Source organism: Solanum verrucosum, unplaced genomic scaffold (genome assembly GCF_900185275.1).
Source record: "Solanum verrucosum unplaced genomic scaffold, falcon-dt-bn FXZP01000103.1, whole genome shotgun sequence".
Taxonomy (NCBI): domain Eukaryota; kingdom Viridiplantae; phylum Streptophyta; class Magnoliopsida; order Solanales; family Solanaceae; genus Solanum; species Solanum verrucosum.
The window spans coordinates 450,539-522,463 of record NW_026020048.1 but is presented as its reverse complement, the minus strand read 5'-3'; the positions used below and the strand labels follow the sequence as shown (position 1 = coordinate 522,463).

The window sequence follows — 71,925 nt, the reverse complement described above, 5'->3', positions numbered from 1 at the left end:
GTAAAAAATAGGGATTTTATTCAGATTTTTGAAGCATTAAATGCTTGAGAGTGAAATACTCATGGGAATTGGTGGAGGGAAACAATGGTTGTTGACAAATGTTGGTGGAAATAGTCATTATGTTGATACAAGTCTCTGTCTTTTAAAACAAATAGAGAAATAAGTGAAATAAAAATAAATGAATTTTCTGATAATAAACGATAAAGGAAAAAAAAAAATATGGTTCTAAAAAGTGATGATCATCTTTATTTGGGTGATAAAAAGAAGAAATATTGTGAAATAAAAGCAATAAAATAAAGGGAACATAAAGCAAACAGATAATTGAAAATTGACACCACAAGAATTTAATATTTGTCTCTGTTTCTCTTCTTAATTTTTTGCCAAAACTTTTATTAAGGAAATTCAAAATATAAAAAAATAAAGAAAAGAAGAAATCAAAGATGATTCAACATTTATTATACGTATATAAAAATAATAATTTTAGTCATGTAAAAACAATAGATTATCAACAGAGAGAATTTGAATGAACCCCTCAATCCTACCTAGTTATACCCTTGTTCCCCCTAAGAAGAGGGACTCAACACATAACATTATAACTGAAATCTCTGAATTGTTACTCTCACACTTCAATAGTATCAAAAACATTTTAATATTAATAATAATAAAGTATCAAAAACATGTGAAATCGCAGTTCAAATTTCAACTGAAGCAAAAACTTTAGGTGATTATAAATAATATACAAGTGAGAATAAGCAAGCCACTAATAGACAAGCAAACAATACAAACAGTCATGTTGACAGTTGACCATTAGTATTTGCTTATCCACAGTTATATATTATTAGTGGAAATAAATAGTCATTCATTTATTAATAAAAAAGAGTTATAGTATTTATAAAATAGTCGAGATGTGCATAAACTAATTTAGGCACTGTTATTATGGAAAAAGAAGAAAACACTAAGCTGGTGCATTTTAGGTCCCCAAAGAAGAGTCTACAGTGCAACAGCAAAAAGCACATCTCAGTTTTCTTTAGGAATAAATATTTCAATTTTGGTAGGTATTCATAAGTCATATCTTTGATAAAGTGATATTATTAATCATAATTAAGCATACTACACAGTACTTGGCATGATAATTATTTATGTCAGAAATTACATCTAGAAAAAGATAATTAATCTCTCACTACTAGACTAACTATAGAATTACTCTGATCCAGTCAAATATTATATAGGCGACATAATTATAGGTACAACATTTACTGCACATAGACACTAATTTTATTGATTCATTTTAGCAAATTAAAATAGAACATAAACTCGTAGCCATATATCATTAGATATGTTCCATTATATTATAATTATACATAAAACAGCCAAAAATAAAATCTGTAGTTTAATTAACATTTTTTTCTAATAAAAATATAACTTAGACAAAAAAAAGAAGAAGGATAACAACATCAATCATAATTGGGACACATAACATTTGTTTTGGCTCACTATGGTTATAACTTTTTTGTTTTCAATTTTTGGAACAATTAAGGCATGTTCTCTTCATCTTGAAAATCTTCATTCTCAAAGTTGTTGTTGTTGTACTCATTGTTGCCATAGGTGTTCTTGTTGTTGTACTCATTGTTGCCATAGGTGTTCTTGTTGTTGTACTGTTGGTTCATTGAAGCAAATTCCTTTGCATTTTCATATGGATCCCTGGCATGTCTCCCAGCATTGATATCATAGTAAAATTTCCCATTTCCCAAGAACCTTGTGTCACTCATCCCCTGTTGTTGGTGCACTCTGTAATTACCATTCCCAGTGCTGTAACTCTGTTCTTCATTATTGTTGTAATTTGTGGAGTAGCTCTGTTCCTGATTGTTGTTGTTATTGTTGTAATTGTTTCGGTAATTTGTTGGGTTGGTGTTGTAGCTTTTGGCACTCAATTTTGTTTCAGTCAACTCCTGTTGGGGTTCATAATTGTTGTTATAATATGTATTACCAGCGTTGTAGTTCTCCTCCTCGTTGTTATCATTGTTGTTGTACTGTTGGTTGTTGCTGTAAAAACTGTCACCGCTGTAAAACTGTTGCTGCTGGTTGTTGTGGTTTTTAGTACTGAAATCGCTGACGCCGTGGTAGTACTGTTGCTGCTGGTTGTTGTGGTTTTTAGTACTGAAATCACTGACGCCGTGGTAGTACTGTTGCTGCTGGTTGTTATTATTGTTACTGCGGTAATTGGTGGGACCACTGTAGAATTGGTTGTTATTCAAGTTGGTGGTGGAAGTGGAGGTATCAATATTGTGCTTGGTTGAGATTTCATTGTTGTTGTCATTGAAACTATTTTCATTTGTATTGTCCTCAGCAACAGTTACATAAGAAACAGGGTTATAATTTTTGGGAAGGTATTTGCTGTTGGGAAGATTGTTGACATTGGGATTATTGGTGTTAGTGGTAGTAGTAGTTGTTGTAGAAGGGGTGGAAACAGATTCATGGCCATAAAGGCCATAAGCACCATTTTCATTTTCAGGCATGAAATTTGGCTCTTGCTCTTTGTTAGGAACAACTGTTTGTGTTTCCTTTTCACCATTGTTGCTTGGGACTTTGTTGAAAAATTGACCATCCCTTGCATGAACTTGGAGTGAGGTAAAAAGAGCAAGGAGGAAAATGAGAGAGAAACTTTTAGCAATTGAAGCCATTTTGAATACAAGAGATAATGAGAATTTGTGTTGTGTTAGTTTTCAATGCTTGTGAACTTTGCAATATACTCTCTTTATATAGACACCCTTTATCCCTCTTTTGTGTGTCTACTTTTTTTTTTTTTTTAGTTCAAATTTTCAAATATTTATTTATTTATTTTTGAGTGAGGAGTGACTTTCTATCCCTCCAATTTTCATGCTTATTAGGTGCAAATGGGGACAGGAAAAATGGAAGGATGAAACTGGTCCCCATGCGTAATTATAGCACTTTAACAAAATGGTTCCTAATTTGTATAATCGAAAGATAATTATAAATTATTATTATAGTAAGTAGATCAGTAATCGAAAATAAAATAAAATAAAATTATATATATGGTAACTTGCAGAAAACAATAATTATATGGATTTAACTTTGTTCTTAAGATTTACTCATGCGGCTTGAAAGCGTAATCCTTATGTTTTAGCTAAATAATCGCATTTAATTTATTTTTCTTTCCATATTTTAAAACTCAATTAACTTTTCAAGAACACAACAAAATCAGTAATGATTCTTTGGAATATAACTTTAAGCTTTTAGGGTTTACACAGCTTTTGATGCATATATGGCAAAGGATCCCGAGGTGGTAGGTTCCAATTAAGTAAAATCCAGGCCAAAATTCCCACTACAATAACTCAATTGATGATAATCAAAATAAATGTGTAGATACCAAATAATTTCAATATGGAAGGTACAATATTAAAATTCCTCTATTCTATTGTTAAGACGTAAAGGTTAAAATGATTAAGTGAGACTAACAACATTTTCAAAATTCAATCCAAATTACATTTGTTTATAGTCATTAGATATTCAAAATTCACTAGACCTGATTAATTTTTTTAGAATGAAAGACAAATGATGTGGCTCCTCTACTATTTAAGCAGTAAGTCAAAAGTTTAAGTTACATTTAAATATATCAAAAATTCAGTAATGAGCATTTGAGGTTAATTATGGAATTATTAAAAGAAAGAAAAAAAAGAAAAGGAAAACGAGTGAAGAGATTGAAGGGAAAATTGGATTGGAATTGGAATGAGAAGAGGCGGGGATTGTGGAGTGGCTGTGAAAGGAAAGGAAAGTGTGGTAGGGGAACATTCAAAGTTATGGGATTTCATTGGCACATACACACACCATGTGCATATTCTTTTAATACATTGATAATGTCAATAGGGATACCCCTTTTTTGGTCTTATGCTTAAGTTTTCCTACTACTCTATTTGCATACTAATTCACCTGGCGTTTGATATCCACGTTAGAGTTCGAATAGACAAAAGTGACTCTATACCTAGAGAGACTTGAGTTTGAGATCTCTTGTTAAGGATGAATGAGTACTTATCACTCCACCACAATTCTTGTTGGTGAATATCTACACTTTTTAAGTGAGTGCAAAACGAAATTAGGTTAGTCTAATTTTATACTACATCTGCTTACTTTTATTTGTCACATATAGACTCAGTACATCTATTAAGAAAACAATAATTAAGATAATAGTTTATTGCACTATTTCTATCAATTGACGTTTAGTATTAAGTTTTTGAAAATGAATAATTAATGTTGAGAGTGAAACATGGAAAAAATAATTATTTTTTCTTGATATGATAGAAATGACAAGGAAAAGTAAAAATTTATTTTTGAAATAGTTGACAAGTAAAAATGAACCTAAGGAGTATGTATAGTATTAGATCATTAAAAATAATTTTAAGTAACTATCTATAACAAGTGAAACTAGTCGATCAAAAAACAAGACAAATAAATCTATTATAATATATTAAATTACACTGATAATGTGAAAATTATTAATTCATGTCTTTAGGGTGCATAATAATGTGAAAATTATTAATTCATGTCTTGAGGGTGCATAAGTTAGATATGCAAGCAAAAACACATAAAAATATACTAATAATGCAAGGTATATATTTTGCTTCGTGCGGACCTAATTTTTTTCATGTGTTAAACACGTGATTTTTTTTATATTTTTAGATGGCGGTGAGATTTGATCTCAGGAGCTCTGCCTATTCTGAAGTGTGTGGCCATCTCATCTAAAAGTTTTAGTTATTATAGAGAGCACAATCTTATTATCTAACTACATTCTCAACAAAAAAAAAATATTTCCCTTCATATCAAACACACCCTTAAATCTTTTTTTCCATTCTCTTTTTTTTTTTTAATTTTTTTTTCTGTTGCACGGACAGTCTTGAAATAAATAAATTTAATTTGGCCTCTGTTAATTGGTAATCAAGTTTAAACTCCAACGGCCCCCTACCTAAAACAAAAACGTTCATACTTGATACACACTCAAAACAATAAAGAAAGAAATTGGAGGATTTAAATATCAATAATTTGAAGACGACGAGCTACTTAATTGCACTAAACAGTGCAATTAATCCCAAATTTAGGAGAGGACAGGTTTTAAATAATAAAAATAGAATTGATCAACTTTTAAATAATTATTCCCATCGTCCATATTAATTGTCAATATTACTAAAAAAATTCACCTCAAAATATTTATCAATTTACAAATTTAATATAGAATTAATTTTTTTATATTACCCTTAAAATTAATTAATAAAAATATTTTTTATTTATAATTTCGAAAATATGTAAAAGAGAAATGTAACTCTTTTGAGTCTTTCTATCCCACCTTATATGACTTACATTCTTTTTTTTAGTCGGTCCCAAATAAATGACATATTTTTATATTTGGTGGCAATTAACTTTAAAATGTCATACAAATATTCTAGCCATACAAGTATTTATCACTCATTTTAGATCATAAATTTCAATTTTTTTTGTATATGTTATATCAAATCAAATTAATTCATATAAATTAATTTGGGACGAAGGGAAAGGAGTACAAAGTTTTTTTTTTTTTTTCCTGACTATGATCAGAAAAAAACAGACAGAATTAAATTAAAATAAAATAAGGGGGATTTGATTGGATAGGTAATTGGCAGTTGATCAGTTGGTTGAAATTAATGGCACATTTTCCCTATTTTGGTTCATTTTCTGTTTTTTACTACAATGTATTTATTAATATTTATTTCAAAATGTAATGCTAGGTGCCTCCATTCTTTTTTTGGATTTATGATTAAGGCGACTACTCTTACAAATTGTTGGCTTGTGCACTTATAGTTGTATTAGAAATAAATATTTCTAATAATTTATGAACCTCCTCTTAAAAGTTAGATGAAATATTGTAAGAATCATATTCAATGCCTCCAAATTATATCGACACAAAAATTAAAATAACTTAAATTTTGGCCCAATTTTTCAAAGAAAGGACTATTAGAAAGTGTGCAGTTCAACTACCTAAATTAAGATAGATTTATGAATTGGTCTAACAAGTCCAATGGAGTTAGTTATGTGTTGTTAATGTGATGCATATATGAGAAATTAAGAGTCTAAAAGTCTAGCATGTTGTTATTGAGTGGGAACATTATGTTACAAGGGATAGACTAATCACCAAAAGAATCATTTTTTTTAAACGGTGATGACTAGGCTAGCTCGTGCATAGCTAGATTAATTTACTGAATATTTATTACTTCCAACCACTATAAGTATTAAGTAATTCTAACCATCACAACTTAAATTTATGAAACAATAAAATTACTTATAGTATTTAGTCTCTGTTGGATTTGAATCTTTAATATTTTGTTAGATTCTTATTTATTTTATTGATTGATATATCTTGCCCCTTGAGGGGAAATTACAACTCGAATGATAGTATCACGAGAATCGACAGTTAGTTTTATATTTTCATATTTTTTATTTATTTATGTTAAGAATGACAAAAATAGCCAAAGAAAATATGACTCACACAACTCGTTCAAGTATGTAGTTATTGACCTATGAAAAATTTTGTCGAAATATTTTTTGATATGTTATGAGCTATAGTAAATAAAGATTTTTTTTCCAGTGATTAACTAAATTATAAAAAAAAATCAAAATAATAATAAGTTTGAATTATGACCTATTTTTTTGCCATCTTGACTCAATTCATCTCAACATAACTAAGGTCGGGACACAATTGATCGATGCAATTTATTTGTTAAATTCACTTTAATCCATCCAAATTTTCATTTACCACCTCTAAATTATGAGGAAAAGAAAAGAAGGAACATTGGATTTTTTTTTTTTTGGTTTCCCCCAATGTTCGGTATCTACACTGGAGCCCGATTAAGTTCAAATTCGCATCCATATTGGGAGGGGGGAGGTAAAACACTTCTTAACAAAAGCAACTAGAGGAGACTCGAACTCGAGATCTCTGATTCAAAATAAATAAGTATTTACGACTCTATCAAAATCCTTATCGGTAAACATTGAATTTATAGTTTGTCCTAGTCATGGGTGTAAAGTGTAGGATGGTAGGGTTGAACCTCAGTTGCAGGGCCAGGCTCTAGACCTACCCATAAATTATGGCTTGATTGACTGTACAGTACTCCACTAGAAATGTAGTGGGTGGGGGTACCAGTCCACAAAATATAAGACCTAGAGACACATAGCCGCAACTACACATGAGTGGTTTAAACTAATTAACTACCCCTCTTACTCTTTTTTTTTCATCTTGTAAAAAAAAATCGAAATTATTAAAAGTGATGATATATATTTGATTTTCTTGGATGTTTTTATTTTAGAAATAAATAATTTGATGCATATTTATGCAGGGTTTGAGAAGGATTGCACCCCTAGAGAATTATTACTAAAAGTGATGATAGATGTTTGATTTTCTTGGATGTTTTACAAAAATAAACAATTTGATATACGTTTATAGAGAATTTGGAAAGAATCACACCCTTAAAGTACTCTCTAGCAGAAAATTTTGATTTTGTGTTCTCATAAAAAGTTTAACACGTCTTAAAATTATTTGCGAAGACATGCTTATTTCTGTAATTTTATTTGTTCTAATAATAATCTTTGATTGAGTACACTAACTGTAGAGACACGGAGAGTGAATTTGTAACAAAATGTATCCAATTCAATAGAATTTATAAAGAGGTTCTTAGGGAATTTTTAAATGTATATTTATTAGTTTAAATTCTGCTACTTTTTTTCTGATTTTCAGATAAGTAATTCTTAAATGATTAATTCATTGTGATTACTATAATTAATATTACCCCTCACCAAAAACTTTCTTCATGACTCAAACCACAATTTAAAATTAATAGTTTTCACTCATGTTAAAGAAAAAAAGGGATATGTAAGTCATTTGTGTAACAATAGGAGTATAAATAAATCACTTTTATAACGAGAGATATATCATTTTTCCAATTAAAAAAACCTTCTAAAATAAAATCATTACTACCTCCTTCTCATATTAGTTGATCACTTTTCTTTTTACGCACATATTAAAAAATAATAAATAGGAAGATAATTTTACTATTTCACCCTTTAAAAAACTTCTTGGGACTTCACAAACAAATTTGAACACTATAAAAAAAATTAATTGCAGGGTAATGCTAAATGACCAGAAAATTTTAAAAGTGTATAATATTTTTTTAATTTTAAAATAAATTGATCTTTTTCCCATATTTTAATTAAAATGTATTAAAGTTAAAAAGATAAAAATATTCAAAAAGGTAAAATAAGATAGATAAAAAACCTTTCTGGCCAAATTTTCTGGCCAAAAAGATTTTTCCTTAATTGCAAAGGTAATATAAGAAAATTTTAATGAATGCTTTCTTTATTTAGTAAGATGATCAATTAATATGAGATTAAAAATTCAGCTTCTATAATTCTATGGAAATTTCAATAAAGCCCTACAGCTTTAAAAAAAAAAAAAAGGGAGGAGAGGGGGCGGGGGGGATCCCATTTACTAATAAACATGATCAATTAAGAAGTTTGGATTTCAAAATCCATAATCTTTGACTGATGAAAAGGAGGAATAATTAATCTTTCCCTAATCAAGCTCCATTTTATTTCTATTAGACTAATAAGAAGAAGCACTTTCACATGATTTGATAGTAGAAGTTAATTAAGGAGTGATTAGGCCACATCTCTTGGGATACACAGCAGAAAGGACACAATTACTTCACTTAAACTAACTTAATTGTCAACCTTTTTACTAATACTATTTGAAACGAGAAAATCCATTCACAAGAAAGAAAGAAAAAGCCAAAACAAAAGTACCGAAGAGTTTGACCAATCAATTCTCTTTCTTTCCCCTTTTTTTCTTCTTGAGTTTAGTAACTAATTGCGTGATTAGCGGACATGGAAATTGGTAAGTCCACTAAGTTTTTTAATTAGTTAAAAATTAAATTGTCTTTGATGAAATTGAAAATGTTTGGTATAATTATTTGGACTAAAGAGTTTCTAAAGTCTTGTGGTGTTTTTATTAGACAAAAAAAAAAAATCTAGAAGGGAGAGAGTCAATCTAGGAGATAATATCGGAAAAATTAGACTATTTTTATTTTCAAGTATTCATATGGTAAAAGTAAGGGACAAATTACAGAAATCACATACTTTTAAGGTAAAATTACAATATATCCCTTAAAAGTTTATAGTTACAGAAATCCCTCAAATGAATATAATAATATAAGCGTTGATATATTAATCTGATGTGCGAGATACATTAATCGTTAAGTAAGATACATTATATTTTATACATGATACACTAATCTGATGCGCGAGATACACTAATCTGATGCGCGAAAATGAGGGATTTTGGAGATTTGTAAAACTTTTAGGGGATAATGATGATAAGTAAACTAAAAGGTGAGATTTCCGTAATTTTTTCTAAAAGTAATGTACCAAATTGATTTTCCATTTATACTTATATGAACTTATGAAACATTAATCAAGTGTCTTATTACGCGTGCATTAATACGCAAATTAAAACTTTGGTTTATTTTATAATTTTTTTACTTTTGGGTAGGGGACACTACAGGACTCTATGAGAATCAAGTCTTGCAGCTCTAGAATAATAATAGTCCGATCGAGCTATCAACTTAATTTTTTTATTTTACACATATAATAATGTTTAAAAAAATTGTTTCTAATTATAGTAAGGTGACATTTTTTTTCTAAGACGGACTAAAAAGGAAAGGATGTCATATAAAATGAGACGAAGAGAGTGAGATTTTAGTTAAGTTTTCTAATTCTATTTAATTCAACTAAAGTTAAAAATATTTTATTTTACACGTACAATAATGGAGGATTGGGTGAGGCAAGTTGCATAGCAAGAATGTCTTTTTCACTATTTAAGAGCATGTGCAGGTCGTCTTATTGAACAGAAACTCACATGCAAGGTCACCATTAGAGGTTCACATTTCCTTAACTCAAATGCAAACTATCATATCCATACAAACGAGACTGCCACGATAAATTTGGAGGCCTGAAGTCAAACTTCACAGAGAGATTTTGGTTTTTTAATTATCATATATAAATTGAATTATTATAACGTACAATATTTAATGTTATTGGTTGCCTTCAAGGCTTCAATTAATGTTCACTTGTATCTGTCTATTTCAACACTATTAAGCTAGAAACCGTGTCTTGTTTTCTTGATTAATTGGATTAATATTATATTCATATCATATCCTTCATGAATAATTAATCGTTAAATGTCTAATCTTATACCATTGCTAATTGGATGCTCAAACTATTTCACCTAGGAATCCAAATTTTTTTTATACAATTATGAGTTATTAATGTCTTGCATTGTTCTTAAATTATTGAATCTTACTGTGTACCATATCTATCGACAGGGCGAGGAGAAAACAACTTATTGGGAATAGCGCTCCAAACCAAAGTTGCCTTCCATCTCACATGTAGAAATTAGTTGACATCCATACCTATTCATGATGGGTGGAGCCAGCAGGGTCGAGTTCATGGGTTCGACAAACTTAGTAGATGTATTTGTATTAGAAAATTAAATAAATATATATGTATATTAACTTGTGAATTCCCTAACAAAATTGATTGACAGCTCAGTAAGAAAGGGGTTGTGGAAATGTTTTCCACAGTAGTGCTATGCCAGGGCATCATTAGCATAAGGAGTTCATCCAAACCTCTTCGTTGAAAAATTACTATATATAATAAGGTCAAATTATATGTAGTAGATGTTGAATCCCTTTTTTTTTTTTTCCTTTCATTACCTTTTTATATTTTGAAACAATCCTGACTCCTCAACGGATGATATCAAATAGGAATGATCATTACAAAGGAACATAAATTTGCATAATCAAATGGATTTGAATGTAAAAATGGAACTCTTTGCCAATTTGCCTGCTTTTCTTCAACTTTTCAGCTCCTCCCTTTTCTTTATTAGGTAATTTTCATTTGCTTATTCAGCCAAGTGAAAGTGTTGCTTCTCATTAATGTATGAAAATTTTGGAACATCAAGGATGTTATTTTAACCATTAATATGAAAAAGAAACATACAACTTTCAATTAGGTAAATAAACATCTGATTTATTCAATTAGGATAAACATATTTCCTCTAATTCTACCTTCACAAGGTAGTAATAAGGTTGCGTAAATGGAGTATATTGTTATTCAAGAATCTACTTCATGATATTGAGATAAGGGTTACGAAAGATAAATAAGAGTGCCAAGATATTAGGTAAAATAGCTAGAACAAAAATGTTCCCTTCCTTGCTAAAGATTCTGCTTTTAAACCTTTTCCTCACAAACTGTCTCCTTTCTTCATCTCCCCATTTAGCTTCCTCCACTCCCTTCGCCAGTATCAATGGAGGGGGTTGTTGATATGGGCATTTGGACCTCCAAGAAGTTTCAGGTGCACCAAATCTTGAAATCCATTTCAGGTAAAATGAGAAAGCCCATTTCAGATATACTGAAGGGGAGGTGATTTTGGTGCACAGAATTGGGGGATAGTCCCAATTGAGGTAACAGGGGATTTGGTTAGAAATGAAGATTTGGGATTCAAAAGATGGTTTAGTTGTGGGATTAAGTATGATGTGTGTTAATGCTTGGATTCTTTGTTTCCATGTTGTATCTTCCATTTTTTTTCCTGTTATCTTGTTTTAGCATAGTGTTATCCTTAGGTTGGATGAGAATAAAAAAATGTGGATGTGGGAGAAAGAGCAAGTGGTGTTTTTTGGAATAATTTCAGTTTGACCCTTATAGGTTATGAATATTGCAAAGTTGACCCTCCTGAGTATTGAATGTATAAATTTTGGATTGGCTTCTTGTAATATCAGGAAAATAAAGAAGAAAAACCATTGAATTATGGTAAAAATGTATCTGCATTGAGTATTTACACTATACCAATATACATGCACGTAGAAAAGGCAGAAACATACAATTAGCTCATGTGTTGGAATCAACATTTCATTAGCATTATCATGCAATCTTGTTAGGAAGAGCATATGAAAATCAGCAGTTACATTCACGGAACCTGGTATATAGACCTTAGTTGCTGACGATTAAAGTCATTGTACTTCTCCACATCCATAGATTAACTATTACCAAGACTAATCATAAGGTGAAATGGAATTTCTAGAGGTGGATTATATACAAAATTTTACAAGAGATCAACAATTTCACATGGTGATGATTTGTTTCTTTTCATGCATATTTTCGCTGCCGTGTGCTAATGATTTGGTAAATCAATAGTTGCTCCGCGGGCCTAGCTTAAGTGTGAGAAGAGAAACATGAATGCACTTAAAACTGGAAACACGATCAGAGCTGAGGCCTGCGACAAAACAGATTTCCATAAACGAGGACAGAAGTTAGAGAATTATATATTGACATGCAAAGAGAAATAGAATTCACAAACTCGGCAGCATCTAGATTCTTACTACTAAGAACACCACTTCTTCATTAGCTAAAGCCGTAGGGAATTCGTTCCTTTCTATTTCCTGCTTTACAAACCTCTGCAGCTGCATAGTACGGAAGTTATCAGATCAATGTTCTGAGGATGTACAACCAATAACAACTTAATAATCAGGGTGAAGTTTCCCATTTTCCAGTTGCTAACTTGAATATCATATCAATATGTGTGTGTGTGGTGGGTGGGAGGAGCACGCACACACACATATTGTAAAAAATCAGTATTACATTAATAATAAACCAAGTAGCGAAGGTGATAATTATACAAAAGTGGTACCTCCATGTACACTAAGCTCCGGAAAGTCTAGGTCATCTATACAAGTATGTATATCCATCTTACCCCAAAAGTACAGAAGAATTAAAAGATTGTAGCGGACCCTACTTCAAACATACTCCAGTTACCAACTTAAATGTCAAACACAAATACTTATCCTGATATTGCTCATTCAAGTGATTAACCAGCACAACACCACTAATTAATCCCACCCTCCTAATTAAGGAAATTTGAGTACCTTGTAATGGTATTGTTTTGCAGATGAAAATGCCCCCTGCAAGTGATGCAACGCTTGAGCCCAGTAGGAATTAGGATCAGCCGCACTGTATGATCCATATGGATGCAGAACTCCTTTCAACGTTTCAAGGTGGTGGCCGAAAACGTTTTTGATGAACTGGAGACATAGAGTGTTAGTGACTTAGTTCTCTTCATAGATAATGTCAAGAGTAATCATGGCCATCTGTATATACGATGTTCCAAAGGAGTTGGCAAGCTAGGAAAATTCTATGACTTCCAGTACCTTGACAAATGGACATTTACTGAACGTTACTTGCCTTTTGACCTTTTGTGTTCTCATCTGACAATATAACATTCTGATTTAGCTTTGGCTGCAACTTTATTATAGTTTTAATGGTAAATTCAAGCCAAGGTGTAAACTAGAGGATACCTCTGCCATTTGAACAGCTTGTTCAAGTCGTTGTATCTGAATCCATTTTTCAGATATAACTTCAGCCATCTGTCAACCAAGTTAAGAGTTCATCAATGAAAGATTGCGGAAATCATAATACTCAAACGGAAATTTTTTTCCTCATCTCTTGCCTAAAAATAAATGCATAGCAGGATACCTTTTCATTTGTTCAGAAAAGAAGTGAACAAAAACCTTTCAAGAGGACAAAGTATACTGTGCTCTTCTACCATTTCTTTTCTTTGAATGCTATAAATTTCCTTTATAATGATATAGTGTATATTGATAGTCACAACACTACCAATTTTAGACGTTTTTAATTGTTGATCAAAATGGAGAAAGACGTTATTGCTGTTGACATCTTGTTATCCATTAAGTCCTATTTCTGTTTCCTGTGTATGAAATAAGATCATTTGTTCACCCAAGAGCTTAGCTCAAGTGGAAAGAGCGGAATGCGTGATGTGTGAGTTAGGCGCGCATCATAGGTTTGAACTGTGCCCCTGACAGAAATCTAGTACTTATGTGGCGAAGAGTAGAGGGGAAGTCCCATCATCCACCGAGTTTCAAACTGTGCTTCATGGGTCTTCGTAGATTTCTAGGTTATATTAATAAAAAGAAGATGATTTTTTTCAACTGAAAAGAAATCTTAAGCGTCGTGCTACCTAGTATACAATAAAGATGTTTCAAAACACTTCTACAGAAATCTCATTCTCAGGATGATGAAAGAATACTCAACAGTTAAAATAATTTACTTTCTTCCACTTGACCAGCACTAGAAAATAATTAATTACTGAAGTTGTTTACTCATGGCATTAGCAAACCTACCTTTTCGACTTGAGAGGTAAGAACTTCTAATCTTTTCTCCGCATCTTGCGCTTTGAACTCCAATTTATGAATTTCAAAGTTGTTTTTTCTTGCCGCATCCCAAAGCAGTTGTACCTACTCAATTCCTTCATTTTTATAAGATGAGAAACTGTATGGAGAAAAAAATATGTGATAGTGACAATCATACCTCTTCTTCTAGAGCACTAATCCTTGATGAGTGATGCTGAAGAAAAGAGAAATAGAAACATTTATGAGGAATGGATGTGTATCATTTATTTCCATTTTCTCTTATTGAAACGAATTTCACTTATAGGTTGTTGTATCAATTACAGACGCTCTAGTAATATTTAGCACAATACCCATGAAAGCATGCCCATTACCTACTTAAGGCCAGATAATATTAGGTCATCAAATGAAAGATCAAAGCAAGAAATTAGAATCATTACAGCTGCAAAGCTGTTTTTGGAATCATATTCAATAAAATGACAGAAAATTGAAGACCACCTCTTTTATGTACAAACATGTGAATCACTAATGGACCACGGGTTCACAAACTGATAAGCAACAACAAAGCCACACGACCTTAATAGTCCCAGAACTTTCCATTTTTAGTAATCAAATTATCAGAATCACACAAGGAAATTAGGGCAATACTGTTTAGGTTATTAGCATAACATATCAAAATATGTCTGGCATTATTAAGTTGATAAAAGGGAGATTATCTAACGTTTTTTTTTTTTTTAGCTATTTCGAGGCATTGGTGCTCTTTTCAATGAACATCTTCCCTTAAAAATAGAAAACATTCTGCAAACCTAACCAAATGAAACAAAACATTTGGCAAAGTAGGTTGGAGGTATAACTTTTCTGGTGGTATGCCATAGCTGCTTCCCATACCAAGTTTATTTGAAATACTTAAGACCTTAGACCACAAGGTCCTGGTCAGTCCCTTCCATTACTGTCACTAAATATCAACATATTACACCTCAAGTCCTCAACTTAGATCCTACTCATAATAACACAAGATCTAAGTCAGATATTAGCAGACATGAGAGACTGGAAACTAGCCAAAAACCAACCTGCAATTTGGACAAAGCAGTTGTAAGATTGTCAATTTCTACACTAATGTCCTCAATTTTCTTCTCGGTTTCTCTGATGTATTGGATTTTAGCATTTAAATTCGGCATGCTTTCATCAAGGATGGATTCTGCAATTAGATGCACCAATGTTAAAATTTTCCAGGACCTTGTAGAATAATAAATAGCGGGCGAAGATATAGTATACTTCTCATGAAAAATGCCACTGAATGGATATCTTTATCTAATGCATGAGAAGACCTAGAACTGCACGGTATAAAACTCATTGTATTGATATCACAGAATTCTGAAAAACACACGTATTAAAAAGTGGATAGATACGATCATCTAAACACAAGCTTAATTCGAACACAGGCCCTTCATTCATGCTGGAAGCTCCATTAGGGACACAAAATAAAAAAATATATAGAAATCTGACTTCGCAATGCAATGCAAACTTAATAGGAAAGGAAAAGAAAAGAAATACTAACATTTTTCAATACGATGTCTCAATAAGGCTTCTTAGCATGCCAGAAATTTTTACGGTAACAGGACATTAAAAACTCCCTTGTTCAATTGAGTATGACTAATATCAAGTTATTCAAGCTTTATACATGTTACCTTCATGCTGGTCTCTTATGTATTATGTATAGTGACAAGCTTATAATCACATATTCCAATCATACAAGATAACCCAGTCAAATCTTTCCCCACTGATCAATAGTTAAAAATAAGGAGGGGATAAAAGAGCCTGTCTACGAAATGAAGCACTCATATCAACCAGTTTTTAATGAAAAATTTACTGAAATCCTCATAATCCATGAGCAGAAATATGATTTTGGGCTATCCCTTCTTCTAGCAATAAACCTATGCATAGTAGTCACTTCAATCAAAAAATTAGTAATAGCTATAGTCAGATTCCATTCTAAAGATACATTTTTTTGCCCTTCTACAGCTGCTCGCAGTTAAAACTGTCCTTTCCAAGTTATCTTTCTCAATATCATATACAATTCCAGTTCCTACAATACCCGCAATAACCACACGACTTGGTTCAAATCCAAATTCACTTCTCTCACTCTATCTGTGCCTACAATTTCATGAAAATGCAGTTCTTTTAAGAACGTGTGTTCGAGTAATTATGCATTTACTTGTATTTCTATGCACTTAAATAAACCGCAAGAAATGTAAGCATTGACCATTGAGCTATATCAAGTTCGAAAATCTCAATAGAGAAAACAATGATTGATGAGGAGAGGAATAAGGAAATAACCTAATCGAGCGATTTTGATCTTCGCTTCTTGCAATTCGTAGATCATCGAATTCTGATTCTGCTGACCAGACGACGGCGGAATTTGAGATTCGACCGGAGGTACGAGAGCCGCCGTCGAAGCTATGAGAGCAGTAAATGGGGCGGCGAACAAAATTATGAAGATTGTCATCTCCATTTTCGGTTTTCCTACTGAATGCTGAAGAGCTGCTGCTAAAATACGAATACTGTTTACTCTTTGCCCCTTGCTAGCGGTCTCAATGGTTTGATTCGGTGGTTATATTAAAAAGGGAAAATGTTCAAAATACCCTTAAACTAGTTGAAAAGAACAAATATGCCCTTTGTTTATAATTTGGCTAAAAAATGTCTTTATCGTCAATATTTTGGTTCAAAAATGCCCTAACAGTCAATACTTTGGTCTAAAAATGCCTCCATAGATTCAAAATGGTCAAAAAGGCTCTTTTCCGAATAAATATATATTTTTTTTTCTTTTTAAACATATCTTCTTCCTAATTTATATTCATATAATGATAAAAAAAAAAAAAAAAAAAATTTATTTTTTATTTTTTTCTGAATTGAAGTAAGATAAACATTTGTACTACTTAAAAAAAATTATTAGAAAAGAATGTGTTAGAAAGAAAATAATAATATATTTATTTGGAAAATGAGCATTTTTTACCCATTAAATAACAATAAGGGCATTTTTTGGACAAAACTACAAGCGGAGGACATTTTTGTCCTTTCGCATAATTTAAGGGCATTTTTGAACCAAAGAATTGACGGTAAGGGCATTTTTGAGCCAAACTATAAACGAAGGACATTTTTGTTCCTTTCACATAGTTTAAGGACATTTTTGACCCTTTTTCCTATTAAAAATTGTAACATATCAATTTTTCGTTATTTTATGATTTTGATTTTTGCTATTGTTATTGTTTTCTGGTAAACTTTATAACTTTATGCTGCTTTACTTATTAACTACTCCTTTTATTTTCTTCTTTTTGCACTTAGATATAATACGTTTAAGCAGCATCTTTCGAAAATAACCTCTCCACCTCATAATTAGTCAAATTTAAATACGAAAGACAGATGAGCAAAGGTTTGTAAAGGAAGCCATTTTGGAAATAACTTCATTGAATAACTTCCTTGAAGTGTCATTGCCCAACAATCGTTTGCATCTTCATATTAATGGTTTGCATGGCATAAAATAAAGTATCTAACAAGTAGGTACGTTCTTGTAATTTATTTCCATGTGTAATGGTGGACATTGCTATGAGCCATGTACATGAAAGTCTGTGATTCAAGATACTATAATTGTGGATTTTCCATACCACAAGTTGAAATTTAAATAAACTGTCAAAAAATAACCATGTTACATGATTCACATCAGCATTCCGAAAAGACGTACAGATGAACTGCAGATAAGAGCTTCCTTAGAATGTTTCTTGCAGTCATTGATTCTTCAATCGCCAGATTAGGATGCACGGTTGGTAATGCCATGTTAGTACTCCATGAAAGGCGATGTTTTGAAAATCAGAAGGGGCATTTGCAGGGTTCGATGCCCCAACTCTGCTGTGCGTATTCTTCTATGGTTCTATCGCTGCTGAATTTTCCAGAACCTGCAGTAGACAGTATGCTCATTTGGGTCCACTTTTCTTGATCAACAAATGTTCTATCAGCAGCAGCCTGTCATCATCATGTTCTGTCAGTTTCAAAATGAACATTTCTAACAGGAGTATTTGTATTTGCAATAACAGATTACCTGAGCCTCTAAATAGCTAGCAAAATCATATCCCAGGAGATAAAAGTCTCCACCATCCTCTACAGTGTCGCATAGTGACTTGAAGTAGTCTTTGAAGCCAAAGTAACCATCCCGCACCATCCTATACATACAGTACAGTGAAATCAGCTAAAAACTCTTTAAGTTCTTCTCAGGAATCTAGCACAGTGCAATCCACTAACAATGATCTTTCTGCAATTGCTACATCCTATGACTAATAATCTTGCAGATTGAGCTGATCAAGATAATCGCACTCTAGCTAGCAATAAGAAGCCACTTTTATTTCCTTTCTATTGTTTTTCATTTTTCACAAGTTTCTTTTCCAGTTTTGCAAAGAAAACTGTGAGTAAATTTCAATAAATTCTTTATGCATGTCAGCAGGAAAGCTTCAACCGTGGAGCTATATTACAATGATAACAGTATTTTCCTTCTGACTTCTTTATGTTGTTTGCTTGTATTAATTATCTATGATAATCAAGAATTCCAGTGAAATAGGAAGGCATATGGAAAGTTATGGCACTATATGTCCATTCAAAATCTGTTTACTATACCTGACATTACCCAAAACATAGAGGAACACTTTACTGCCCACTAATCATACATCAAGAGAAACAAGCACATTCCTTGTCTAAAATAAAGTGCCACATATAAACAAACAAAAAAAAAGAAGGAAAAGAGAACATAGAATATGGTCATTTAATATGCAACATCAATCAGATTATCAAATAGAAAGCTTTAACGAATTCTCTCTAGATGTGTTTCTAACTAAGGTTGCATGTCAACAATGAACACTCATGCTTACAGCAACGGGCAGCCACATAACTGCCAAACTGCATTGAAATTGCAAATAGGACAGGAAATACTTTAGATGGAATACGAACTCTATTGTCAGGACAATTCTCCAAGTACCAACTCATTTATGTTAATGAAAAGTAGAGAAATTATAAAGTGCGGATGAGTGATGCCACATCATAAAGACCATTGGTGTGACCAAATGATACGGCTATCAGCTTTGACAATTACACTAGTGAATGAGACATGGTATAGATGATCTTGGTGGTGAAAAAACAAAGAGTAATGTGACTGTCAGAGAGAGAGAGAGAGATAGAGAGATAGAAAAGACCATATCCAATGATTATCTAGACTACGGCCACATTCCTGTGGCACACAACAGAAACGAAAAAATGAAAAGGCTGCAAACGGCAGATTGTTCATTATGGACAATCTGACAGATACAGAGAATAGTCCGTACAGTGAGGGAAAGATTGCTCAAACTACACATACCTTACAACTCGTGCAAATTGAAGTGAACCTTTTAGAGTAGTTCCTTTTTCTCTCAATGCTGGAACCTCATCCACCTTTGCTCCAAAAAGAAACTGGAGAACAAAATGCAAAAGGGAAGAACAAAATAAAGATATCAAACAAGGAAATGGAATCAATTAAGGGGATCATATCCTATGACTCTTGTTCTCTCTTTTCTTCTGTTCTTTTTATCAGCATTTACATGTGTCTACTGTTACTACTCAGTCAATTGCTCGATCATTTGAAAGTATTCGAAAAGTAGAAACCTGAAAAACAAGCCTAAGCCTATTTCAGATGGACTAACAAATAAATAAATAAATTAACAAAACGAATATTTATCTAACACATTATCTCTATACATGAAGTCTCAGTGTGGTTGCTCGATGTAGATTTTATCCTTCTAACGACACTGTGAACAAGTGCAGTTATCATCAGGTGAAATGGAGTCGGTAGAAGAATCCTAACGCTACTTACCATGTTTTCTGCCCCTATTTCTTCAGCAATTTCAACTGCTGAGCCATCTGCAGTTGCTAATAATAAACAACCGTTCATTAAAAATTTCATGCATCCAGTTCCAGATGCCTCATGCCCAGCTGTACTGCATCATATATAAATGATTTCTTTTAGTTGTTAGCACACATTTGTACATGGAAAATTCCGGGTTCATCAAGTTCTGGAGGGAAATGTGAATACTGGAGTTATAGATACCAGTTAAAGCAAGCACTGGCTTTCATAGGGAATCAAGGAGGCAGTCAATGTGAAGTTTGACCATCCAAAGAGGAAACATATTGCGCATTCGGGAGTAATAGGTACCAGTTAAAGCAAGTTGTGACTTTGACAATGAAACAAGATTCAGTCAATGGGAAGTTTGACCATCCAAAGAGGAAATATGTAATTTTATACTATTTAGGGAAAAACAAAAGATGTTATCAGGTAAGACAGTGTGTTATAATTGTAAATTGCACCAGTTAAAAGATTAAAAAAAAAGAAGAGAGAATGCAACCTTAGGTGCTGTGAAAGATCACTCCCTGGAATTACTAGTTCCGCAACAGAGACATTATAATCAGGGATGAAAACCTGAAATGACTGAAGACGGGTTCATTTCTGTTGAGTCCTAGCTATCTATAATGACAGCAAAAAATGGAAGTAAAAAAATTCTGACTACTACATTTATGCCGACAGTCCAGGAACAGTGCACATGAACTGTCAATAGGGGATGAGGAAAAGAAAGCAAGGATGACATATAAAGTAAACCCGGACAATTTTTTAGATCAATGACATGACAAAGTGATGTGAAGTCTTGTGAAACCTAACAATTTCAAAATTCTGCAGCCATATAGTAGAAGTGTTTTCAAAAACATTACTCAAAAATTTCCAATTAGGGAAAACTCTAGAATGAACACATCATTTCAGGAGATAAATTTATGGGACAGATTGTTAAGGGCTAAAAAAGCAATTGATTAGAACCTGCTTGCTATTCTCTTCCCTTTCGTTTTTTTTTACAATTTCCTTTCATCACCCATGTAGTATTTTCAAAAGCAGATGAAGTTTCTGAATGGACATGCTCCAACTTTCAAAGAGCAAAGCATGGACAATAGTTTCATATAAACATGTGAGACCATACTTAATTGAGGTTTCAAGCAAATAAATCAAATCAGTCCTACCACTTTCAGGAGATCCCCAACATCAGGATCGTTGTTAACTTTATCAGCCACTGCATGACAAAGTTTGATTATCTTCTTTGCAACTTCATAACCAGGGGCAGCTTTCCCACCAATTATACATACACGAGGTACAACTCTCCGCTTGTCACTTTCATCCATATTCTTCAAAAAATACAGGGAGATAATTTGTCGAGTACAGTTCAGTTGAAACTTTTTTGAGAAATAGTATAGTTCAACAGAAAATGTGAAGAAAAATATGGAACTATTGGAGCTTCTCCAAGAAATTAGATGATAATAGGCATATCCATATTCTAAATAAACAAGGTAAGTTAGATATTTCATATGTTTCAGCAAAAGTGATCTTGGAGCATCCATGATACTCTACAGAAGAAATGACGGGAAAAAAAAAGATGAAGAATATCAGGTCACTGGACAAAAATAAAAACTCAGAGGACAAGAAGAAGAATTTGTTTTAGCTAAGACAGGTGTTTCTATTAGTCTTGATACTTTTCGCAGCTGGTGGTGAAATCATGTGTTCTGTTCTATATTCGAGAATGACTTGGTTTCTAAGCTGGTTTAACAACTAAACTTAGTTTCTGTGGGCTTGCATTTGGCCTTGCACATAAGCATATAAGACCATGACAAATTCCCATGGCTTGATTCCATATAACATCTGAACCAGCGCCGGCAAAAATAAGTGTCTTTAGGCTCAAAGATTCAGAGTTTAAACTCCAAAAAACAAAGAACATGTTGGTGATACATATCGATGTAGAAAGTTTTTTCCTGGCACCTTTTAAGCCACTTCATATTTACCAAAGCTGGCCTGCCTGAAACATCTTCTGAACAAGGTGATGCTTGCATTACAAACTAGTTTAGAAAGTTAGTTAATATGTGGCTATATCTCTACCAAACAGTCAGGTTTGGCTCAGGAAGATTATTCTAAGAAGAAGAACGGAGAAATAGAAGATACCTTAATGCAGTCATATCTGTGGATGATACCTAACATGTTGAGCAGCTGTCTTTTGTATTCATGTATTCGTTTTATCTGCACATCGAACATTGCATCCAAACTGACCTGAAATATAGGGTATATAGCTTGGTCAGGTGACAACAGACATGCAGGTTGTCTTGCAAAGAAGGAAGTAAAATTGATATGTTCAGAAACCTTCACACTGGTAAGTGTTTCTATGTACTCAGCAAGCCTCATTTTGTTAACTCTCTTCATCTACAAGTCCGAAGTCAAAATGCATTAGAGACTAAAAAGCAATAAGAAACTACTCTTTTCAGATTGAGATTGCAAAGAAAAATTTCATACATTCTTCCATTCAGTGTGTAAATCAGGATCTTTTGCATATTCTCTTAAACCTGATATGAGGTCAACATTACGGATCCATGCTTCTGTCCCAAGCCATTTTGAAATGATTGAACACAAACTAGGATTGCTCACCACTATCCAACGGCGCTGACATATAACAAATTAAAATTGTGAAGAACGTAGCACAATGCTTCAAATTTAATTCATATCATCTTTTTACATGCCCATGATGATAAAATTGTTTATGATGATAGAAGGAAGATACAGAATTTTTTTAGATTAGATATGAACCTTGTCATTATGCAAGTAGACACTGCCGACTAAAGGCATTAATGGAAAGCAGAAGCTTTCGATCATAAAGAATGCCAGAATGAGAATAGCTGTCAAGTCTAAACCTGAGGCAGAAATCTTGAAACAGATAGAATCATTAAACAAGCAGTCAATTGTGCACCTGGGTTACTCCATTAGTCTTGCACTGAAATTTCTGAGGCCACAGCTCATAATAGTCCTGCAAGAGACAGCAATTACAAAATGCTCTATTTTTTGAAACATCGTTTTCACTAGCTATTTCTTGCGTAATGAGCAAAAACTAAGATGAAGAACAGAACCTATAAAAGAAGTCATCCGGAGTTGTTTGATTTCATTAAAAAGATATATTATATAAACCCTACACTATTAATCGGACATTCGGTCGCCAGTTTTCTGTCCAGTATATATAACCCCGCATACTTATGGTGCAATCTACGTATCCTTTTATACAAAATATTATGTGGAAAAGCATTACCTGCATTAACAATAACTGGCTAAAAATACCTAAAACAACCAAAATCTTTTTAAGTCTCTATAGAGAACGAAAATAAAATCATGATAGGGTTATCTAAGAATTAATAATACCCACTACAACTTGTATATCTATAGTAATTATAGAAACCAAATTTTGGCATCAAAACCTTAAGAAACATTCTTTTCATTTTCCCAAAAGAAAAAGAATCTTGCATAATTGTTTACTGTGTCATTCTTAGTTGAGCCAAACTTTTAACCAATCAAAGTTCTGAGAGATGACAAAGAAGTGATGTCTGCCTAAGGTGTCATAAGAAACAACTTTTAATCCAGTTTTAAACCAAATACATATTTTAAGTTATACATCATATCTTCCTTATCAAAAAAAAAAAAAGTTACCACATCTAATATTTAATACACTGAATTTCCTCCGAAAGGTTTTCCTGATTAAAAAAAATACAATACATTGAACCAAATGTACAATTGAATATGCTTCAAAATAAAATGTTGTTATTCACTGTATCATATCTCTGTATACTTGTCCATGAACCCAACTACACCATGTAGCATAATTGATCATATAGGATGGAGGAAAGAAATTAATAGGATACAATTGTTAAATTCAAGATGATTAGTTAATTCCTTATTTAGAAAATTATGCTCTCTTCAATCTCTCAATTAACCAGAGTAAATAAGAACAAAAAGAAATACCAAGGAGTTAAATATTTCTTTTGACATTATACAGGATCTATACAGTGAATTGAAGAGAGATTCTGGCAAAGCACTCTCTGAAATAGGTATATATTTCTTTTTCAATTCAATGTATAGATTCTTCATAATGTCAAAAGAAATATTCTGGCAAAGCTTGAAAATTCACTATTTTCGGTCATCAAAAAAATAATAATCTGGCGAAGCACTCTCCGAAATAGGGCAAATTATCCCTGTTCCAATATGGTGGGCAACCTGGAAAGAGAGGAATTCTAGGTGTTTGAGAGCATAGAGAATAGTATGCAGAAAGTTAACCTTCACTGCATTTTATTGTTATGTTTTTGGTGTAATCAATTATATTCATATGAAACTGTCTCTATAATTGATGTTTTAGACTCAATAAAGATTTAGAACAGTGGAGTTTGGAGTTCATCTATATATAAGGTTTAGTACTATCCATGTACTGTTGTCATATGATACAAATTTACCAAGTTAAAAAAAAAAAAAAAAAATAGGCCTTAGAGAGAGTGACATTCATTAGCGAACGTAAAAGGACATTATTACTGGATTTAAATCAAGTTCTCATGAAATATTGGGCAAAAGAGAAAAATCAGGAAAGTGCAGAATCAAAATTACCTTAAACACTCTTGTTTTAAGTGTCTCTAGATGCACTCTGGAAACACCATTCACAGTGTGGCAACATGCAAGTGACAGGTTTGCCATCCGAATACTCTGTCCACATAGGGAGCAAAATCAAAGTTGGCTATTGCAGAAAAACAAGGAAACTAATACTTGTGCCTGTACCCAATTTTTCGAGTAGTGAAAATGGAATAATGCAAATGCATCATGGATAGTCAGACAAATGTGGACCATATAAAATTAAGCTGAAAGTGAGAGTAACAAGCATGAACATCCTAACCTTTAAATCAAGCTGAAAGTGAGAAGTAACAAGCATGAACATCATAACCTTTCCTTTTTTTCATCTAATAACTTTTTTTTCTGTTTGGCCTCTCTTTCTCTCTCTCCCGTCTCCCACCTGCCCACCCTCTCTCCTCTTTGTTACGTTTTATAAACATGAGTATGTGACACAAGCATCACAGAGTTCAAAGAAAACTGCTGATCCTAGTTTGTGGATATGGAAATTTGCAGTAATAGTATATTCATTGGTACATAATATAAGATTGCCATGAGCCGGAATGGAGCGACATTGTTGATGAGAATTCATATAGCCGACCCTAACTGATTGAGTAGTTGTGGTTGGTACAATTGTACATTGTCACTACCACGGGTTGGTCCAGTTGAAAAGCATCAGATTTATTTTTTATTTTTTTAAAATCTTAAATAGCATGAAAACATCAAATTTGATCAACCACTGAAGAATTCATTAAAATAGAACCAAGATTAAAAGGTTGTCTTCTATACCTTAACAGCACCTTCCTCAATAATTGACATTCGGGAAAGTTTATCATAGTCCTGACCAAAACTCTTCTTTAACTCTTCCATGAGACGATAGTTTATCTCATATATAATCTGGAACAAAAGATGAATCATTAAATCAGATGAAGAGATCTTTTGACAAAATAACTTGAAAACAATCACTCTCCAATTGATAAACAAATAAAACATGCTAGCGTTGGTGCAAAAAGGATGGCACTCTGAGAGAAAAACCAATTCAAGCACAGAATAAAAACTAACATGAGATAATATAAAATCTTCTGAAGAAACAAACCTCTAAATGTCGAGGAAGAACACTACCCAAAAGATCCACGGGGATTTTCTCAAGCCCTTCAGGTTGTACTGCATGAATGGTGACTGAGAAAATCCTGCAAGCAATATCCCATGCTTTACTCCAATCCAAGTGCTCTTCATCAACAAGCACTCTCATTACCTCAGCAATGGAAATTGATGGATGTGTATCATTTATCTGAAGAGCAACCTGAAAGAAAAATTCAAACGAATAAATTAGCAAATGCAGCCATGTGTGTTTGACTGTAAAAGAAAAGGCTTACTTTTTCCTTTCCCTTTTGAGATTCTAATCTCCTCTATGAGAGCGACAAATAATGACATCTTCAAAATACATTTAGAGTAGGAAAAGCTCAGATTAAGTGTGGCCGACCCAATGTAAAAATTCTTTTATGGCATACCATTACTAAGAACATCTGTATAACAGAATTATAAAGAATATCACCACTCATACCTCCAAAATGGCAGGTGTATAACATGATTCTTAGGTATTAGACTTCCCAAAATATGTGCTACAAGGAAATGAATGGATTTAAGGAAGAGGCTCAAACTTGTGTGCACAACAAAACTAACTTTTCTACGCATCTGCATAGCAAATGCCATTGGCAAACCCCATACAGACGTAATAAGCAACTAGTTAATGGGGAATAGAAAGAAATTAAGATTCTGTTATCAGTTAATGTAATAATAAATAAACGTAAAAATATGTGTGTGTGTGTGTGGGAGGGGGGTGGGGGGGCGAAAGACAAAATAGTCCAGATCACTTCTGCCTAGAGCCTTTAAGTTCAATTGAAAGGAGAATTAACTTGAAACAGTGCAAAATAGAACCAAATATATTAATACTCCCTCCATTCCATATTAAGTTAATTTTTGAGGCATTTTCCATTTTTCAAAATTAACTTAATTGTTCAGTTTTCAAGACTACTTTTAGAGTGTTCTTCCAATTTTACCCTTCACTAGTCAGTATTGGAATTAGTGATTAATTACTATTTAGTTATTTTAATCATAAATTTGACAATAATTAATAAGGGTAAAAATGGAAAACTGGGTTCAATTTATGTCTTAATCTACTTTTCTTAAAGGGTGTGAAACACCTCAAAAATTAACTTAATATGGAATGGAGGGAGTACTAAATAGAGTGATTACAATAGGCACTTGGTTACTATCTTTTGCACTCTATAGACTTTGTTTTGGATTAGAATGTGAAATATGCAACTATTTCAGGAATCATGCTATGATACTAGAGGCCTATGCTTTATGCAATGCCTTTTCATCTCAAAACAACAAAACCAAGTGAATTGACAACTTTGCTAAGTCTATGCCTTCAGGCCAAAATTGTGTCGCAATGAAGAAACAAGTATTTATTATTGATGATAAGCAAACTATAGGAGCATAGTTTTTTAGCATCCCGTAGCAACTAGTAAGGTCCATTGACTTGAGCCCCATGTTTTGTGGATGGCATGACTGTATATGCTTATAAGGAACTCCACACACTACAGGCCCCAAAAACATCAGGTAAATACCTTCTCTGGAAACTCATCAAAGCTTCTATGTAAATCCTTAAACCTCCTCATTATGTCTTGTAGTGATGCTGAAACAAAGAAATACTGTTGCTTCAACCGCAGCTCCTTACCCTGAGAAAGAACATCAAAGAAGGTTTTTTTTTTTAGAATCGGTAAAGTTAAGGAACATCGAAAGTTGAGGAATATGTTGCTCAAAATGGTTGGAGAATACATAAGAAAACCCAAATGTAGAATACATTCTCAAGCCTCAAGTTGCACCCAAGGGTGTGATCTAGTGATCAATGAAGTGGGTTGAAAAACCATGAGCTCTCAGGTTAAAATTCTAGCGAAGGAAAAACACTTGGTGATTTCTTCTCATCTATTCAGGCCTTGGTGGACAAAGTTGACCGATACCTGTGCTAGTAAGTGGTGGCAGGTACCCCGTGGAACTAGTAGAGGAGCACGCAAACTGGCTCAAACACCACGATTATCAAAAGAAAAAAGGTTGTCAAGCTTCAAGTTTCTTTTACCTTTTCTAAATGTAATTATCTCTACCCAAAACATTTGAAGACTAGAGCATTTAGAATTATTTAGACAGCGCGGTAAATTGAAAAAATGAATCTAATCTTAATTCAGAAGTTTCACATTTTATTTTACCCTTCAAATAACAGGAATTCAAAAGATCAAGCACCAAAGCAACTCCAACATAGCATGGGAGAGTTCATAACCCGAAGGCTAGCCTCCCGAGGAACTAAAGGAACTCTACATTTATCCACTTTCTCAAGACATCAATATAGAACGGAGATACCTGGTAAGAACGGTCATCAGGGTACAACACATTACTTATAGTTTCAGCCTTCTGTCTGTTAACAATAGCATTAATATAGTCCCCAGTGGTATAAGACTCCTGCAAGTGATGAAATGGGGACCATGTAGAAGTTAAGAGGTAGAGAGATGTCTAACAACATAATAAGATTTATTCTCAAAAAACTAAAAGGGTTCTAATCTTTGCAGCGATAGGTAAGAAGTTCACATTTGAGAAAAGTCGAAAGTGACTAATACCATAAGCCAGTCAGAAAAAAGAAACAAGAGTAAATTGATAACGAAGTTCTTCTCTCCCTTTTACATGAACCCCACCCCAGAAAAACATAATAAGGAAAAGTCACGTAGTGAAAAAAAGACCAATCTGTAAATACGGAAGATAAGTCCCTCAAAAGTATGTAGATGCCTCCTCTGCAGCATCCCCTCTAGACATTTTCAGAAACAATTACAAAACAACATGGTTAAAAATTACCATGTCATATTGATCACTTGGTTTAGCAGCCCACAGTCGAAGGTTGATGGCATTTCGCGTGCCATAACCGGGTATTGGATTATCATAAGCCACTGCTTCAACCTTCAAGTAAGAGACAAAGAAAATGCTCAAGGAATTGTATTTTTCATTTGGGAATATGACATGACAATAAGTCTAAATTTCACAACAAAAGAAAGACTTACAAAATACAGAAGCACTTACTGATTCTCCAGGTATCCAAATTTTACATTTCTTTCCATTTAAAACTTCCTCTTCAACAGTCCCATAGAACTTGCATAAAAAGCACATTGCAAGTTAGCAACAAGTAAAAGTTTAAATCAAAAAGATTGAAGAAGATAATATCAAATACCCCACCACCACTACCCGGGCAAGAGCTAAAACAAGAAAAAAATGTTTCATTAGGATAAATTACTGAAAGAGGAGGAAAAGTAAATACTTGCAAACCTTCACTGGATATGATACATGAACACGCTCTATCTCCCAGGGGTTCCCAAAGTTCAACCAAAAATCAGGCTGTTCGTGTTGAAAACCATCCACTATGATCTGACGAAATAATCCATATTGATAGCGTAATCCATAACTGAAGATGAAGAGATGAGAATCCCAACTCAATCAACCTTTATAAGAAAACTTCAAGATGATAAAGGACAAATCCTTGAAGAAAAGTTAGACACCACTTGCTTAGACCCTAAAATTCCAATTTTAGATGGGGGGACTCCATAAATGCAGCCCACCAAATTCTGGAGGATCCCTAATAGATATTTTGGTTTTGGAACAATACAGAAACTCTGCTTATAAAAGGAAAAGAAAACAAAAGAACTAAGCAAACACTCTGATCTTATCATCACAAAGGTGGCTATTATCTGGATATGAAAATACAGCCATGAAACAGGATATTGTTCAAAAAAGGTAGAGAGACCCATTTATTCTAACGGTTTCTGTTGTTTAGCATGTTTGGGAAAAGCGAGGAGATTCAAAAGCCAAGGCCATGATGAAGAAGCGACCAACATCAGAACCAAAGTGATTTTAGACAACAAGAACAATACCCCCAAGCTGGATAGTCCAATGTCGCCAGGGAATCCATTTGACAAGCTGCAAAACGAGCTAGGCCGCCGTTACCAAGGGCAGCATCTCCTTCCTTGAAACAAATGATTGTTAGAAACAAAATCATCAGAGATAATTTATTGAAGGAAGCAAAGGAACAGCCAAATGTGTGTAACATGAAGATGGAGAAGACGCCTCTATCAACTGTAAATGCAAGTTTCTTCAAAATTATACTGATTACCACAATAATTAACAGTGCCTATGGATGCAGTCAACTGATTATCATTAATTGTACAAAGCAAGGCCAGTCAATAAAGTTGTCCTATGAATTTGAAATTATTGCATTTTCATATACAAGCATTATCCTATCATGTCCTTTAACAACTCATAAATTTTCTAGATTAACTTAAATTCATAAAAAAAAAAGTCCATATAATCCAAAGTAACCACTAAAAACATACTCATTACTTACTAGTTTGTGACATGTTACAGACACAAAAAATTGTTAGAGAATCAGAGACAACAATTCGAGATTTCACCAACCTGCTCTGCCAAGACTTCATAGTCAAATCCAAGCTGAGTTAAAGCATCAGCATATTGGTCCTGAATGCCAAGGTTTGTGACACTGTTAGTTAGAGAACGACCTGACAGATCAAGTAAAGAAAAAACTTAATCAGACGAAAGAATAATTGAATACGAAAGGCCTAGCTGTGCCCCAATTAGATGCAACAAAAGAAAAATGATTTTATGAGCATATGAATGTCAAGTACCCATAAGAAATTCAAGCGAAAGGAAGTAAATTCGCTTAGGATCTTTCTTCTTAAAATACTGATGAGTATCATGCCATCGCTCAATAAGCCGATCCCTGACACTATGAGCTAATGCCTGCATTGTCCATACTTCATCAGTAACAGCTACATAAGTAACAGAATCTTAATCTATCAGCAGTAAATTCATCAAAATTTCTTACCTGGTAAGCTTCAAAATCATCAAAACTGAATCTCGACCTAGCTACCGTAAATTCAACATGATCAAGAATATCCTTCTGTAAGCTAATTGGATCATTCTTCAAGAACTCATCCATCAACCCAAACATCTTCTCTACTTTCGCCTTCCTGCCTCCTAATTCCATATTCAACCCAGGTTTCCTCACAACCACTCCTCTCCCACTAACCGCCGACGGCGCCGAAACTCCGGCGCCACCGTCATCGCCGTCGATAGCCTCCAACAATGCCTTCTGAATCTTCTCCAAATACTCCATTTTCTCAATCTTCTTACCATTAGAATCATTGACGTAAAACTTCTTCACGAAATACTCACCTTCGAATTCAATTATAGCCTTCTCAATTTTGAGCCCGAGTACTTTGAATACCCGGGTAATGATTTGAAGAAGCCCAATTCGGTTCTTGGCTCGAATAACGAAAAGGGTCGTGTCTAAAGCGTCGTCGTTTTGGACATTGATGGTAGAGCTAGAGGTAGAAGTTGTTTCAGTGACGGCTTGGTTAGAACTAGAAGTAGAACTTGAGACTTTCAAATGGCTGAAGGCATTGGAGGAGAGTGAAGTGGAAAATGGACGGTTAAGATTGAAGATTGAGGGGAATGGGAGGTTTGTTGGAGGTGATCGGACGGCCAGGAGAGGAACTGAAATGGCAACCATTGCTGAAAAGTTGAAGGAGTCTGAAACTCAAGTGTAGTGAAGTAAATCAATCATCACGGGAAAAGGTTGACAACTTTCTACTGAGTACACACTTTTGACTATGAAACTGGAAATCCCAATGTTATTATTATTATTTTCATTAATTTCAAAAATATGTTTCGATATAAAATTTATAAATATATAAAATTAGATAACAAATCAATTGAGCTATTAACGTCTCTCAAATTCTACCAAAGTGATGGAAGAATGTGATTCTCCAAGATCTTTTCTTCCAGAGTTTCTTCTCTTTCTATTTATTGATTGATGTCACCAACTTTTGCTGATTAATGATTATATCAACCAAGTGATTAGAAAATCAGATTTATAATAAGTATATTTTCATGAATAACTCAATATGATTGTTATCTACCATAATCCTACGTTGTCTCTTCTTCGACTCTACTTAGGATTGCGTTCATCAATCTCAAAGAAAGGTATAGGTTCAATTTTTCACAATTATTTCAATCTTTTTCTTCCAATTCTAAGAAAGAAAAATCCCAAAAAATCCATCAATAAATGACGAACTCCATTATATAGATGATAGGATAGGGCTAAGACAGTAATCTCGATGGAGATTTGGATGAGCTTTGATGAATAAAAGAAGAATTGATAGAAATTCGTTGTAGAACTTAATTCAATATCTTATTATATGAGTTGACAATAATCATGCATTATCTATGTTTGCATTTTTAAAGGTACCATCTTTTTCAAGAGGATTATTTTCTTTATTGTTATTTAATACTTTATTTGTTCAACAATACTTGTATATTATTGACTCTGCGCACTTCTAAAGAAACTATAAATAGAAGGGTAATTTTATTATATCACCCTATGAATATAATAAATATAATGTCTTGAAAAATGTAAATGAAAAATGACTATAATTAATTATAAGGGTAAATCAGGAACTAAGTGTAAAATTATTCATTAATTTCATAAGTGAATAAGTATTGTTGAACATCCTAAAATATTATAGTGGACAATATTATTGGACGGAGGGAGTATTCTTGTAGAAAATTAATCAATACGTCTTTATAATTTTAAAATAATCATTTGTGAACGAAAATATCTACTTATAAACTCAAAAGTTCTATATGTTTCTGTATATTTAATTATTTATGTGTATTAAAAATAACAGTAATATCCTATTTATAAAATAAAAAATTAAATTAAACTAAGACTAGAAACCACTCTAACTAACAAATCTTAATTAAACATAAATAAATAAAATACTATAAATAACAAATCATAATCAACTTAGATTCTTACTTTAATTTTGAATTATTATATTCAGCAGTTTTGGGCCATATAAAAAAAATGCTCAAAACATCATCTATATTATATCAAAATAAAGGAAGTGTCTAAAAAAATAAAAATTGTTCCCCATAGTAGTCTGGACTTTCGACCAAGTCAACTTTCCTAGATATTTTTCTTAACATCAAGTCTTTTAATTTTATTTTATTTTATATTCGATAAAACTGACAAGATTAAAAAAAAAAAAATACATTCCTCGTTTTTGCTTTTGTAATTAGAATTTCTTTTTGTATCATTTCTATTCTCCTTTCTTCAGTAATTTCCTAGTTTTTAACATCTAATTATTAGTATTTTTGTGTAAAATTTATATTGTATATGATAGCGTTTGTCCCTGGAAATGTTTACCGTTATTTCTTATTTCTAAAAAAAATAGCATATGGTTATATATTGGAGTGAAATTAAAAAATATATATATATGAAACGAGCTTCAATATTAAAAGATTGTTTTGTCAGTTCACTCACAATATTTTTCTTAAACTAATACATGTTCAAATATAACTTTAACTAGGTAATTTATCCGCGCTTCGCGCAGACATAAATAATCTTTCTAAGCTTTTGAACAGCCTTTTCGATAATCGATTGTTATAGGAAAAAGAAGTAAATTTTAGTAGGTTTTAAGAACATTTCAACAAAAATTAAATGATTTGACATTATCACATATCTCAAGATTTTTAAATATATGATGAATGATTAAAAATATCTTGATATCTAATCATTTTTAGCTTTTACATAATTTATCATAATATATGTTTGATGATATAATTGTCCTGTTAAAACTGAGTGATGTTTTTATGTAGCATTAAACATATTTTTTTCTATTTTTTTGTATATGAAAAATATAAAATTGATAATTTTATGGTTAGAATAACTTCTTGTTAAAAATAAATTATATAAAAGTTTTCGATAATCAATATTAGTTATAAATAAGTTAAGACCGTTAAAAATGTACACCACAACAACATAAATGAAGTTTTTTAAAGACAATCTACTTGTCGGAGGTCAAACATTCATCACTTTTCGTTATTGTTACTTTGTTGCTCTAACAAAATTTATAGAAGGAGAAAAATAAATTTGTTGACCCTTTTAGAAATTCATTCTTCATTAAATTGCTGCTTTGAAGGCCCTTCTAGATGCTTCATCAATGCAAAGACTTTTTCAAAAATATGTATGTATAGTTGTTGCATTATGAAAATACAAGTAGATCAAAATGTTGGATTTTAGACTCGTGTTAAAGAAATATTCTCGAAAATTAAAAATTAAAAATGAGTCTGACCTAGATAACTCAAATGCTCAGCAATAATTTGGGACATAAAGGACAACAAATCTATGTTAATAGACATATCTTTTGTTGCTTAATATATTACTTTTATTTAGAGCAGGTTTTATTTCATATTCTTCAAATTAAGCTTGCTGAAAATAGTCATAACTCAGGAAAAAAAAATTAGTAGAGCTGAATGAGAAGGAAAAAAAGAAAAGCATTAAAAGGACCAAAGTTTTGTCCAAGTGAGATCATATACATACCAAACAAAAAATATTCAATACGATTTTAACGAGACAACAAAACAGCGAGAAAAAACATACATTAAAGGGAGTAAACTATGAGATATCAAATGATGATAACAAATCATTCTAACCAGAAAAGTTCTCATGTTTTAAAATAACATACCTCCGAAAATTGACTACCACTTCAATCAACTTTCAATCCTTAAAGTACTCATAATATCGAGTGATAAAATTTAGTAAAAATAGATAACAACAACATAAAAACAAAAAAATATGGGCATGCAAAGTTATTAACTCTCACAGGATTTTCTAAATAACACAAAATTTCATCCTTGTATGTGAAGAAATGACGTTGTTGATGAACAAATCAGAGATTTGTAAGGTTTTTTTTTATTGTACCTTCAACAATTCCAGTAGAGAAAACTTGCTTGAATAATCAATTAATGTTTGTTATTTAATATGTACTAACAAATACTTATAACAATAATATTGCAGAAACATAAACAACAAAATTTAAAGCATGTACTCAAAAATAACAATTAATAATATAAGCATAAATTAATTACTGTAAAAACATACCAAGATCTGTAATAATAGAATGAAATGGAATGGAAAAAATCGAGTCCACTGAATGCACAGTGTCCCCTTAAGGAAATTATTCCCCCTTAGTACCCGAGATTTAAAAGAATAGATCCTCTCAGGAAAGAACGATCTATTCACCAGTGTATTGATACAAAAAAATGGTGTTAGTGAGTCATTCAATAGGAGCAAAGTACACAATTATTTAATTGTCCAGAAGAAGAAGAAGAAGTTCAAAATTTTCATTGTTTTAAAATGAGAGGAAATTCCTCTATTTAGAGACAACAAAAGATAGTGTGAACAAATGCTTATTGTGTCTTTTCGGAAAGATCACAACCTTTCATAAAAGTCACAACTTTTCATAAAAGTCGCAACTCTTCATAAAAGTCATAACTCTTCATAAAAATCATAACTTTTCATGAAAGGAGAAGGTTAGTTTTGGAAATAAAATAAATTAAAAGGAAATCCTGATTTGTAGTGGTGTTACGTAGGCGAGTCTAGGGTAATCTTTTATATATATATATATATATATATATATATATATATATATATATATGATTTCTAAAAACACTTTTTCGGTTTAACTTTAAATATTATTTTCTTAAAGTTATCATATTGCTTATGTTCAGACTCTTCGTAAGTAATATTGAAATATAAAGATTATATTTTATCATTTGATTGACCAATTCTTTATATTAAAATAGGTAAAGAGTCAAATGATTTAGTAATTCCTCGTGAGGGAATTAATCGAGAAAATTAGAACGAAAAAAGCTTTGAATTTTTGTTATCCTTTGTCGTAATAATATTTTAGAATTTACAATGTTTACTGGGTATATCTAATATCTATAAGTGAGTATATGATATAGGTATTTAGCATAATTTTCCCCATATTTTTCAATACTTCAATTCATGTAATGTTTAAAGGATATAGAAAAAAAAAAACATTCTTTAACAAAATGTCGCTAGATTTTTCTTGAACACTCTTTAAGAGAAAATGAAATATTCTGAAATGGTAGGAAAGTACTATGAGTAGAGTTTATTATAGATTTTGAGTGCTCAATAAAACACGAATATAAATTTATTTAAACTCTAATGTGTCTCTCAAGAGAGAATGAAACATTCCGAAATGGTAAAAACATAGGAAAGTACTATGAGTAGATATTATTATAGATTTTGGGTTCTCCATAAAAACATGAATATAAATTTATTTAGATCTCAATGCAAATATTACAGACATAAAAATAAAAAATAAAAATAGGATAAACAACACAAATCTCACTAGTTTAGGAGCAAATTATTTTTCTTCAAGCGAGCTTTAAGATTACGAATCTTACCTGAATTTGAATTTCGGATATATGTATTTCAGATACATGAATCATAATTAGGTGTAATTTGTTCTAGATACATTGTATCCTATTATCTCGCTCTCCTCTCTCCTTGTGTATTTGTATTTTAGAATATATTTGGTATATCATATACATGTATCTATTATAATTGCATGTATCTGAGGTACATAGACTATTTTGTTGGGTTCAAAAGAATCAAAGCGTCATGTGGAGACTTACAATTGCAAATTATGATAATGTTAAATCAGGGGACTAATAAGACTATACTAAAAGAAACTTAATATTATTATATAGTTTGACCAATTGACCTACATATTTAAAAGTTAAATATAACCCATAAAAAACTGTAGAGAGAAAATCACATTCTAAATAAAACTCTTATATGTTTATATTGTGAATGTTATTGTGTTGTGCTATGAGAAGATGGATAGATCTTCAAAAATAATTCTCTGAAAAAAAGATCAAATATGAAAAAGAATTATATTTTCCTATTTAGAAAAAAAATAAAAGTAATTATGGTAATGTTTTAACTTTCCTTCAAATAAAAAGTAAAACTTAAATATAATAAGCAAACTAAGGCAAAATCCTAACATATCTCGCTCGCCTTCGCTCATTTTGTCTTTCGTCTCTCTTTCTATTATAGTGTATCTGATAGTAAAATATAAGGGTGTCAAATGAACGGGTTGAGTTGAAATTAGAGATATTAAAATTGGTTTAAATATAAATTGTGTTTTGGTCCTGATCTGCCTAAGTTTAATTTGAGCTCAAATGAGTTGGGCTTAAAAACGGTTTGGGTCTTGATCAGCATTTGACCCGATTAAGACTTTAATGGGTTGAGATTGAATCAAATTCAAATTTTCTTGAGCTCAACCTTCTGGGCGGATTGAGCAGGTTACCTACTGTTGGCTCATTTTTTATACCCCTAGCAAAATACATATAGTTGATTTACTTAAAATCTGCTATAAAATTAGATAATATGTAATTATTTTAAATTATATGAAAAATTAGTAAATATTTAGTCGGAATGTGTCTAGGAATGGCAATGGGGCAGGGGCGGAGGCGGGGTGGGTTGAGCTTAGCCCACAAAATTTTTAATCCGCCCCGCATAACAAATTCTTTCTTTTTAGCCGCCCCACCATGTCCTACATAGACCCACTCCGCATGAACCCGCCCCACATAATTTTCTTAATATTTTCTTTTTTTAGTTAAGTTTGATACTAAAAAGAAAATTCATAAAAATAAATCTATCTTTTATTAAGTTGTATTAATTTAATAAGATAGTGACTTAAAATTTAATTTTTAGAGGTCAATTGGGAAATATGTAAGAAATTGAAGTATTTTTTATTGAACCATTTTCATTTACAATCTTAAATATTTTAGTAATTTCTTAATAAATAGTATTATATCACTCTTATGAGTTATGATAGGTAAAAAATTATAATTAAATTTAAACCACATGAAATTATATATCCCATATTTCGCTCCGCCTCACATTAATTTAAAAAAACTCACTTCAACTTATCCTGCGTTCCACCCGCATAGCATTAAACCCGCCCCACTCCTAAACGCCCGCCCCATCACTATCCCTAAATGTGTCAAAAGAGTTTCTGGAAATAGCGAATTTGTTTCCACGTCAAAATAACAGCACTGAACTGAAGTCCGGAAAGTTCTACATTCTTCTACTGCTCTGTTTTCTAGACCCATCTCTCCTTCTCTTAATAAAACTCTACCCACAACCAAATTCCAAAACACAAAACTTCAATCATTCAATTTACACTACAACAAACATACATATCCTCTACATAAATTTGCCTATTATTTATCCTTCTATCAAATATCAAATTTTGAGTTCAAGAACTGGTAATAGAAGATGGGTGTAGATTACTATAAGATATTGCAAGTTGATAAGAGTGCTACAGATGATGAACTGAAGAAAGCTTATAGGAAATTGGCTATGAAATGGCATCCTGATAAGAACCCAAATAACAAGAAAGAAGCTGAGGCTAAATTCAAACAAATCTCTGAAGCCTATGAGGTACTTAATTCACAATTCTTGTTCTTGATTTTTGAATAAAGCTGCTAATTTTATGTTTTATTCTGTTAATCACTGCTAGTTTAGGCTCTTTCTTGATTCCCAATGCTTTGATTCTTGAAATTTGTTTAATAGGGTTTTCAATTATCTTTTAAAGATTGTATTTTTATGTTGAAATTTTGTTGCAGGTTCTGAGTGATTCACAGAAAAGGGCAATTTATGATCAGTATGGGGAAGAAGGCCTGAAAGGTCAAGTGCCACCACCAGATGCTGCTGCTGGTGGACCTGGTGGGGCTACGTATTTCCATACAGGTGATGGACCAAATGTGTTTAGATTCAATCCAAGAAATGCCAATGATATCTTTGCAGAATTTTTCGGGTTTCAAACCCCGTTTGGTGGTGGGATGGGAGGCGGTGGTGGTGGGATGGGAGGTGGTGGTGTTGGTGGGATGAGAGGTGCAAGGTTTTCTAGTTCAATGTTTGGGGATGATATCTTCAGTTCATTTGGAGAAGGCAGACCGGCGATACGGAAGGCGCCACCGATTGAACGAACAGTCCCTTGTAGTCTAGAAGAACTTTATAACGGGACAACCAAGAAGATGAAGATCTCTAGGGAGATTGCTGATGCAAGTGGGTAAGTAAACTGATCAGAATTTTCAGATATGATATGCTTGTTACTGTTTATTTGGCTTGTATTGTTATGTAGTCATGTTTATCCTTTCTGTTACTTTATAATTATGGTCCCTGCTTGGTTAATTTATGAATTAGTATCTGTTGAGTTCATTGAACTTCAATGAATGGATCTTTTGCTTGTTAGTTGTCGAATTCTTGTTTAGCCGATCCCTCTTATATCTCGTATAACTGTTCACTATGGAGCAACCTGATTGCCACCAAGTGGCCTTCGGGTTGTTTGAAACTTGTATTTGCTGCACAAGTTTTTGTTGTGTTCTTTAAGTATTTGTGTTTAATTTGTGCCCAAGTTGAATGCATATATAGGCGTCGGGTGGAGTTCTTACTTCCAAATTATGCTTGAATGTCAATTGTAGGTGTATTATTATAAAAGAATGAGTAGGATAGGAGTAATAGCTTAAATGTATATTCTGGTTTGCTGTACATTCATGAGCTCCATGGACCAAAAACTGTGGTTGTAGCTATAACTTCTCAATTATTCATTGCTGTAGAAACATATAAAGGAACAGTGTAATGTCCAACTTTGTTCATCTGGTCGAATTACATGAAGTTGTCACTATTGCTGTTTATATTCTGACAACTAGTTTTGTGTGCAGGAAGACTTTACCAGTAGAAGAAATTCTAACCATTATAATCAAACCTGGCTGGAAAAAGGGAACTAAGATTACATTCACAGAGAAAGGAAACGAAGAGCCAAACGTTCTTCCTGCAGATCTCGTGTTCACAATTGATCAGAAACCACACAGTGTTTTCACAAGGGATGGGAATGACCTTGTAATCAATCAGAATATCTCACTTGTTGAAGCATTAACAGGCTACACGGCCCATGTAACAACGCTCGATGGAAGAAAACTGACTATTCCTATCAACAAGGTCATACACCCAAACTATGAAGAGATTGTCCCAAAGGAAGGAATGCCAATACCCAAAGATCCTTCCAAGAGAGGGAATTTGAGGATCAAGTTTGATATCAAGTTCCCTACAAGGTTAACAGCAGACCAGAAGACTGGAATTAAGAAGTTGCTTCCGTCCTAGGCCAAACCCATAGCATCTTTACACAGTCTGTGTACTGTTTTAGTTAGTTTCTTTTATTATTTACTATCTTGGGTAATTGGTTCCCTTGTAGTGTTTGCATATTATAGCTTAGAATTGTCTGTGTAAGTCAATAAATATGTGATAGTAATAAAGTATTTTGACATTTTATAACTCTTCAACAGTTCTCGTTTGCTGAAGTTGGAGTCTAATGTGTATGATAAATGTTTCGTCGACTCCTCATGTACTTTGCAGAGGGAGATGGATTATTTAAGTGAAGCACAAACTTGCATTGTGAAATCTTGTAGCTTCGCAGATAGGTTAACTATAGCAAGAACTAATTTCAACTTTTATCCAAACACTTTATGAAATCTACTTTCTTCAATGCTAAAAAGGTATTTTTTTTTTTAAATGCTTACATACTTATCTACTACATTTCATTAGTCTCGAGTCTAACTAGTCTCGAGTCTAACCGGCTACTGTAACAGGGAAGTCATTACTTCAAACGGTATTGAGTTTTTGCAATTTACATAAGAGTGGGATAAAAAATAATAAACCACAATGAAGCAAAAGATATTGACTAACAAGCTATCATTTAGATAAGCCACCAATCATTAAACATTGAAGTAAAAATGATCAGAAAGGTGTAACTGTAAAATTTGACATAGATGATTTTGATCACCAACAGCCCCATAATAGACGATTGCACGACGGTATTTGAACTCCGACTAACTATTAATTTTTTATACTATTGTTCTATGATGATAAAATGTAACAAAAACTCTGCTCCTTTAACACTATACACAAAGACAAGCCAGCTCTCGGGCTTCATCTCAAAAGAATACCAAAGTTCCTTAAAAAAAGAACGAATGCATCACACCAGACCTCTGTGTTCTGGCGATCAACCATCTGAGCTATATTGCAGTTGTCAAGCCCCACAAAAATCTTGGCAACCTCAATCACTATAATCTTCAGACTCCGAAGAGTCCGACTCTTGATCCTCATTGACATCCCCATCCCTATCTGAGTCGTCATCATCCATGTTAACATATCTTTCCAGATTTTGACCATGGCTTCTGTATCTATCAGTGTTGTCGTTGTCGTTGTCATTGTCATCATCTTCATCATCATTGTCATCTTCAATTCCATCATCAGCAGAAACAACCTGATCCTCATCTGACATATCCATTAAATCACTCCTGTTAAAATCATATGTATTTTCAGGGGCACTATCATCAGATTCAGCAGCTTCCATACTAATACTATTATCATTTGTGGCTTCTATTCCTTCCATATTCATATCGAACTCTTCCGTCACATGCTTTATAGGTGATACTACAGGACTTAGTCGGCTGCTTCTGTCACCCAAATAATCTGGTTGAGCCTCTTCAACAATTTTCTTTTCTATTCTCCTCTTCCTGACAGTTCGGCGACCTCGTACATGTCTCTGCCCATGCGTTTCTCCCTGCTTAATAAGAACTTGAGTTAACGTCTCACTAGGCCTTACAACAGCCCTGCCAGACTCTGGTGGTTTGCTAGAAGTTCCTTTCTGCAGCTTTCCACGAGGACGACCGCCTCCACGCCCACGAACAACTTGCCTACTTCTTGAGCTGCTAGGCAAATTGCTGAGATAATCCCAGTTTTCCTCTCTCATTAGTCCATGATCCATCACTGTTGGTTCTACCTTTTGCAGATCTTTTAAAGAAGCATACCCCAAAGATGGCTTCTGCATGCAAGAAAAAATCAAGTCATCAAGATGATTCAGAAGAAAGAACATCATTAGCCAAAAATATAGCATTTATTATATAGTCACAGGTATTATCTGCAGTCCTAGATGCGATTAGCCAGTGGATGATCAAATTTTGGACCATATACAAGTTGAAAATTTTTCTTTCACCAAATAAATCCACAAAGACATGCAGAGCAAATAAACATGGATAAACAGTAAAACTAAACATAATTAATAACAGCAATTACTTAAATCAGAAGGAAAGACAACTCAACTGGAAGGCAATCTACTTTATTTTTCAACTCAGCCTCAGTTTTCTGCTGAGAATCATAGGATATGGAGGAATCAAGCTCCAAAAGTCTCAGAGCCACTGCAGAGGTGGTCTGAGGTATCCATGGGAGCTGTGGCACAGATTCAGGGTAAGTAGATTCACAAGCAGCTTTTCTTGATAAAGCACATAGACCCATCAATTCTTCTGCAGTCTCATAGTCAGCAGACAAGTAATCACGCTTGATGACACCCTCTAACTGAGTCAGAATCTGCCCAAAAATAAATAAAAAATCAAGAACCATTTCTTCTTAAAGCTTCTGAATTTGGAGGGGATGTATAGGAACAGGTTCAGCAACAGCTAACAAATCAGCCGAACTATCTGAATTTGCCATATGCTTTCTGGCGAAGTACAGAAATTAGATGATCCAAGCATCATTAACAAAATAACTGGTTTGAGGAACAACCATGCAGGAGTAAAACCAATTCCCAGATGGGGGATAACCTTCACTTTTATATTCTACTCTTTCCCCCTCTTTTATTCAAAAGGGTAAGAAGAGAACTCACTAGGGAAGAAATCCTGCCAGTTCATTATCATACATAATAGTAGCATATATATTTATTTCACCTTAATTCAACATCATAAAAAAAAATTGTACCTTGACAAGACACTTCAATCCGTAAGCCTAAATCAGACTGACCCAAGAAAATGAAATAGACAAAAATATAATTACTGTCCAAATAACAATGATTAATGATCAGGTACAGATGAGTCCCAAAGCATATTTTCGTAGTAAACTCGCACGGTCAAGAAAAAAAGAATCTTCAACATTCTTGGAAATTCGAGAAGTAATGCATTTCATAAAAAGAACTAAAAATCATATTTGTTTATAATCAAACAAATCTAAAAAAACATTTAAAAACTTGTAAGTAAACACAAGACTCTCGAACAGTAATCCCATATAAAACGAGTCGAAGGGAGTGAGATACCTGGAGAAGATCCTCAGGAGATGACGAATTTTGCAGTTTCAGGCCCCATGTCTTTCTACAGTCTTCTGTCCAAGATGATTGAAGTGCCTCATATGGCACACAAACCTGTGCATTCCAGCAACAAAGCAAATACTAAATATCATGTTATAAGAAACTAAAAACTGTCAACAGATTGTGCCTCATATCACATATGTACTTCATGTTCATATGTCTGTTCAGACATAGGAAAGACAAATACAGAAGGAGAAGAGTGAAGACAGACAGCCTAACAGAAAACCAGATTCTTGGAGATATATCGCAAAAACCTCACCTCAGTGAAACTTAATACGGCCTTCATTAATCTTACTCGTACAGGACAAGCGTTTGAAACCACCAAATTATTGTAATCAATTTTCAGATTGTCCATAGACTCCATTGCCTGCTCAAGGAACTTGCCGTTCATGTCAACTTTGCTACTCATCTTGTTGCAAGAAGGGCAAATACCCTCTTCAGAATGGTAAGAATCTAAACAGTGGCCACAAATGCCCAAAAGTGGCAAGCACCTTTTCTTCCCATATCGCATGGCACATAAAATTGATGAGCTGAGACATTCTTTCCACATCCAGATCTGAAAACCTTGGTATCTCTGTAAGGCATTCTTTTTCTCTTCCTCATTCCTCCCGAGCTCAATTTTAAAAGACGAAGATGTTTCCCAGCTATCAGAACTCATGCCATATATGGCACTGCCAGGACTGTCTGCACTTGCACCAGATGTTGGGTTAGAACTAGCTCCACAAGACATGTTTTGCCGTGCGCGCCCCTTGAAAGGACCCTCAATCTTTTGTAACATAATATGCAAATGTGATTCCCTAACCCCTCGAGTATCCAAAGAAGCCAAAAGACAATCAAATGCCTGCAGGTAAAATAAAGGATTAGTAGATAAACAGGTAATAGCTAGGTCTGCTATTCTTAGGACAGACAAGACCTTGCTAAGATCTATATAACTACATATAGGGTGTTTCCCTGACCCGATAACTTTCTAGTCCAGAAAAGCAACAATTTCCACAACACTTGTTGCGTATTACCAGACATGTAATTCTCTCTAAACTACAGATTCATCCAGGGTCTTCATTTACCAGACATTGTCAATTGTTATATCTTGTTCAGTCATAAGTTGCCATTTCTTACACCTAAATACAGAAAAATCTCTTTGAAGAAATGCAAGGTAAGGTTGCATACAATAGAGCTATTTTGGTCAGACCCACCCTTGGACCCCCCCACACACAGCGTGGTGCACCGGGCTGGCCTCTTCTTTTTTTTTAAACCAAAATAGTGCAAGCGTTTTCCCTTGGGTAAAATATATATTCAGCCAACTAAACCTACTTTGACATACTAACAGCGAAGTGCATTCTAAAAAATAATGAAAGGAGCATACCTCTTCAGTGTCAATAAGCTTCCAGCAGCCATGAGGTGATTCAACAAATATCCTGCCAGAACCAGGATCTTCGCTAGAACCAGAGGCAACAAATAGCCAGTAACGATTGCGTCTGCGGTCTTGACCTAAAGGCAAGGACCTGTACACATACATCTCTTCTGCTTTGTGGCCAATGAAAGATTTTAACTGCATGCGTGACCTTTCTGCTGTATTCCCACTTGGTACAGCAAATTGACCCACAAAGGTTTCTTGTGCGGCTGAACTCTTCTCAGCAGGAATGCTTTCAAAGTGGTTCTGAAGATTGTCTACTATACCAGCAGAGTCATCCTTTACCAGTGTGGTTGGTGATGTCCCTTGATTTTTATTGTTTGGATATCCCAATGGGCTTTGGCTACCCTCAACCACAACATTGAAGGAACTATCATTAAATTTATTGATTGTCTCCTCCTTCAATCGTCTTTTATCCAATTGGGATTCAGCCCACATCTGTTTTTTCAAAGCATTTGCTGCATCCAGACGATCCTACAAAACCATCTTCGTTAGATAGCTGAAAGAGACAGTAATGGAATAATGGTCAATAATGATAAATTTACCAGATTTATTACCTCAAGAATTGCACGGATAGAATTTCCTTCATTTGCTATGCCAATCAAGGCAACAAGAGCACTTAGACGCTCCTCAACACATAGGTCAGAGTATTCACCTTCAGCGAGTCCTTGAATCCATGGCTCACCTGCTTTGGTCTCATCAATTTCTGAACAGTCTTGGCTAGGGTTACTTCCCGCAATACCTATAAAAGTGCATCAACAGATAATGAAAAATAGTGTTTTCAAAGAACTACTACAATGATGTGCTTTCACATTAAAAAAAAGCAAATAAAGCATAAAAAAACATCAGTAGTTAAAACCATGTCCTTACCAACACCATCAACTCTAATTTGTTGTCCAATCTCATCAGATAGCTTACTTTTTCCATTCACCAAGAAGGTGTCAAGTAGGCTGCTTTGTTCGTTATTCTTGTTAGCACCATATGAAGTACCCAAGTCATCGACTTCTGGACCTTCAGCAACATCACCTTCACCTTCAGAATCATCATCTCTTTCTTCATCTTCAGCATTTTGTCCAGAGAGAAATCCATTAGCATATCTTTGTATTTTCTCCTTGGCTGCTGAAATAATTGCGTCAGCATCAGCAGGATCCTTCCTGAAAGCAAGTCGAACATTGTACGTTGAAGGAGCAATTCTTTCAAAAAGTATTGGATCCCTTGACAAAGCAACAGATATAGAGGCTTCTGGAGTCTTGCTTGTTGAAAGGTCACGTAATCCAGATTTCTGTAGAACAAAGCATAGAGAAGAAATTAACAAGAAATCTTCAAACAAATCGAACCAGATTAACCTGAGACAGTGACAATGTGCATCAAGAGAATAGTTACTTGAATCCTTTCCGCAATATCTAGAACATTCAAGCCCTTGTCTCCCTCGAGAGCGAGAACATGGTAAGCAGCAAATTTCACAGTCCCTGGTGTCAACCGATGCCTGGATTTGCGTTGCGACATAAACCCTTTTTCTTGCATAATTGCAACAGCATTAAGAGCTGCCGAACCACTTCGAAGATTGGACACAATGTCTTCGCAACCTTTAATCTGCATAATTAGGGAACATTACCATAATTAGACATAGTGCACCATCCATTTGACGTAGAATGTCAAAGAACGGATACAGAGCATCCGCAAACCAGCATCTCACAAAACAACAACAATTAAGCTTCAATTCAAAGCAACTTAAGGTTGACTATGACCACGGAGTTCCATTTTAAAACCCTATCACATAGGTCCAAAAGGTAAAGCTTCTAATTGATTCAAGAACTATGCAATATCAGCTAATTGAGATAGTTGGGAGAGCAATAACTTGGGATGATGGACTAAAAGGTGGAATAATTTATGGCTAGGGAGCTAGTTTCGGTGATAATCCATCAGCAGCAGATTGACTTTCCCACTGTCATCCAACTTTGTACCAGCATTTCAATAAGCAAACCTACATAGCCCCATATATACCAACATTTTCTTCTTTTTTTTAACAGTTGTGCGTGGGCCATCTTACACTCGCCTCGACTATTCCACCTGCTACAACCCACCAACAGGAACACCATGTACCTCTGCTCACCTAACCTTGGACAAATGGGAAAAAATCACCTAGTCTAGGTTGTCTATCCTGGAATTTGACCCTAGTCTCCCCTAGTTTTTACCCACTTCACTGACTGCTAGGTCACACCCTTTGCTGAGACACATATACCCCAACATAACATGCATCAACATGAAAGAAACAATGGTTGAATAACACAATTGGAAGAAGAAACAGTCTGAATCCTAGTGGTACAAGATGATTCAACCAAGACCCGAGTGTCTTGACAAAAAATGCTGTGCTATCAACTGAATCTGCTATGATCAAAATTAGGCAGATTAGCTAATGGATCATGAACTTAGGCTGATATTATACAAGACCATATATATGGTAGAACCATAGAAATAGCACCACCATGGCACCACCAGAATGAAACATAAGATAATGACTTGACACAACACAAAATAGCTTAGAAGAAGGCATCTATCCAAATTGCAACTACTGTCCTATGGCAATAGCAGAGAGCAATTACAAAAAAACATCTCAAGTGAGTTTTTGAAGTATACATCTCATCAAAATAACCAATTACTAAGAAGTTCACTATGTCTCCCATCTGCAGCAAACCTATGTCACAATATCCCCTTACTTAGATTACTATAAAATATTATATCTTAAGCCACAGGAAAAAATAGAAGCCACGATATATCGCTAAGATGAAAATGAGGACAGAAAATGGTGCACCTCATCAGAATCATTCAAACAAGTGCGTTCTCTCTTTTTCTTCAATGGAGGTCCAAATCCAGCAGAGAGTGCAAATTGGCGCAGTACTTCAGACCACGTCAAAGGATTTAAGAGCCTCTGCCAATTGCGTATGTCAAAACCCCAAAGATATGCCTGTCAATGAAGTCCACAAACTGGTAAGCTTTGATCATCCCACAATAGAGTAAATTGTGTTCTAAAGAGCAAGTGTGCACAGCAGTGATTACCCCTTCAACTATTTGAGGATGTCCACCTTCAGGATTGACAGCACTATACTGATTTGTCCCAGGCCCACCAGAAGGAGTTCGAGCAACATCTTCAATATCTTTTATAATCAGTTTCAAAAGAGCAATTTGTATCTCAGCCAACAATCTGGAATCCTGAACAGAGAACAATTAAACTATGGCAATCAGACCCCCATCCAGCCTTTTTAAGAAGATAAGTAAATGTGATAGTCCACAGGACTTTGCAGAAAAAGTAACTCAGAACGTCAGTTCACGATTAACTTTAGCCAAAGGTACTCACATAGTCATGGAAAGCTTGAAGAAATTCGTCAAGAGTGAAAGGCCAAAGCCCGAGAATGTCTGCAAAATTTAAGCAGAATCTCCAAGCCTGTAAAAATCAAAAGGTGCACTAAGAGATCTGACTCAAACACAAAAGAACAAAATCAAGATAAGACTCATACAGAACTTGGTTTAGAGCACAAATATGTTCTTCACTCCTTTTCATTGTTTTATCATCCTTCCTTTAGTTTGGTGACTACTATTTTAGTTTTCAACAATTACCATCCATCCAAGTAAAAATGACCTATTTTCCACTTTGGTCTGCCAATAAATACTGACCCTGTTTCTTTAAATCCTAAATTTCACTCCCTCCGAAAATTCAAACTTATATAAACCAAATACTACTCTACATCATTTTAAACTAAACGTATAACGTCCTTTAAGTATTAACAGTTTCTCCACCACTCAATTAAATAATCAAATGAATTTTTTTAAGCCACAGGTCAAAGTCATTTCAATGAGAGAGGGCACATGACACTACCAGATTGCTAGTAACATTTCTAAGACCCTTACTATTGATGTTTAAGTAATACTCTTAAAAAAATCAAGTAAGATAAACTTGGAAAAGATGGGAATTCCTATGCTAAATTGACTAGAACATTGACTTTTGACTCGATATAACCAGGAAGAAGAAAGAAGCCTCTGTCCATACTTTGACTATTCTAATCTGAAATATAAATAAGTTTGTAGTGATGAGTGCTTTAAAATCCTTTGGCCAACCAACGATTAAGTTTAGATAAGCAAATAGGAGTAGATATGTGGCTTAGATAATCATCAAAATTAGTGGTCATTGCTTTAATCTGCAAAAGCAGGAAATACTTCATAAATAGAAGAATAAAAGAAAGATCAGTCAACTAGTGATGTAGACAAATTTAAATGATCAAGCAGCATACCATAAGAAGATTCCCAACATTGTCATCTGAAGCAATCCAGGGTTGGATGGAGAATGGTTTTTTCAATTGAACAGACTTGGGAGGGAATTCACACAAAGATTCTGGATCACATAAGACAGATTTCAGCAACAGACCAAAAACTTTATGACCTTTGCAAATAAGCAGCTTAAATAAGGCAAAGGCGAGAAAAAAATGAATAATATGTAAATTTTCTACTTCAGACTGGATTATATATAAGACTTTGAACCAAATTCCAGGTGATCATTGGCTTTGCTGGAAGCCCTACCATCTAGCATGCTCTTTGTAAGGAATACAAGATAAAAATGCGACTTAAATGAGATTTCAACATATGCTATTACCTAATCTTGAACTAAAGCATTAAAACTAAAAATAGCATGCAGAATTATTTTTTATAGAAACGGTCAAGTTAACAAACTCCTACCTCTAAATGACTCAAGGTTCTGCAAAGTGTCATAATTAAGAGATGCAATTGATGGTAGCCCTTTGCTAGAGGCAGCCAGATCCATAAGTTCCAAGCGCTCATCCTCGATCAGCTCCATTGATTCTTTAGCAATTCTGCGTGCCATTGCCTTCTCCATAGCAGCCTTCTGTTTTGCAGCTTCTCTCTCTTTTCGTAGCTCATCTTTTTGCTTTTTCCTCTCCACCTAAAGATTACAAAACCAATAGTACCGGGAAGAATCCAATTAGCAGATTTTGAAAGGAAAAAAAAAAGCATGGGGAAAACAATATTCTCATTTTGAATACCTACCCTCACGAGCTCCCTCTGCAAAAACTTCTCTCTCCTCTCCATTTCACGTTTTTCCTCGCGCTGAAATCGCTCCTCCTTCCTTTGCTGTTCACGCATCAGCCTTTGTTCTTCCTTTTTTCTTTCACGATCATGTTTCTCCCTGTCCTTTTTCATTTGTTCTTCCATCTTACAAGAAAATATTATAATATCAGTTGTAGAAACAAAAAGAAATAGTTTTCCAATGTTCACACTTTTAAATTAAGATTCAGAAGCTACACATCCAGAAATGTAAATATTCCGTACTTTCCGCCGTTGAAGATCTTGTTTCTCAAGTTCTTTCCGCATCCGTTTTTCATTGGTTTGAACTTCCCTTCCCATTCCAAATTCTTCACTCTGCAAGAAACCAACAATTAAGCCTACTGCGAAAGCAAAGAGAATAAAACAGCATGGGAGGTAATGCTTCTATGACCGCAAGAAGATAAACTTCTGAAGCTTCAACTTACCTTGCGCTTCCGATCCAATTGCAACATGTCCTCATTACCAGGGACGAATTCATTATCCCGCGAAGGGGATAGAAAGCGCCTCTGCCTGCTCGGCTGAGACATCATACTGATGCTTTGACCTTCAACACCAGATTCCCTAACAAAATGTCCATTCCGTTGCATGGTTGCCATGTTTTTAGAAGGACCGTCAACAGACGAATCATAAGGGTAAGGGGCTGCGATTTGTCCATATTTATCAGATACAATCTTGGGCTCAGCAGGTTCACGATGACCATTTGTCAGAACCTGAAGATAAAGTAGAACTAAGCTTGACCATCAAATTGACCTGCTAATAAATCTCACTTTCAAGTTTTACCATTGACATGTTATTATCCAAAACTAGCCAATCACATGGCACATTTTATACTACCCCCTAGATAACAACCATGAAAGCTAGCAGCATTGCAGCAATCACACAAATTGATAGTGAAAAAACCAGCCCATTATGCAATGACACCAACAGATATAGAACAATATCCCAACAAAAACTTACAGATCCTGAGGCTAAATCATGACGGTAAATAAGCCACACAATTATTTTAAGCTAGGAGAATGAAAAGAAAGAAATTATTTGCAAAGTGACCAAACAGAGGGTCTAAGAAAATCCAGTGGAGCATAGGAGAAGAGAGTAGCTCCTCAAGAAGGTAGAAAGGATAAAGATACAATATATTACACGTCCTACAAGGCTATAACCACTCAAAGGCGCAATGTGAAATAGCAAGAGACTGATCTCTTTATACATACCGGAGAAAGAGAGAGAGCTGATCCAACATTAACTTTAGCATCATATGGTCCATACAATTTGCTGTCAAAAGATTGTCTGTAATGGTCCGTACGTTCTTCCAAACCTGTGCCATAAATGAAAAATAAAAGATATAACAAATCAGAAAAGCAATCCAAAAGAATTGGCTTTAAAACGAAAAGGTCTGAACAAATTACTGTAAGGCCACAGGTCAATAGCAGATGACACATGAACAGTAAACCCAAATGATAAGAGGCTCCTAGGGAAACAAATATGAAAACGTTAACATTGTTAAACAACCAGCAGTCTGGGAAGTAACACACGGCAGGGGAATGAGTAGAATCCCTTGGTCATGTTTCTCATATTAGTGAGGCATTGTTCAGGATAGCAACTCACAAAGCAGTGTTTTGATAAATACAGTAAGGTCTTGATCTCATTTGATATTCACATAAAGCCAAGGATATTCATTACTTCTATCATTCACATCAAGTTATTACTGCTCTCCCTCCCAAAGGCAAATCAATAGGAGGCAACAAGCACTCCAAAGAGCAACTTACAAACATAAATGATGATATAATCTCATAAAATTTGGGGAGGAAAGTAACAAACAATAACATTAGGCATTCAATGATCCAATGTTTTATTTGAAAATAATCTCTTGCCTGAAAAGATACTCAAATCCCGTTGGACTTATTTAACACTGAACTTTACAGAATTAATGTTCTGTTTAAAAAATGTAATCATTTTAAGAAAATAAATATGCATTCACAAGCATACTGAGATAACATCATAAACTACACCTACAAAGACATGGAAAGATGAGAACATGTAGGACAATACAAATTGTCAAATTCTTTCATTTCAATACTAATATCCAAATTTAGAAGATAAACACCATACATGCATTTATATTATAAGATCTCTAATAACATGAGTAGGTTAATTTACCAATAGGTATCCCAAATGCACCAGGTGGCAGCTCATCAAACTCCGCCCCAATAATAGGACCATCCTCACGTAAAGGTTCTCCTAATTGTGCCTCTATACAAGCTATTACTCGTCGCTCCATTGCCCTCCTAGGTGATTCATAAGATCTTATGGACGGTGCTGGCATATCATCTCCATTATCAAACCGACTTGACCCTGACCCTGACCCTGACCTTGAAACTGATCCTGAGCCACGGTCACTAGCAGCTTCAGCAACCACTAAATCCTCTCTAGGTGACTCCGGCAAATTTCTCTTACCACCTGTCCCACCAGCGCGTGGCTTCTTTTCTGTCCCCCTGATGTGTTTTTGTCCTTCAACCTCCTGTGACAAAACCACATCTGCAACTGCCGGTCCGTTAGACCTAATTTTTCTGACAGCTCGGCGCGAATGGCCTCAGATGGATATGTCTCCACTGCATAAACAACAAAGCAAAACAAAAGAGAGTTCATGTCAAATATCACAATTACAAAAACACAAACACAGTAATAGATTTGATAACGAAATGTTAACATCAGTCCATGTATGGGGGAATCGCAGAACCTATTATAAAGACCAAATTTTTGTCCATCGATCTCTATGTCTATGACAGCATTCAAACACATTTACATGCAGAGTAGAAAAATATTACACAAGAATAGCATATCCAACAATAACATTAATCCCAAAAATTCCTTCTCCGCACAGAGCACAATCAATAGGCAGAAATACACAACACACACCAATATTAAGGCACTACCAAAGAACCATAATGGTAGAATCCACAGAAAGACCCAAAATTTCACCCATCTCCTAAAAACTAGCATAGGATCCCCATCCCAGTTGTTTCCAACTACATAATATGCAAAGTAGATACAACACAAAAGAGTTCCACATCAAATCATCTTCCAATCTCATTATGCATAGTACACAAACACCTATGAACAGCATAATACACCTAAATCTCCCAAATTTCCCACATCTACACACGATTTAAACAACCCCAGATCAAGAATCAAGAAAATATCAAGTCCAAAAGTAAATACAAAGAAAACATACTAGCATAGACCCTTTCTAGGGTTTCTAGTTGAAAGGGAGTTTTCATCTGCCTCTTTGGCTTCTTGGGTCCTTCAGATGAACTCTGAATAACGTTCCTATTGCCTTCTCCATCCGACCCACCATCCATTTTTTCAGATCTTTCTTGAAGAAAACCCTAAAAATCCAATCTTTATTGAAAGAAAAACAACCCCGTTACAGATAGGTAACTATATATTCTTCCCGTGATGACCAAGAACACATGGAGAAAAGAAAAATCTAAAAAAGAAGAGGTAAATAATAAGAATAAATGAAAAAGAGAAAAACAAAAATAAACCCAATACAGAAGAGAGGCGATAGAAGAAGAAGAAATTGAATAAAAAGGAACAGTATAGTAGAACAAGTCCCTCTTGTTTGTTCCAAATTCCATGTTCTTTCGGTGTAATTCTATAATTTTTAATTTTTCCCAAAAAAAAAAAATTTGTTTTTTTAATTTCAAAAACACGTTATTACAATTTAACATGTACATACATGTAATGTTGTAATACAACTTTCTTTTGTTGTTTAAAACAAAAAACTCTTTGAGGTTTGAGTCTTTTTTTTCTTATTTTTTTGACAATGAAATCAACTACTATGTGTTTGTTTCATTGATTGAGAAGCCACTTTTCTCTCTCTCTCTCTCTCTTTTTTTCAATTTTTGTATTTATTTATTTCTATTTTTATTAAAAGTTGGACTTTCTGGGTTTTTTGGTACTTTCAAGTTTATCTTCACTCACATATTGCTCCAAGAATCTTCTCTTTTCGGGTGACTAATCCGATTTGTGAGCCTCACGAATTTGTTTAAGTGGGCTCCACTTCTTATGGGCTAATACATATTGTCTTCATCAAAGAGAGTAATTTCAAGAAAAAATCATTTTTGATTGCCTATTTAACTACTACTCAATAAAAGTTTTTCTTTGAATTAATCTTTTTAAAAAATCAAATTCACATGATTGATTTTAGGGAAAAAATTTAAAACAGCAATATTTTAGCTTTTAGTGGGACTCCTTAGCAATAGTTTCATTATTTATTAAAAATGTCATTATTTTAGTTTGTTAAGAGATTAGTTATGTATTTATTTTATTTTGATTAATTTGAAAGAATACACATAATTAATAACATAACAGAGAAAATCATGGAACAAAAAAATTCAAAAAAGGCAAAAAAGATTTTAAATATAAATCAGTTACATTTTGAAAAGAGCATAAATAGCCATCTTTCCGTCGAGCGTTTTTTTGCTTTCTTCTTAAGAACATAAAAAAAAAAATTAAAATAATTTAGTTTGTCTTTCGAATAATTCATCTAATAACTTTCAAAACTTCTTCAAGTTGAATATGTTTTTCAAAATTGACAACTATAGATTTATCACATCCAGTGAACAATCGAAAAACAATCAGGTATTTTGTTCGATTCTTTTATTTGTTTGGATGAGATATTAGTATATGTCGAATACAAGAGTGTTATTTTTTTGCTTGATTGAATCAGTGAAATCTTTGTATGCATTGGGATTTATAGCTCTTTTCGGATGTTTTGTATCCAAATTATGATGTATAATGAATGAAATTGTTTTTTTTTAGTTTAGTAGCTGTTTTTTCTGTTTGAATGCATACAATAATTTGTATCCCATTAAGTTAATGTAACTAATCGATCATGAACTATATGTTGAATACAACAATATATGAATACAAAAGTGAGATGAAAATACAAAGTTATAAATACAAAGTGAGATTGAATATAAAGTTGTGAATACAAAAGAAATACTCTCTTCGTTTGAAATACAAAGTGACTTTGAAAGGTAAAATACAAACTAATGGATCATGAATAATATGTTGAATACAACAATATATGAATACAAAAATGAGATGAAAATACAAAGTTATAAATATAAAGTGCGATTGAATATAAAGTTGTGAATACAAAAGAAATTAAATACTCTCTTCATATGAAATACACAGTGACTTTGAAAGGTAAAGTAGGCACATAAAATACAAAACTTGTTGGTATACAATTAGGTTGAATACAAAACAAAAGAGAAATACAAACTTGTTCACATATAAATTGAGATTGAAATACAGAATGAATACCCAATAAAATACAAAATTGTTAGCATACAGTTAGGATGAATACAAATTAAGAAGGAAATACAAACATGTTGGTATACTAATTGAGATTGAAATACAATGCAACCCTTGGGTAATACACAAATCAAATGAGGGAAATTCCCCAAAATTTTGAATATTATTTGGTATACCTCTAGTCATTCTGATTGAATCAGTCATTGTAGACAATCAGATACTTTCCCCAAAATCTAAAACCCTAAAAGCAAATTTCGATATTATCAAATTTTAAAATGTATTAAATATCAAACAAAATAAACATATATATGAATTTCTAGAATCTACAAAATCTGAAAAATTAAAAGAAAATCACAAAAAAAAAATTGAACATAATAAATATATGATGAATATTTAAACAAAATCACATAAAAATTGGAAAATTCTATAGAATCAGTGATTTAAACATCAAATCAAAAAAAAAATCAAAATTGATAATGGAAATTATCTTGCCAACCGAGAAATCTGCTTGAATTAATAAAGAAATTTCGTTTAAGAATAAAGAAAATTTCTTGATGAACAACAATCTAGCACCTTGAAGAAAGATAAACTTGAAACGTGAAAGGTGTGAAAGAAACGTGAAAGTTGGGGAAGAAACGTGAAAGTTGGGGAAGAAACGTGAAAGTTGGGGAAGAAACGTGAATGGTGGTGAAAAAAGGTTAATGGTATTGGTTTAATTTATTTTTTTCACTGTAAACGATTATTGGTATATAATTTGGTCTAATATAGGTCTCTTTCCATAAATAAAATTAATTTAAAATACTAAAATCTGAATACATATTGTTTTATAAAAATATTGCCATTCTGACATTTTAAATAAATATTTTAAAGTGTTGTTATTTTGACTATTATATTAGATATTATGACTTAATTGCTAATTTTCCCTTGATTTTATCCAAGTTTTACATGCATTTCACAAATTGATGAATGACATTTTATTTTTTTGTGATATATGAAACTTTATTTTTAATTTTAATTTATTTAGAGTAAATTTGGGTATTGAATTGTGTATTAAGATATCAATCAATTTCTATATGCATTTTAGTCATACATGAAATATTAAAAAACACGTGATTGAAGATTTAATCGATTTTACATGTATCTCAATAAAAAATGTATGAAATTAGTTTTGGCAAGTCAGGTAAAAAAAATTTAATCAGGAATATTTAAAATTTGACTTTGTCAAGTCTATACCTTCAATAAATAAAAAAACACTTGAGCATGATATTGAAGAGTCATGCCAAACTTCAAGTGTAAGTATATTATGTTTCGCGTTCATAAGGTCACGATTCAAATACAAAAGTCCGAAACTATCAAAGTTTAAACGTAATTGTCTGAAAGTTTGTTTGAAGTTGATAAACCTAATAGATTAATTGACGGACCTAAAAGTGAATATTTGTGCTCTTCATTGAAAAAAAAACTTATATTGATAAATAATTTTTGAGTTCTAGTTAAATTATAAATATTATATGTGTATTTGCACTTAATTGCTAATATGACTATTTAACAATTATAGTGAATTAGTATATCATCTTCTCAATTGTAGCCATTTAAATGGGTACAATTGATCTTTTCTACCCTCTAACCCTATCCACACCCACACAACTCAAATTAGAATAGATATATCTATGTCTATTATTATTTTTATCTTTGCTCTTTCCATTTTTTCCTATAGATATTCTTATTATTTTTTTCTCTCTCTAAAATTATCACAAATTCTATACTACATTGTATATGACTTTTTATCTTCTTCTCACTAAATATAGTATCGAACAATTCTTTTTTGCTCACATAAACTTTACCACAAACACTCAATGAAAATCTTCTCTTTTTTCTTTTATAAAAAAGAAAGATTATATAATTGTTGTGAATTTTTTTTTATGATTCTAGCAGACATATAATTATATATCAGATTTAAGTTATTTGTATGTCATCGGCGTGGAATGAGTATATATTTGATATATAAACTGTATATATAATATACGTCTAGTGTATGACGGAATTATAAGATCGTATGTCTTTCTGTGTCATTTGACATACATCGACTCTCACATGATGTATACAATTCATAAAAATAACATACAAATACATATAACATTGTTGATGGTGAATCGTACCAGTTTAAACCTTTTGAATTGAAATGAATTTAGTGTTGATGTGCGAATTTGTTGTTGGTTCCTTTTTTTCGTCCTCCTCTCCCTCTTCCTTTCTCTTGTACAGAAAGAAATTTTGTATGATTTTCGATAAACAAGTAATGTTTATGTTGTTTTCAGTGATGATTATAGAGATTTCTGATGGCGATGCGATGATGGGTTGATGCGGCTAGGGTTTGCAAGAAGAAAGGATATAAAGACACAGAAGAAATGAAGATTTTTGAATCCAAATTATAGAATTTATCGAGGATTATATATATTCTTAGATATGCTGCAATTCTAGATGTGATTTTTTTGTTAAATGGGATAATTAAGTTTTCAATTTTATTCTTGAAATAAAAAAAAATCTATTTTCAATCTATACAACACTTACATCGAAGTTTGACATATATAGCAATAACAAACACGTGTCTCCTATGATATAGTGGTAATGAATAAGATAAGTACTTGCTAAAAAGTTAATGAGTTTATTATAACATAGTTACAAGGAAGACAAATTAATTGATATACTTTATACGGAATATAGATTGCAATCACAAAAAGAATTTGAGTTTTATAAGTTAAAATTTAAATTTTTAAATCAAAATTATAGTATACAAAAATGTGTATATTAGTTAGTTGTTCAACTAAATTTTCTTTCACATTTTAACTGTATAAATCATTTTTACCAATATTAACTTACAAATTTCACAATTGAAAGTCTATTGATCAAGTTATCAAATTAGCTTATCTTGAAAAGTATATTATCGTTTTAAAAAATAAGTAGAGTCGTGATTTTTGTTCAATCAAATTATTTGAAAAGTGTTCTTGTTAGTGTTTTATTGTTGAACATTCTTTTCTTAGAAATTAGGTGTTAATTTGTAAAAAAAATAAAATTATTGCTAATTAATTTGATTACTATGATTTTTTATATGATAATTTTGTCATAAAAATACAAATAAAATACACATATAATTTGTGAAGATATTTTGTCATCTTCGGCTTAAAATATAAAAAAAAATATTTTTAAAATCATTCAAAACATATTTTTTCTTCAAAATTTGATCAATCTATAAAAAGATTTATTTAAAAAAAACATATTTTTAACCTTTTGAAAACTTGATCGACTTTGTTGTTATTTACCCGACCTCCTTGAAATGTTAGAAAAAGTATCAAACAATTTTTTGTTGCTCATGATATCACTGTATAATTTTGTGTTGCTCATGATATCACGTATAATTATGAATCTAGTGGAAATTTGTTAGAATCATGCGTTTTCATATAGCAATTTTGTATGAAATAATTATTCGTGTATTATTTATTTATATAATAGATGATCTAGTATACAAAATTTATCTAATACATAGAACTTTTATCATCTGATGCAATCCAGATTGCCTCCAAGCCATCCATTCACGAACTTCAACGTATTGATGGATCGTTCACAGGGATAGAGGCTCTTGGACTTGAGATGTTGCCAAGGAGGGGATTCCAGGCCTTGCTTGGAAACAAATACGCTTTGAAGGAGCTCCCAGCTGAGCAACCCCATGTGTGGATGATAGCTTGGAGCGTGGGAGGTCTAACGAAACAATGAAGAGCAAATGAATATGTTGCTCCATTCGGCGAGCTGACCTCCACTTCGGCGACTCTCCAAACTACCTTGGCGAGGGTTCTAACATCACCTAAGGTCCCATGGAGCTACAAATGGAAGTTCCTCACTCGGTGAGCTGAAGAGCAATCGGCGCATCATCCAATGACTTGGGCGATGACCACCAGACCGCCTAATATCCAAACAGGCGTCAGGAGTAGGGTCCATTGCCAAGTGGACAAGAGGCCCATCGTCGCATCGCCCAATGGACCCTAAGACCGCCGAAAGTTACAGCAAGCTATCAAGGGAGAACTCAAGGAAGAAGGGTACATCGCCAACCAATTGGCGACTCGCCAAGAGGATTGGGCGAGGCCGACTTAGCTCGCCCATTGGCCTTTTCGAGTCACTTTTGGGCCCATCTATGTAATAATGTCCTAAAACTATAAATAGGCGTTTTAGGGTTCATTTTAGTTAGATTATTTTGAATATTGAAAACTGAAAACTCATGTTTGAGTGTTGAGAGCTTGGTTAAGCTTTTGGCCTTTTGTTAGAAACGTTGGTTACTTGGGATATCGATTCCCTTGAGGTATTCGTAAGAGTTAGGTGCTTATTATTGGAATAACAGATTGAGGTCATTGGGTTTAATATACCCTTTGGTTGCTTTTTGTTTCCTCTATTTGTGTCTATCTTTACTTTCCGTCTTTGATTTCCCCGTTTTAGTGTGATTCCCTTATAGGAATTACATCAATTTTTATAAGTATAAAATTTATTTTCATAATCTAAGATGAAAATTGTACAAAGTCATCAACACTATTGTAGCATAAAATTAAATATGATTTATCTTTATGGAGCGATATAGTTTCAACTTTTTATGTTAGTGCATCGTGTATGTATTGAACAAACTAAGTAGAAATAAGTATTTCATCTATACTATTTTCGTAAAATAAATTCTCTAGTTATTAAATCTACTTATAATGTTAATCTTGATATAAATATTATTAGTTGTGCATGTTGTTCATTGTTTTATTCTATCAAAAGTTGATCGTCTTTCATATCGAACCATTGAAGTAGCACGCAGAGAGTGAGGGAAAGCTCAAATAAGTTATCTCGTGATTTGATCGAGTCGAAGCGTATTGATGACCATTTTCTGAAAGATCCTGAATTTCGTACTTTAGTGGGTCTTCGAGCTTGAGGTACTTGATGACATATAAGGAGTTGAACCTTCGCTAGGATGACACCTTCATCAATCTAGTGGGTAGTAAATCACTAATCAAAGAGCGAGCAACCACTAATTTTAATGACTTGGTGCTCTCTGACTTTCTTCTGTTCAGAAGGCGAACAACCCCTAAATAAAAAGGTGACAAAATTGGTAGAGTGAAATCAATTCCCTGGTACTCGATAAATTAACTAATAATTTGTACACTAGGGGATCATTTGGAAGAGTGTATAAAAATGATGCTAAATAAAGTGTATTAGTAATATTTGCATTAATGATAAATATATTATTTTTATATATTGTTTGGTTTGGTGTATTAAAAATAACATGTATTGCATAAAAAAATTTATTTACAAAGATACCCTTCACAAATATAGTAGAAACCGTGTAAAAAATTTGTAAGGAGCAATTGAGTTTTTAACCATGCTAATGCATGCGTTAAAATCATTGCATTACTAACAGCTAGAAACAAGGGCGGACCCATAAAGAATCTGTCGGGTTCTTGAGCATCCATTAATCTCGTCTCGAAATATATATATCTATGTAGAAATTAAGAGGTAATTATATAAAATTAACCGTGCACCCATTAAACAAATGATTTGACTGGTCATTAGCTCTTGAGTAGGTGCTTAAACCTCTTTGAATCTCACTACTAACATATCTTTTTATATTTTTAACACCGTGTAACGAAATAATAGTTGATTGAATTCAGGTCGAATTTTATAAATTAATGATACCCTTCAATTAAAAGTTTATATTTTTATACCAGTCGTTTATTATGGAAGTGACTCACCAACATATACATGATACATGAGGCGGCTCTAGCTTTTTGAATACTTTACCCTGGGAAGCTGAAGCCGCTCGGCTCACTGTCGCCGGAAACGGAATTTATATGCAGCGAAGGCGATACGAGAAGACCGAAATGGAGTGAAGCTGTTTCAATCCAAGACAAGACAAACTAGTAAATGAGCAAAACTGATAGAAGAGGTAATTCTTAACTCAACTGCCTGCATATATTGTATTTCATGAGATCACTGTAAATTGGGAAGCTGGTTAGATATTTATTTGTACGAGAATGTGGAACTTAGCGGAAGTAACAACTGAAAGAAGGTGCAAAAACAATGCAGGTAAGGTGTTTGTCGAAATGCTTGACAGAGGTGTTTGTTGCTCTCTACTCAATTTCTTGTAGTAGATTAGGAATTGTATCTTCTCTTTTCAAATATTCTTATTTCTATCTCGAATGGGCTCAAGTTGGGTAAGCAAGAATGGCAACAAAAAGTGGAAAAAATGTTTAAAACTCTAGTTTGTAAAAGTTGTCATTTCTTTCTTTCTTGGATGTCAGAGAGGTATTGTGGACAAATTCTTATAATTTCTTCATGCTCACTAGTCGCTATATTCAACTGAATGTATTAATAAGGAGTAACATTTTTTTAAAATTTACTTTCTTTGTTTTTCTTATATTTTGTTTCACACTAATACAGTTTTTGATGTATAATGAAGTAAGTTTGCTATTTTTACTTTATCTCGACACCTATAACATTGAAAATTCTAAATTCGTTAGTTCTTTTCTTGAGCATTAGCTCTAATACGCTCATGCTCTCCTTTTTTGTTTTCACCATGGCATCTCTCGCTCTTTGTGGTTAGTGGCAGATCAACATTAAATGCACTCGTGCACTCACTGCCTTTAAATCTTGATTCACCTCATTATGTTTTGTTGATCCATGTAAAGGTTAAAGCTTTGATCAAATTTCTCTTCTTTGCTCCAAATATAAGAAAATCGTTTGTTCGATTTTCCTGTACCAGGGTATTTTGAGCTTAAAATTTAGTTTTGTATGAGACACCAACTTGTTTGATGCAATGCCTGCTAGAAAATCTTGTTTTTTGGCATATCTTTAGCTGGTAACATGGTTGAAGATATTAGACCCTAATGAATTTACTTTTGGAATTACAGTTTCTCAGCTTCAGTATTGGATGCTTCAAATACATAGGATCGGCAAGAAGCATTGTTATTGTCACAACTTTAATCAGTGAAAAGCTAATGATATTAGCTAAAATTTGAGGCACATATTTCTGGAAAGGGGATTGCAGCATTTGAAGATAAGTGTTGAACTGATGGGTAGCAAGATACCAATCAAATGGCCAAGAGAAGTCACAGCGGCTTTTGTTGAACAGTTGATTCGAGCAGAAAAAGATGTACAAAAAGCGGTTCTTATATTTGATGCAGCAACAGCAGAGTACTCTAATGGCTTTCGGCACGATCGTAGCACATTTGGTCTTATCATCTCGAGATTGCTTTCTGCAAATCATTTTAATTTAGCAGAGGAAATGCTTGTCAGAATGAAGGGTGAGAGCTGTATGATTACTGAGGATATATTCCTCTCAGTCTATCGAGCCTATGGGAGGGTTCACAAGCCACTTGAGGTGATCAGGATTTTCCAAAAGATGAAGGAGTATGATTGTGAGCCAACCCAGAAATCGTATATTACAGTGTTCTCTGTACTTGTTGAGGAAAACCGGTTAAAAACTGCTTTTAGGTTTTATCGTCACATGAGGGGGGTGGGCATTCCACCTTGTGTTGCTTCGCTTAATATTTTGATTAAAGCTCTCTGCAAGAACAGTGGAACAATGGATTCTGCTTTTCGTATTTTTCATGAGATGCCCAAGCGCGGATTTACACCGGATTCCTATACGTATGGGACTCTCATTAATGGGCTTTGCAAATTGGGCAAGGCCACTGAAGCAAAAGAACTTCTGATGGAGATGGAAGCAAATGGTTGCTCACCTACTGTAGTGACCTATACTTGTTTGATTCGTGGCTTTTGCCAGTCAAATAACTTGGATGAAGCCATGACATTACTTGAGGACATGAGAAGCCAAGGTATTGATCCCAATGTGTTCACTTATAGTTCTTTGATGGACGGTCTTTGTAAGGGTGGACGTTCCCCTGAAGCAATGGAGCTATTACAGATAATGATTCATGAACATAAGGTTCCCAATATGATAACTTACAGTACCTTAATTCATGGACTTTGTGGAGAAGGTAAAATTGGAGAAGCCTTAGAGATTTTCGACAGAATGAAACTTCAGGGATGTAAACCTGATGCAGGGTTATACTGGAAAATCATCAATGGCTTTTGTGAGAATAACAAGTTTCATGAAGCAGCCAACTATCTTGATGAAATGATTCTTAGTGGAATATCTCCAAACCGGTTAACTTGGAGCTTGCATGTGAAGATCCATAATGCAGTAGTCCGAGGCCTGTGTGCTGTGAATGATCCAAAGCGAGCTTTTCAATTATATCTAAGCATGCGCACCAGAGCCATCTCAGTTGAAGCTAAATCTTTTGAGACTTTGGTCAACCATTTCTGCAAGAAAGGAGATGTGCACAAGGCTGCTCGTATTGTTGAGGAAATGTTGACTGATGGATGCATTCCAGATGAACAAACATGGGCTGTTGTGGTGGGTGGATTTTGGGATAGAAGGAAAGTAAGGGAAGCAGCTGATTCGGTACAGGCTGACCTAATGTGTAAACGTATGAATTTTGAGACCTGATGTCTTGTTCAAGTTACTGATTATGACCGCAATGCCGTTGTTAATCCATATGAAAGTCAGACCAAAATAATCCGGTTTTATGCATTGCTTCACCTTCTAAGAAGATTTTTGGTAAATCATAACATAGTGGGTGTCCGTTGTATTTACTCTTTTTACATGGATATTTGGTGCAAAGCTAAGATTATTCCATGGCAACCTGGAACTCAAGGGTTCAATCTTCGCAGTGCACAGTGGTAAGTGTTCAGACACTCTACTCCTTAATGCCCTAAAATATGGAGTTTATTGGGATTAGTGTTTTCAATGATGTGGTTATTATATACTACTCCCTTTGTCCACTTTTAATTGTCATGTTGCGCTTTTCGAAAGTCAATTTGACTAATTTTCAAAGTTAAGTTAGATCACATTAGTTCGATATTTTAAACAAAAAAATTAGATATTCAAAAACTATATGAAAAATATTATAAATTGTAATTTTTTTGCATATCAATATGATGAAAAAATACATCGTGAAATTTTAGTCAAAGTTCTTATCGTTTGACTCTAAAAAAGGAAAGTAGGAAACTATGACAATTAAAAGTGGACGGAGGGAGTAACATTTATATGATTAAACACAATCTTTAATTCTAGTATGTTTCCTTCAGAATTTTGAATTACTACTCTTTTTGTATATTCAAAAAGCACGTGTTGATTTGACTTTCTGGACTACAGATTATCTTCAAATTCCATGAAGGTGATTAGCAAACACTAGCATTCTTATTTGTACATTTGCTTGTTAATCATTTACAGCTTCATCTGGCAAAGTTAAGTCAAAAGGCAATGGAAATGGTTACATGAATGAAAAGACCAATAAAAATGTATCCCACTCTGAATGTAAAAGAAGATGAGGATACACATGCGACAAATCTCTGGGAACAAGCATATTAGTTAGCAAGTGAGGGGGAAGCCAATACCATGACGTTGCGTAGGAAACACCACAAACAACATACTGCAGATGACCCCAATTGCAACTGGCAGAGCTGTAAGCAGTTCCTGTGTTTCATATGAAGGTGTCGGGTAGAAACAACTTACCACATTCTGATCAAACAACGCAACAGCTGCAAAAACCAATATTGACATGATGGCATGCATGAAATCTATAAATTTCAGCTTGTACTTTGCAGCGACTTCCAATGGGAGAGTTGCTGATCCATCTATTATCCACAAGCCGCGTGTTGTGGCAAACCCATAGCAAACATTTCCTTTCTGATCCTTGAAACTATCTGTGAAGCTCAATAGGAAACATGACAGTCCACAAAGTGCTACAAGGGAAGCAGTCAAGGATCGACCAACCACATCACACTGTCCTTGGTTTGTGAATATGGGTGATAAAAATTGAAAAGCAAGAACAGATCCAGTAGGCAGAAGATTGGCAAGATGGGCAGTGCTTTTAAATGTCTGGCTTATTGCTTGTTGTATCAGGTTTTTTTCCACTTCAGGCAGTTCTGAGTTTTCAAGCAGGGGAGCTTTCTCTTCATCAAGATTCCGGGGTATCTCATTTTCTACCTTAATCTCCATAGCCTTGAAGTCTTTAGTTGGTAAGTACTAATTTGATTATCTTCTCAAATTTGCGTTGGAATATTTATTGCTTGAGGATATAAATATATACCTGAAGGGAATATAAAATAGAGTGCACTTTGGTTAATGATGCCTTACAAGAAAGAAAAACAGAAGCAACTTTTCCGCGGTATTCTAGATTTAGAATTTCAATTACCATTTGGTGCTAGATAACTACCTAAAGTATTTTAAAAGTTGCTTGCAGTTTCCTTTACAGTTATGGAACTCAAATTTTAGAAATCGACGTTGTTTCAGGTATCGATTTTTAACCGAATTATACCCTTTTACTTGGTCTTCTGTCATAAAAAATGAAATCACTTTACCTGAAATTTGAAACTTTTTAAAAAAGTAAGTTTGAACGTTTGTTGTTTTCATCACAAGCAGCTTTTAGTTGCTTTCTTGGAGGTTTTTTTGGAAGTGACGATGACGCATTCTTTTCTTGCTTATTTTTGTGGTGACAACTTAAGCATGTTTTTCCTTAAAAGTCATCTTTTTGATTAGGTAGATTAGTAGACTTAATGGTTCAACAAATTTGTTTTTTTTTTTCCTTTTACTAGGTTTTATAGTTTGTTATGCTAGTTTAGCGTATAACGGTTTTTGGGACAGGAAACTTCATTGGCTATATACCACCTTGGAAAACACCGTCTTGGTTTCCACGGATTCAATAAATAAACTATAGTCTAAATTAGAGAAAGGAAAGATCTTTTTGACCAGAATGATATTTTATCTATGTTATTTTACCTTTTAAAACATTTTTACCCTTTTAATTTTAATACCTTTTAACTAACAAAATGGAAAAAAGATTAGCTTATTTTAAAATTAAAAAAATATTATAATTTTTTTAATTTTCTTGTCAAATTTTGGCCACATTTTTTGTTCATTTAGCACTTCCCATAGACAAAATGTCCATCAGGTTAAATTTACCTAAAAATTAGCCCACTTAAAAAGAATAAGTTACTTCCTCCGTTCCTATTCATATGTCATCTTTACTTAAAATATACTATGTGCTTTAATAGTTGACATTTTACAAAATTAATGCATAAATGACACTTATTTTTCCTATTTTACTTTTGAAAGTTATTAGCATTGAAATTTGAAAGCATACATTTGTGAAAAACAAAGCAATCAATTCATGTTCATTTATTGTTTGGAACACTAAATAAGAATAAAATGATAAATTTACCTAATTTCCCACCGGGTGTTAAACCTAAAATGGTAAGGAGTTTAACGCACTAACAATAACGAATCCATGAGAACTTCGAGCATTGGGTATCAAATTCATATCAATCGTCCAATTATTTTTCCTTATCAATTTCAGTTCTCATCGAAATGGAATCACATTGGGTGCTCTAGAATGTATCGTCGTTTTCTTCTTCTCTTTCTTTTTTAAAAAAGAAAAAATTATTCGAGTTATCGCATTATGTATAATCAATATATGCTTTAGATATATTATTTGCTCGAAACATTCACATTTGCGGTAAGTCAATTTTTTATAATTTTTTAAAAGAAAGAAAATAGAAGAAGAAGAAGAAGGAACCCGGAAGACATTATTGAAAAGGTTGGTAAAGCACAAATTCTAAGCATCCGATGTGATTCCATTTCAATGGGTGTTTAGCATTAGAGAGAGTGAAAGAGTGAGGTTTTTCAAGTCTATCTTTTTTAATTTTGATCTCCGAAAACAAAAAAATTGGATGAGGAATTTTATTGATCAAGGGAAAGTATGAGGCATGGTCGCTTTTATCCACATATATTTTTCTTAAACTATTTAGATATATTGTTATAGGTTATGGTTTGCTAGTATTTAAGTTTGTTGAACTTTCATTGGACTCCGCCAAGATGTGTCACTACATTTTTAGTCTTTGATATACAACGCCTTATAGGTATAACTGTCTTCTTCCGAATGTATCATACCTAATAATCTCTATTTACACCTCTTGATTTAAATTAAAGAAAATTAATTTATTAAAATAAATTAGTCAAGGTGCATGATTGCATCATTAAAGTTCTTTTATATATTTCAAAAAATATATATAATCACATTCTTAATTGAAACTATCTTTTAAAAACACATTTATGCACGTGTGACGTTAGTTTGTCAATTTTAAGCATGAATCAATTGGGCGTAGAACTACGATTGGTCAACTAAAATTTATCAATCTCTTACACAGTACTTGGAACTAGTTGAAAAACATTGAAAAAATTGATGAAGTACTAGCAGTAGTTTGAAGTTTTCTTATTAATAAAAGGGATAAGAGTGAAAAATATTTCAATTTTAATTGAATTTGCTATTGTGATACTAAATTTTTATGAGAACTTATTATCTCCCTAGACTATTTAATACCGTATTTTAAACATATATATTTGCCCACGTGGACATAAAAAATAATGCAAAATTATAAATAGTAATGTGTCCACGTGGACACATATATACCTTTAAAATACACTATTAAATAGTTCAAGGGGTAAAAAATACACTATTAAATAATCTAAGGAGGTAATAGGTCCTCATGAAAGTTTAGTATCGCAACAGCAAATTCGACCAAAATTGGGATATTTTTCAGACCCTTATCCCTTAATAAAATATATATATATATATATATATAGCACCCAAAAATCAAAGAAGCACCCATATTATAACATGAAAACAACTTATCGCTACAATTCATTCAAATTGAAAAAGCACAAACACCAAATTTGTTGTTAATTTATTAAGGGAAAAAGTGAGAAATGCACCTTTAACCAAGTAAGAAATAATCATATGTTGTATCAATTTTATGCTAAATTAATGGTATAAAAGGTTTAAACATGTTTCAATATTATAATGTCAAAATTAAATATACATAAAATTTGAGTAACTTTGTAATATTGAAATTATATCTTCTATAATCGTGAGATAAAATAAAACAATAAAAATTAAGTATTACCTTTTGTGAATATTACTTCACTGAAAAAAATGACCACAAACTCGAAATCGCGAAAATAAACCTAATGTTGACTTAATTCTCGATCTCTCTGCGCTTTTTTTTGGCTCTTATGCGTGCGTGTGTTTGTATAGAATGCTGATTTTCTTTTTGTTAGTATGGGTTTGTTGCGTGCAGGTTCATGTTTTTCTGTTGGATAGAATTACATGTTTGGTCAAAAATCACGTGTCTATAAATATGAATTTGATACCCAATGCTCGAAGCTGCCATGGATTCGTTATTTGTCAGCGCGTTAAATTCATTATTCGATAGCGCATTTTAAAAGATAAAACTCCTAAGTTTTGTGCTACGAAGAATGATAGTTCCTAGTTTGCCCGTTCCGCATATGGGAGTAAAGTAAGGACGGCCCAATTACTAGCATTTGGGCTTTGAGAATGACCTCTCTTGATAGTACATTATTAGACATATTTCACTATATTATATAAATTATTATTATTATCTATACTTTTAAAATATTACATATATTACCACTAATTAAGAGTTTTCTACCATATATTGAAAAAGATACATGTATTTTTGCTACTAAATACACTAAAATAGGGAGTGAAGCAAGCGAGATAGTCATGTATATTAGATACGTGTGAATCATACTAAATACATACTTGATACATGTATCTGTATGTATCTGAGGCGATTCACATGTGTCTGGAATACCAGATACATAAGAGAGTGGCAAGAGAGATAGGAGGGAGATGAGCGAGATTTGTTATATATCCTAGGTACATGCAAATCCATTTGGACACAGTGTATATAGAATAATATTCTGTCAAACAACATCATTTGGGTTCCACTAGCTCGCGAGCAACAATCTACACCACACTATTTTATCAGTACAAACATAGATTTGATAGTGTCTAGCTTGTGTTTGGACATACTATATGAAGTCATGATTTATAATTAATGATTGAATATGCAATTTGGAATTATGATTTGAAATTTAATTTCAAATTCTTCAAAAAGCATGATCCGGGATTTCAACTTTTAAAATGTAAAATTTGATATATATATATATATAAAAGTGACCCATCATTCTGAATTTCGCGAAAGTAACTTTTCTTGAAATGTAAGATTTTCTTCCACTTTATAGAGTGTAAGAAAAACTTTCACTTTACAAAGTGTAAGAAAAACTTACACTTCACAAAGTGTAAAAAATAGTATATTAAAATATAAACGTTATGAGACTAACGGATCACGTTTGGAATATTGCATAAAGCAGAATTTTTTCTTCCACTAAGCCTATTTTAGTTACTTACTAGAATCGTGAATTATTTTGATCACTTTTATCTTTTTGGGGCTTATTTAGATTCCGGACTCACTTTTTTTGTTGCGTGTTCTATTTGTGATTCTCTTTATAGTTTTAAAAAAAAATTGGTGAGTGTTTTGCCAAATAATAGTAGAATGACGTGAAATATGATATGTAATATTGTACTTCAATTAGCTCAACAACTTAACGTTTTAATTATTTTTCATAAAGAAAAGCTCCCTTACCCACTCTCCACTCTCCCCCACTGAAAAATAAAACTATATACTTTATCAAAATAAATTAAAAAACATTTTAAAAAATAGATATATCCAACAAATCATGGTCTAAAACTTGATAATAGTCAAAAAGTATCAGTTCAAACGTAATGGTTATATGTCATGTTTGATAATTACGAGGGACCATTTAATTAAATTTTGACCAGCAAATCAAAAATATTGAACAATTTAAAAGTAATGATATACTGTTTTTACAATAAGATAGGTACCTAAATATTTTTAAAATATACTCGTCATGTCGAAAGACCTTTAAGTGGATTTATTAATAAATCTTCAACATTATTTAGACATAATGGTAGACTTTTAATTTGATATAAAATTTAAAGGAAATGCAACATCATAGACTAAAAAAAAGTGGGAAAAAATGAGGTCCACGAGTAGATAAGGTCATTATGTTGTCTATCAAACACCATATATAATAGGAATAATTGGTGTTTAATTAATTATGTGAATTATATAATTTATATTTTTTATTATACTAACATATATATTAGTAATAGAGAAGAAGCTTGTCTATTAAACATCTTTTGGGTTAGGTATTTGTTCACTGGTTGGAGGCAAAGAATTTTGTGGTTTAAAGTAAGGAAAAATATATATGAATAAAGTTACTAATTTGTTTTAAAAAAAGAAAACAAAATCAAAATTCTGAGAAGGATGGGACATTTTATTTTTATATAATAAACCATCACATGATATACAAGAATAAAATCTATACTCCTCAGGTCTCAATTTAGTTGTCTTCTTTCTTTCTTTCTTTCTTTCTTTCTTTCTTTATATTATGATTTATAATTATTGATCGATTGTAACAAGAGTGATTAGTTCAGTTTAATTATGATATGGTCTTTGAGTATATATAATATGACCAAAGGGCAAAGGCAGCCAACTATCTTTGACTTTAATTAACACTTTTAACCTGGTCATATACGATTCAACATATTTAATCTTCAAATTTTTTTTACGTAAATAATTATATTACCATCAAATATGCAGTAGTAGTACAAATTTAGCATAATGGATGAAAAATTATAATTATAAGTATCAGTAGATAAACTATTCACAAGTAAATTGATCAAAAATACATAATTTAATATATTTAATCAGATGCCGTAGCAACTAAAATCAGATACCAATAATTGAGGGATAAAAATGCACCAATATTATAAATATAACGGACTATTAGTGCTCCATATGAAAACTCAAGAATGACTTTAAGTCTTCATCCAAATATAAGAGATTATTTTGGACTTGCTCCACAAAGTTTTGTCTAACATTTAGCATATGTTTCACTTCATGGAAATTAGAAATATCATTAATTTTCTTGAATTCAGGACATTTAGGTATTTTGTCCCACATCTAATAATGCAGTTGAGTTTGATTTTATCTGATTCAATTAATAGCGTACCAAATACTTTCTCCGTCCAATAATAGTTGTCCACTATATTATTTTAGAATGTTTAATACTTTTTCCTTCCCATATTATATGTTATTCCTTTCTATAAATAGTTGGACCACAATACTTGTCATTTTATAAAATTTATACATAAATTACCATATTTTACCTATTATACTCTTGATAGAATAGTTAATTAGTCTTGTCATTTATTGATAAAGTTGACTTAAGAAAACATTAAATAAGAATAGAAGGGTAAAGTTACATCATTTCTTAATGCAAGTGCAAAGTAAAAATGTGACATATAAAATAGGACGGAGGAAGTAATACTTGTCTACTTTATGAAATCAATAAATAATTATATACACTTAGTTCCTAATATACCCTTATCATTAATTGTAGTCATTTCCCTATTATATTTTCCAAGACATTGTATTTATTATATTCAAAAGGTGAAATAGTAAAATTATCCTTATGTTTATAGTTTCTTAAAAAGTATGTAAAGTTAATAGTGGACAAGTATTGTTGGATAGAGGGAATAATTTCCCCCCTAATTTGGCCCACGTAATAAAGACAAGTAGGTCATGCATTCACAGTGTGTAAATGAAAATGGGAGCCATAGAATAACAAAAAAAAATAAAAAAAAATTGATCAAAACATTTAAGGTGAAATTGAAGGAAACATAATTGTTTTTATAATATAATCATTTTGTCTACTTAGCGCTTCTGCTTTTATTTGCTTTAGAAACAATTTTTTAATAGACAAAATAGTAACTTCTTGTGTTAATTATCTATGGCCTGTGATACTGACTCTAATGCTCCCAGTGATACTCTCTTTTGTAATTATTGTATTAGTAAATCATAATACAGATTTTTTACACTGCAAAGCAGAATAACAAAAGCCAACAACAAACATAGCACTATAAAAAAATTTTTAGCTAGTATAATCAGTGTACACGTCAAGTATAATTATTGTGTATGTATATACTACATGACATTCAGTGGAAATAATTTTCTTAATGGTAATATTTACTGACGCAAAATATT

The 71,925-nt window shown here is 33.0% G+C and overlaps 8 protein-coding genes across 9 annotated transcripts; 2 read left to right on the top strand and 6 right to left on the bottom strand.

The window, feature by feature from the left end:
- Positions 1–1,363: 1,363 nt before the first annotated feature.
- LOC125822713 (protein E6-like) lies at positions 1,364–2,787 on the bottom strand. Its single transcript, XM_049502150.1, has one exon. The coding sequence runs from the start codon at positions 2,679–2,681 to the stop codon at positions 1,533–1,535; it is 1,149 nt and encodes a 382-aa protein (XP_049358107.1). The 5' UTR covers positions 2,682–2,787; the 3' UTR covers positions 1,364–1,532.
- Positions 2,788–11,178: 8,391 nt separating this feature from the next.
- LOC125822752 (uncharacterized) lies at positions 11,179–11,689 on the bottom strand. The gene has a single exon (XM_049502191.1). The coding sequence runs from the start codon at positions 11,673–11,675 to the stop codon at positions 11,217–11,219; it is 459 nt and encodes a 152-aa protein (XP_049358148.1). The 5' UTR covers positions 11,676–11,689; the 3' UTR covers positions 11,179–11,216.
- Positions 11,690–11,960: 271 nt separating this feature from the next.
- LOC125822726 (uncharacterized) lies at positions 11,961–16,894 on the bottom strand. The gene is made up of 9 exons (XM_049502164.1): positions 16,632–16,894; positions 15,365–15,492; positions 14,476–14,511; positions 14,289–14,402; positions 13,446–13,514; positions 13,299–13,355; positions 13,017–13,172; positions 12,474–12,554; positions 11,961–12,367 (listed from the first exon to the last, which is right to left on the bottom strand). Exons 1-9 carry the CDS (start codon positions 16,804–16,806, stop codon positions 12,302–12,304), a joined length of 882 nt encoding a protein of 293 aa, XP_049358121.1. The 5' UTR covers positions 16,807–16,894; the 3' UTR covers positions 11,961–12,301.
- Positions 16,895–17,849: 955 nt separating this feature from the next.
- On the bottom strand, positions 17,850–31,512 carry LOC125822683 (uncharacterized). 2 transcript variants are annotated; one of them, XM_049502113.1, is made up of 22 exons: positions 30,749–31,511; positions 30,549–30,663; positions 30,322–30,422; positions 29,781–29,872; positions 29,179–29,314; positions 28,936–29,004; positions 28,714–28,815; positions 28,228–28,326; positions 27,441–27,551; positions 25,904–26,110; positions 25,597–25,704; positions 24,811–24,906; positions 23,138–23,194; positions 22,687–22,833; positions 22,537–22,596; positions 22,342–22,446; positions 21,372–21,533; positions 20,711–20,784; positions 20,182–20,305; positions 19,690–19,781; positions 18,388–18,508; positions 17,850–18,311 (listed from the first exon to the last, which is right to left on the bottom strand). In XM_049502113.1, the coding sequence occupies exons 1-22, from the start codon at positions 31,433–31,435 to the stop codon at positions 18,159–18,161; spliced, it is 3,018 nt and encodes a 1,005-aa protein (XP_049358070.1). In that variant the 5' UTR covers positions 31,436–31,511; the 3' UTR covers positions 17,850–18,158. The 2 variants fall into 2 exon arrangements, 1 of the variants encoding a protein (XP_049358070.1); XR_007442660.1 differs by lacking the exons at positions 17,850–18,311; positions 18,388–18,508 and having other exon boundaries at positions 20,182–20,300; positions 30,749–31,512.
- Positions 31,513–37,883: 6,371 nt separating this feature from the next.
- LOC125822718 (uncharacterized) lies at positions 37,884–40,141 on the top strand. The gene is made up of 3 exons (XM_049502155.1): positions 37,884–38,251; positions 38,437–38,882; positions 39,535–40,141. The coding sequence occupies exons 1-3, from the start codon at positions 38,087–38,089 to the stop codon at positions 39,971–39,973; spliced, it is 1,050 nt and encodes a 349-aa protein (XP_049358112.1). The 5' UTR covers positions 37,884–38,086; the 3' UTR covers positions 39,974–40,141.
- Positions 40,142–40,548: 407 nt separating this feature from the next.
- Positions 40,549–53,407, bottom strand: LOC125822679 (homeobox-DDT domain protein RLT1). The gene is given in 20 exon segments (XM_049502110.1): positions 40,549–41,696; positions 41,975–42,238; positions 42,957–43,061; positions 43,267–43,848; positions 44,371–44,892; positions 44,976–45,160; positions 45,289–45,700; positions 45,802–46,011; positions 47,231–47,383; positions 47,476–47,628; positions 47,774–47,860; positions 48,705–48,805; positions 49,147–49,369; positions 49,474–49,638; positions 49,756–49,845; positions 49,956–50,240; positions 50,739–50,842; positions 51,685–52,014; positions 52,017–52,136; positions 52,760–53,407. Coding segments are annotated over 20 exon segments (4,989 nt in total). The 5' UTR covers positions 52,887–53,407; the 3' UTR covers positions 40,549–40,925.
- Positions 53,408–60,630: 7,223 nt separating this feature from the next.
- LOC125822700 (pentatricopeptide repeat-containing protein At5g46100) lies at positions 60,631–63,406 on the top strand. Its single transcript, XM_049502132.1, has 2 exons — positions 60,631–60,811; positions 61,776–63,406. The coding sequence occupies exon 2, from the start codon at positions 61,937–61,939 to the stop codon at positions 63,374–63,376; it is 1,440 nt and encodes a 479-aa protein (XP_049358089.1). The 5' UTR covers positions 60,631–60,811; positions 61,776–61,936; the 3' UTR covers positions 63,377–63,406.
- A 776-nt stretch (positions 63,407–64,182) lies between these two features.
- Positions 64,183–65,094, bottom strand: LOC125822742 (protein DMP6-like). Its single transcript, XM_049502180.1, has one exon. The coding sequence runs from the start codon at positions 64,928–64,930 to the stop codon at positions 64,301–64,303; it is 630 nt and encodes a 209-aa protein (XP_049358137.1). The 5' UTR covers positions 64,931–65,094; the 3' UTR covers positions 64,183–64,300.
- Positions 65,095–71,925: the final 6,831 nt, after the last annotated feature.

Bases quoted from the DNA above. Each gene is read 5' to 3' on its own strand.
- LOC125822713 (XM_049502150.1), bottom strand. From the start codon at position 2,681: ATGGCTTCAATTGCTAAAAGTTTCTCTCTCATTTTCCTCCTTGCTCTT.
- LOC125822752 (XM_049502191.1), bottom strand. From the start codon at position 11,675: ATGGAAGATACAACATGGAAACAAAGAATCCAAGCATTAACACACATC.
- LOC125822726 (XM_049502164.1), bottom strand. From the start codon at position 16,806: ATGGAGATGACAATCTTCATAATTTTGTTCGCCGCCCCATTTACTGCT. The intron at 15,493-16,631 runs GTTATTTCCTTA...ATCTAATTGCAG, and splicing joins GATCAAAATCGCTCGATTAG to AATCCATCCTTGATGAAAGC. The intron at 12,368-12,473 runs GTAAGAATCTAG...GTTTTGTCGCAG, and splicing joins AAGAAGTGGTGTTCTTAGTA to GCCTCAGCTCTGATCGTGTT.
- LOC125822683 (XM_049502113.1), bottom strand. From the start codon at position 31,435: ATGGTTGCCATTTCAGTTCCTCTCCTGGCCGTCCGATCACCTCCAACA. The intron at 30,664-30,748 runs GTAAGAAATTTT...TGGACAATGCAG, and splicing joins ATGATTTTGAAGCTTACCAG to GCATTAGCTCATAGTGTCAG. The intron at 18,312-18,387 runs GTAATCTGTTAT...TGATGATGACAG, and splicing joins CTAGCTATTTAGAGGCTCAG to GCTGCTGCTGATAGAACATT.
- LOC125822718 (XM_049502155.1), top strand. From the start codon at position 38,087: ATGGGTGTAGATTACTATAAGATATTGCAAGTTGATAAGAGTGCTACA. The intron at 38,252-38,436 runs GTACTTAATTCA...ATTTTGTTGCAG, and splicing joins AAATCTCTGAAGCCTATGAG to GTTCTGAGTGATTCACAGAA. The intron at 38,883-39,534 runs GTAAGTAAACTG...TTTTGTGTGCAG, and splicing joins GAGATTGCTGATGCAAGTGG to GAAGACTTTACCAGTAGAAG.
- LOC125822700 (XM_049502132.1), top strand. From the start codon at position 61,937: ATGGGTAGCAAGATACCAATCAAATGGCCAAGAGAAGTCACAGCGGCT.
- LOC125822742 (XM_049502180.1), bottom strand. From the start codon at position 64,930: ATGGAGATTAAGGTAGAAAATGAGATACCCCGGAATCTTGATGAAGAG.